The 56,751-nt window shown below is 45.2% G+C and overlaps 1 protein-coding gene and 1 pseudogene across 1 annotated transcript; one reads left to right on the top strand and one right to left on the bottom strand.

Annotated features, from left to right (window-relative positions):
• The first annotated feature begins 1,035 nt into the window (after positions 1 to 1,035).
• On the top strand, positions 1,036 to 1,389 carry LOC131764342 (transmembrane protein 14C pseudogene; annotated as a pseudogene).
• A 14,465-nt stretch (positions 1,390 to 15,854) lies between these two features.
• On the bottom strand, positions 15,855 to 31,035 carry LOC131764132 (zinc finger protein with KRAB and SCAN domains 7-like). The gene is made up of 4 exons (XM_067005660.1): positions 30,970 to 31,035; positions 23,106 to 23,196; positions 22,670 to 22,796; positions 15,855 to 20,308 (listed from the first exon to the last, which is right to left on the bottom strand). Exons 2-4 carry the CDS (start codon positions 23,118 to 23,120, stop codon positions 18,858 to 18,860), a joined length of 1,593 nt encoding a protein of 530 aa, XP_066861761.1. The 5' UTR covers positions 23,121 to 23,196; positions 30,970 to 31,035; the 3' UTR covers positions 15,855 to 18,857.
• Positions 31,036 to 56,751: the final 25,716 nt, after the last annotated feature.

Here is a 56,751-nt window from a genome sequence, read left to right on the forward strand (position 1 = left end):
GGAAAAACATGAGAAGGTCTTTTAAAAGATCCACTGCTATTTTGTGAGCTTTTTCTGGTCCACAAGGGGACCATGTTGGAGATCCAGGATCTTGAGTATCACCCTGGGAGTTACACCATTCTGCCTCCTGCATCCATTCTGGGGCTTTCCTACATATGCACAAGCTGGTGAAGATCTGACAGCCTAGAAGAGGACTCTAAATTCTTCAAAATACTTTTGGGGATGCTCCCTGTGTTTAGGAAAAATTCTTTAACTGTGGCCCTCAGTCTGTGACAAAGGACTGAAAGATACCCAAAGGAGATCATTAAAAGTTAAGGAGGACCTTCCCTGGTGGCGCAGTGGTTGGGAGTCCGCCTGCCAATTCAGGGGACGCGGGTTTGTGCCCCGGTCCGGGAGGATGCCACATGCCGCGGAGAGGCTGGGCCCGTGGAGAGGCTGGGCCATGGCTGAGCCATGGCCGTTGAGCCTGTGCGTCCGGAGCCTGTGCTCCGCGACGGGAGAGGCCACCGCAGTGAGAGGCCCGCGTACCACAAAAAAAAAAAAAAAAAAAAAAAAAAAAAAAATTTAAGGGCTTCCCTGGTGGCGCAGGGGTTAAGAATCCGCCTGCCAATGCAGGGAACTTGGGCTCGAGCCCTGGTCCGGGAAGATCCCACATGCCTCAGGGCAACTAAGCCCGTGCACCCTAACTACTGAGCCTGAGCTCTAGACCCCCGAGAGCCACAACTACTGAGCCTGAATGCCACAACTACTGAAGCCCGCACACTAAAGCCTGTCTTCCGCGACGAGAAGCCACCACAATAAGAAGCCCGCGCACCGCAATGAACAGTAGCCCCCGCTCAGCACAAGAGAAAGCCCGTGCGCAGCAACGAAGACCCAACGCGGCCAAAAATTAATTAATTAATTAATTGAAAAAAAAAAAAGTTAACTTTGGCGACTCTCCACCCCAAGGCATGTGCGCCCTTGTTGGCCAGCGCAGACCTTCGGGAAGGAGGTGTAGGCCTGGTGTAATCTGTCTGGACAGAGTGAAAGCAAACAATGCAGAAGGACTGCGACCCACTAGTGCCTTTATATTGTATTGGTTTTGGCTACGCAGCACTGGTTGCTTCGTGAGGGATAAGTGGGATCACTGGCTAGGCAAAAGCAGGCAGTGTCCCGTCTCTGGCTGCCGGGCTCCTCTTCGGTGGTTTAGCGGGCATGGGTGCCTATCAGGGGTCTCAAATTCCAAGGAACATTTAGGTTTTCTTCGTTACATCTGGAACCTTGGCTGGCATTATGGGAATGAGATTCTACCACTCTGGAAAATTTATGCCTGCAGACTTAATTGCAGGTGCCAGTTTGCTGATTGTCACCAAACTTGGAATTAGTGTGTTGGGTAAACCCCATCAGTGATAGTCATGGCCCAGATTGGACTCATGAAGAATTTTTAAACTTCCACTATTTTTAGTGTATTAAGATAAATTTTAAAAAAGATAAATGAGTACAGCATTTTCACATATTCTGACATTTTATTTAAAACAACACTGAACAAAAACAAACAACAACAACAAAAAACAACACTGAACTTTGCAGAGAAAATAGTCAGTCATTATCATTACAACCCTAAAGAGGTGGGTAAAGTATAACACAAGAGCTTCTTCCTGTAGTACCCTCATACAGTTTGATTCTTGTGTGTTGGTGTTCTTTCTGTATCTACAGTTAATATCTCCAGGGATAAAATGTTAGGTTATCACCACTGGGGCCCCTGAAACCCCGTGTCCTGCTCAGAGGAACAGTGTGAAAAAGATCTCTTAATGAGATTTAGGATATCTGTTCTTTTGCTTATCTTAGAGCACAGACCTACTTTGAAATTATGTTAAATGAAATCAATGAAAATAAAGTTTACTATAAACAAAAAATAAAATAAAAGGTAACTAATAGTCTCTTCAGAGTGGAAAGGCGATTCAGATAGAGGATGAGTAGACTAGGAGTACTCAGGTAAAGGAAGATAGATGGGACTGGTCGGAGTCACGTCAGTCTTACAGCCTTTGGTTTTGGGTAACTCCTGTGTCTTTAACTTTTCATTAATGCTTTTATCAAAAAAAATTTTTGGCCCTGCGGTATGTGGGAATCTTAGTTCCCCGACCAGGTATCGAACCCATGTCCTCTGCATTGGCAGCTTAGAGTCTTAACCACTGGACGGCCAGGGAAGTCCCTTCATTAGCCTTTTGCAATGAATCTTTCAATGAAGCTATTGTGGAATCTTGAAGCCTTTTGGAGGCTTCTGCATATCAGTTAAAATAATAGGTATCCCATTCTGTTGGTTTGACTTGGGAACACTTGATTACAATTGTACTTTTTGAATGGCCTTGTCTAACTGGAATGTTCCCCATAATGGTCATTGTAAATCTAGGTTGTCTTTAGTAAGATTTTGACATTTTTTAATGTATCTATAGCTCCCAGGACCATAGTTCTTAGACGTAAAATAAGCAGGTATGCCAGAAGATAGAACACTCAGTTCTTTGGAACTTGAGGACCCTATTTCTTCAGTGAAGCCTTTGGTCTCTTGGAACCAAATTCATCCCTAACAGGAATGTGCCACTGGGTTGGAGATTCTGTGATGTTTTATGTTTTACAGGGCATCTCATTGCACAAAAATTTTCTTGAGGTTGGCAGGTGAACTTGTACTGATCTAACCCATTCCCTAACCAATTTATCCTAGAATGGGGGTCTTAGATGGTGAGCTCAAACAGCTTTTAGGTGCTCAACCTGAACCCATCTTTTGCAACTTTGCCTTCCAAGATTCCCATTAACAATAGATCAATCATTCTTTTACCTTATGTGTATATCAGCAGAAACCAACAATAACTGAGGAAATAGACCTGTAGATGTCAGCAGTAACCAAAGAAATGGTATTGTGGACTGACCAGGAGTTAGGGACTGGTGCTCTGTTAGAGCCTCCTGTCAGTCAGTCCAGACTGCCCTGTTAACCCTGGACTGGAAAACCAATGAGAGCACCAAGCTCAGATGCAAAGGGAGCAGAGCTCAGATCCAAGAGAAACTTACCCATGGCCTTCAGAAGCAGCAAGAAAGAAAACAAAAGGGTTCAGCAGGTGCCAATGCCTGTGCTTCCCATTGTCCTTGAGTATGTTAGTAGACTCCCTTGCATCCCACTGTAATCACCAAAACTGTTAAGGAACAAAATTCAATGAAGTAAATTAATTTTATTGGCCTTGGGACTTCCCTGGTGGCGCAATGGTTAAGAATCTGCCTGCCAGTGCAGGGGACACGGGTTCAATCCCTGGTCTGGGAAGATCTCACATGCTGTGGAGCAACTGAGCCCGTGCACCACAATTCTGAGCCTGTGCTCTAGAGCCCACAAGCTACAATTACTGAGCCCTCACGCCACAACTACTGAAGCCTACACACCTAGAGCCCGTGCTCTGCAACAAGAGAAGCCACCGCAATGAGAAGCCCACTCACCGCAAGGAAGAGTAGCCCCCACTCGCCGCAACTAGAGAAAGCTCGAGCGCAGCAACGAAGACCCAACACAGCCAAAAAAATATTTTAAAAATTAAAAAAATAAATAAAGATCTTATTGGCCTTAATTCAGCAACTCATGAATCAGACAGCACACAATTTAGGAGATAGGCATGAGCTCCAAAGAGCTACGCAATGCAAGAGATTTCATAGGCATAAGGGAGCAGGAAAAAGGAAGTTATACTAGACAAAAAGGATATTGGTCGTTGCAAGGTTACTCTCCTTTACAAGGGAATGGCAGGGCTCTATCAGGCAGATTACCTATCTAGTGCTGATCAGGAAATTCCTGAGGGACTGGGACTGGTTTAAAATTCCATTTCTGGCAGAGCCAAAACTTTACATTAAGTTTGATTTTGGTCACGTGGGGCTTAGCATGAGCTACTCCATTTGGGGCCTGTTGTCTCATCTTTAAAACTCCTATAGGTGAGTTCTAACAGGGCTCACCTAGTGGGTGAACAGTGGTACCATCTGCCAGTATGTAGAATTCTGGAGGGGTAAGTTTGCGGGTAGAGAGGCTGCTTGAAGAAGGGCTGAAGTCACATCAGGAGACTGCCCCAGTCCCTGTAGGAGCAAATGTCTTCTATCGACAGCATCAGAGAACCTGGAGGGTGTGGAGCCAATGCCGTAAAGACCACCTGCTGCCATTGGAGGACACGTGCGAGCTGCTGCGTCAAGGGGCCAGGTAGCTGTCCTGGTTGCCCTCTGGTACATGCATCCTAGTGCCAGGCCTCAGCATGTTGCCAACTGATGTTTCAGTAGGAGGGATGCTCATCCGAGCGCTGAGGCTCTGTTCCAGTCGTCTGAACCACCCCAGGTTCTTTGTCAATGCCCCAGCCACCAAGGATGGAAAGAGAGAATGGATCCTGGCATCAGAGAGCTATTGATGAGATGGAAGAGAAACCAACGGCACATGAAAACTGAATAACTGAGGAAAGTTCAAGGGGTGACATATAAAATTGTAACTGTTTAGGAAATGGGCCATGAGCTGGTACGAAACGCCAAGGCTTGGGCTTCCCTGGTTGCCGCAGTGGTTGAGAGTCTGCCGGCCGATGCAAGGGACACGGGTTCGTGCCCCGGTCCGGGAAGATCCCACATGCCGTGGAGCGGCTGGGCCCGTGAGCCATGGCTGCTGAGCCTGCACGTCCGGAGCCTGTGCTTCGCAACGGGAGAGGCCACAACAGTGAGAGGCCCACGTACCGCAAAAGAAAAAAAAAAAAAAAAAAAAAACCACCAAGGCTAGCAATATTTGAAATGATAAAAACAAAGCAACAGGCCCAAAATGGAGTAGCTCATGCTAAGGGCCAAGCCACCAAAATAAAACTTAACTAAAAGTTTTGGGGGAATTTCCTGGTGCTCCAGTGGATAAGACTCCGTGCTCCCAATGCAGGGGGCCCAGGTTCGATCCCTAATCAGGAAACTAGATCCCACATGCATGCCGCAACGAAGAGCCCACGTGCTGCAATGAAGAGCCCACATACCGCAACTAACACCTGCTGCAGACAAAATAAATAAATAAAATTTTAAAAAGAGTTTTGACTCCTCCAGAAGTGGAATTTTAAACCAGTCCCAGTCCATCAGGAATTTCCTGATCAGCACTAGTTAGGTAATCTGCCTGATAGACCCCTGCCATTCCCTAGTAAAGGAAAGTAACCTTATAACCAACCAACCCGCCTTTTTGCCTTGTATAACTTCGTTGTTCCTGCTCCCTTCTGCCTATAAAAGTCTTTCATTTTGCAAAGCTCCTCAGAGCTCCTTTCTATCTGCTAGGTTGGATGCTGCCTGATTCATGAATTGCTGAATAAGGCCAATAGGATCTTTAAAATTTGCTCAGTTGAATTTCATTTTTTAATAGGAAGCTATTACCACCTACAGGAGCAGGCTACCTGACAGAAGCTGTGGGATTCAGTTTAGGGACATACTCAACCCATGGTCCAATACAAAGTGAGCCGGGGGAATAAGTGCCTGAAACTGACTCTCCCTCTGACCTTCTGCCAGGGCCTGCCACTGGTCCAACCCAACTGGAAGCTGGAGGGCAGTCCAAGAAGGTCAGCTTTCCAAGTCTTAAGGCAGGGTTGAGAAGAACCAAGAGTTAATATAGGGGGGCGAGGAGAGGTGCAATTGGAAAATATCCAACATACCCAAAAAGGAAAATGGGGACTGCTCCTCTATGCCTAATGTGTCCATGAATTTCCTTTTGAACTATGTGAAAGGAAAATAAAAATGGAGTCAGTATTGCTAAGAGAGCTCACTCAAATGGAGCCAGGAGGTAATTGAGGAAGTGGGACTTATACACATCTCAGCCAGGATGGAATCTGAACTTTTGACCACTTATTGACTTATAAAGGTAGGCATCCAGAACATCTACACAATGTTCCAGAAACTTAAGATACTTAACAGACCCTTACCCTAAATAACTCATGACAGCCTATCTCTTAAGGGCAAATATTTCCTTTTTGCATTAGAGCCAATCATAATTCTTGCAAGACAACTTTAACAATCTTGTGGCTTTTGCCTTTATAAGCCCCTGATTCTTTCTCTTCTTCAGAACACTCTTTCAGTTTTACCCAAATCTGTGTCTCCCAATTTGCAATTCCCAAGGCCCCAAATAAAGCTCTTTGTTCTATGGACACAGAAAAATTAGGACTGCTAAACCAAAGAGTGTTGCTCACCACCCAATTCTGCAAGGGTTAAGTCATAACCCGCTGCAGTTGCTATCCTGACGGTTGCACTCCAAGAGGAATTTAAAGAAAAAAACAGGATGAGGCACCTTGTGCTTTGGATACACATGAACAGGCAGGCCCATAGATAGTTAGATGTATATCTCAGAAAAAATTTTAATGGCCCTGGATTTCTGAAACTTCCCATACATAGAAAAGCACTAGAACTATTAACTTGAGACATCTGTTCTTTATGATGTGCAGCATCTTTTTCTTTTGATGCACGCATTTGAAATTCTGTACCAAGATGTATGCTTGACTACACTTATTTCCTAGCAAAAAATCATATATAAACTGGCTTCTCGCCTATCTCTTCAGAGCAGTTCATCAGAGCTGAGTGGCTCTCTCCTAGGCTTTAGTCCTCAGCAAGACCCCAGATAAAACTCAAGCTAACTAACTCAAACACTAACTTTGTATCTTTCTGTAAGTCAACAGTTCTTTGCAGCCTTGGTACTAATTATTGTTCGACAAATAATGTTCCTGATAACTTGTCTCCATAGGGGTGGGGCTGAAGGGGGTGGGTGGGGGGTAGGAAGTGAAAATTCATAACCACCCAAAGGAAAGAGTTGTTTGTTTTGTCTCTTTGAGAACACAATGTTCCCATCACAGAGCAGCTCGAGCAGGTTCTGTGTTTGGGGTGTGCTTATGCAACAGGACAGCAGCTAACATGGACAGCACCCAGACTGGTGTGGTCAAACAGATCCAGCAGATCGGCCCCTCCAACGTTTGCACCGCTGCAGAAGCAGTCTCTTTGCTCTGTTTGCTCTGCTCAGAGAACAGCTCTGTTTTGAAGTCCTGCCCAGATCCCTGAGGCTCAGCCCACCTCGGCCACTACCTGATTTCTCTGAGAGCCACAACACAACAGCCTGTAGCAAGGAGGTCTCTTCCGTCCTCTGGTTGGGGGCCTCGTCTTGGAGCTCTGTTTCCTGAATGCTTTACCTCCTTCCACATTGGGCCAGTTTGCTTGGCAGGAGCCCTGGGCAGAGCTTCTCCAACTTTAATGTGCCTAGGAATGCAAATCACTTTACGTTAAACAGGTTTAACCGGTTAAACTGCAGATTCTAATTTGGGAGGTGTGTGAGGGGGCAAAGACTAGGTCTGACAAACTCACAGGTGTGAGCATGTTGTGTTCCTGTGCCAGGCTTTGAGTAGCAGAGAACTGTGAATGTAAATCACCGGCTCTTAATTCTGCTGCACAGTATAATCCCCTGGGGAGCTCTTAAAGCGTTTACATTGCACATCAGTTAAGCCCAAAGCTTTGTGGATGGGGCCCAAGTGTTCCTACTTCTTTAACTCCCCAGGTGATACCAACATGTAGCCAAAGTTGACAACCTGGAAGTGCAGGATCCCTCCTTTTACCCTGATTCCCTGCAGCGTGCAAAAGCCACAGGCTGAAGGGTTTTGTTCATTTGCTCGTTTTCAAATTTAAAATGCATCAGCTTTCTGACTTTGAAAAAGAAGGGGGAAAGGTCCCCCTTAATTTTTATCTTCTATTTTGTTTATTTTTTTATTTTTGGCTGCACCACGAGACTTGTGGGGTTCTTAATTCCCTGACCAGGGATCGAACCCAGGCTCACAACAGTGGAAGCTTGGAGTCCCAACCACTGGACTGCCAGGGAATTTCCTTTACCTCCTATTTTGAAATGTGAAGAGATAAGTTTGAGTATGGTGAGTGAGGATGGGGGTCTGGACTGTGGCCAAAGAAAGATCAGAATGTACAACTGAGAATCAGCTGTAGCCAAGTAACAGAAAGAAAATTGTCCTGTGGGATTTTCACTCCTTCTGGTCACAAACCCTGAGCCCCTCTTTGTGGGGAAGAACAGGAAATCAAAAAATGTGTTCTCTTTTATAAAGTGATGTTTGTAAATGAATTTTTTAACTACTTTCTAACTTATATCAAAGAAATACTGATACTTTAAGTAGTACTAAAAAGGATTTAAAATGGAATTCAGCCCCCCTTCCCTTACCAGGAATTCACACACATCCTTCCCCCATCCCTTACCCCTCGTTAAGCCCTCCCCTATCTTCCTCCAAAAAGATTATGGTATGCCTCTGGATGCAGGGGTAGAGACAGGATCAGGAAGGCTCTCATGGGGAGTTGAAACTCTATTGGTAATGAGTAAGGGATCTGTCCATCTTTGTGTCAGGCCATAGATATGGGGAAGAAAGACTATGGAATCTGTTTTTGTTTGTTGCTGTATTCCAAGTGTTGGATGGCAGGGATATGTAATGATAACCGCCGCAGGGTGCAGTGATGGGGCCAGCAACTCAAACTGTAAAAGAATTTACCGAGTCAGAAGCAAGGGAAGAAAGTAAGATTTACTGAGTATACTGCAAGGGTGCAGCGGGTGAGACCGAGAGGAGGTCTGCCCCCAGGGGAGAGAAACTGGACTTTTTATGGTCCCTTCTGGTCACCCTCGGATTAATGTTCCACCCATGTGGTGGTTAGGGCTGGGTGTGTCGTTCCTCAGTCTTCCAGGACCACCAACTGCTTGCGACTGCTGGTAATTTTCCATTGGGGGAGGGTGCAATTGTCTTATCTTGAAATGACCTCCCCAGCTTAAGATGGCTGTTCTATTGTTAAGCTCCACAATAACCTCTGAACCGAGAAGGAACTTTGAGACCAAAGAAATGAAGCAGGCAACTCCATAAAGTGCAATTATGAAGTATGCTGTAGGTAACTTGCATACAGGAAGGATCAGGCAGATGACCATCCAGAGGCATTAGCAGCTGTACTCAGAGCCGCTGAAAGAGGTACAGGGGGATTCAAAGTATTACCAAATTGGTTGACTGGACCCGAGACCTTTTGTCTCAGGCGGGGAGGTTCTTTTCCCGATTAGATTCACGCCGCCAATTATGAAAACGATGCTGAGTCTGGAACAGCACAAGCTTTATTCAATGGCCAAAGAATGGAGAACCAGAAACCTAGTTCACAAATCAACTTCTCAACCCAGTTCGGGCAGAGACACCAAATACATAGGAGGGTCGAGGTTAAAGGTAGGGAATTGGAAAGAATGGGAGGAATATTTATGACTTATCTAAGAACAGGGGTGTGGTTTGGATGCGGAACTGATGCAACATGCCTTTTCAGTCCTTGAATGGGTTTTTCCGGTTGTCAACTGTCACGGTGCTGGTGGGTGTGTCTTTTAGCATCCTAGTGATTTACAATGAGTGTATAATGAGGCTCAAGATCTACTGGAAGTCAAATCTTCCACCATCTTGGGCCTAGGCGGTTCTAAGAAGTCCGTGTTTTTTTTCTCTTTGCAGCTTCCTTCTGAAACTGAGATAATTGGTTTCTATTCAAGGAAGAGGCAGGAGTATGATTCTGGGGCAAGAGCCTTAGTAAAACATTGAGCCAAAGCCAAAGATAGAATCTGACCACTAATGAAGAAGCACATTCATATCAACCGGAACTGGAGGTTTCTCCTCCCCCTGGGGGACTCATGACCATTATTCCTCAGGGACCATTAACCATCTGTATCAGCAAAAGGCATTATTCCAGTTCTAGGGTCAGAGGAAGGCAAAGGTAAGAATTGATAGGGAGGGACTTCCCTGGTGGTGCAGTGGATAAAACTCCATGCTCCTAATGCAGGGGGCCCGGGTTCCATCCCTGGTCAGGGAACTAGATCCCACATGCATGCCACAACTAGGGAGCCCATGTGTGACAAAAAAGGAGCTGTCGAGCGGCAACTGAGGAGCCCGCCTGCCACAACTAAGGGGCCCACGTGCTGCAACTAAGACCGGTGCAACCAAATAAATTTTTAAAAATAAGAAAAAAGAATTGATAGGGAACGTATCTGGCTTGGGCGCATTTCTCGTGGGTAGGCTAAAGCTCCATCATGCAGAAAGGGGATTGCAGGCCTAAAATGGAGCTGACAAACTAGAGTCCGTGCTTCAGCCACACAGCAAATACTTAGAATAGCACTTGGTACGTAGCAGATGCTCAGTAAACACTTGTTGAATAAATAAATGAACATTCTCTAAATCTAAGCCAGGTCTTTTCTCTGTGACACTTCTTATGTTCAGCCTATGCCATATTTATGTTTTTATAGATCTTATGCCCCTTGCTGGCTTGAGAGCTCCTGGATGGAAGGGACCAATTCTGAGTTTTATCTTTACATGTCCAAATTGAGTGTTCACACTGTTCTCCAAGCAATACAAGATTTCTCACTAAAATACTCAACCTTGGGACTTCCCTGGCAGTCCAGTGGTTAAGACTCCATGCTTTCATTGCCGAGGGCCCGGGTTCAATCCCTGGTCAGAGAACTAAGATCCCACAAGCCACAAGGTGTGGCCAGAAAACAAAAACAGAACAAAACAAACAAAAAAACTCAGTCTATTTCCACTAGGAGTCATGACAATTTCTATGTCCCTTTAAAATCACCAATAGTTGGTACTGTTAAAAGATAAATTGAGACATTAAAATTTTTAAGAGTTTATTTGAGCAAACATCAATTCAAATCAGCACCAACCTGGAAGTAGTTAGGAGCACTTCACCAACAGGAGCTAGATGCAAGGTTTTTATAGAGAGGACAAGGAAGAAAAGCAAGGAAATTGCTTGATTGGCTATAGCTGAAGTGGTTGCATTTATTTGGGAAAACCCAGTGACTTGTTTGTGATTGGTTTTTTCTTAACCTTGAGGCTCTTAGACTCCCCAAATTTCAAATCTATTTTTCTTGGCTAATGCCATAAAAATGGGAAACTTGGGCTTCCCTGGTGGCGCAGTGGTTGGGAATCCGCCTGCCGATGCAGGGGACACGGGTTCGTGCCCCGGTCCGGGAAGATCCCACATGCCGCTGAGCGGCTGGGCCCGTGAGCCATGGCCGCTGAGCCTGGGCGTCCGGAGCCTGTGCTCCGCAATGGGAGAGGCCACAACAGTGAGAGGCCCGCAAAAAAAAAAAAAAAAAAAAAAAAAAAAAAGGGAAACTTAGTTATAGGCTGGCCTGCAGAGATTCCTTATAATTCTACGTTGTAATTCCCTATAATTCTACATTCTAGAATAGAATGTTCCTCTATTCTACTCTCATAATAAAATCTTTTCTATGCTGTTTAGGGCAGCTTTGCCCTACTCGCTAAACATCTCCATTATCATCACACCAAACTTTCGTTAACATGATGCCAAACCTTCAGAGGACTGATTGTACTGAATATTTTTTAAATTTTCTGTATGCTATGATGTTTGACATCCCCCCAGAAAAACCATTCTGGCTGGGGAGACTGCCCTTCCTAGGGCTAGCCAATTCTTAGAGATAGCAAATGGCCCAGCCAGAGGCATGTCTTTGATATGCAAACTAACCAGTCCAGAGCCTCACCACCTCTACTGGCCCATACACCCCAGGGGACAATATTCCTTTGCCTTTATCATCCCAGGGCCAGGTGCTAGGCAACTAGGAACCACCCCTTCAGCCCCAAACCCATCAAATCCTGCCTTGCCTTTCCCTTGAAAATCCCCGTAAAGACCATGGCCTAAACCTTCCCCTCACTCCTGACCCCTGACTCTTCACCACCCTGGTAGCTTACCCACGTGGTCCGGCATGGAATGCCATGCCTCCTGTCTCTAGGATCAGTGAGTATAATAAAGTTTGGGTCTTTTTTTCTCCTGTGCCTCTCCTCTCTCCTCTTTTGGCTGCATCTGACTGACCAACTCATTAAAAAAAAGTGCAAACACAAACCATACCATCAGCTGGAACATCTTTGAGCCACGGGCTGCACTTCACTAAGGGAGTGGCGAGAGCCTACAGACTGTTCAGCCTTTTCTGGAAAGGCAGCTACTTCATGGAGTTGGCTGACGCCCTGGAATCCCACTCAGGCTTGATCTTGGATGTAATATTTCCATTTAATGATAGCACTTTGCTGAGCCTGTCCTATTTTATTAGTAGGATAAGTGAGTACTCACTTGAAGATGGACAGCTCAGGTCTTAAGGTCACATACAGGGCTTTGGTGGTCAGGAGCTCTGTTTCCATTAGGGCCAAAAGCCAGCTCGGAGTTGCCATTTGAAGGGGGTGTATCTGGCAGCTCTCTTCAGTATTCACCGGTCCAAAAACCCAAGGAGCCTATGTACCCAAGTAGCAGTCTCTTGTCGCCATAGGCTCCAATCCTCACAAGTAAATCGCCAAGATGTGGAGCTCCAGAGGGCTGGCAAGCACCATTGGTCCCAATGACGGGGTCCATGCCAATGCATCTTGCACAGCCTCTAGAATCTGCTGCTGTTGGGGATCCCATCCAAGGATGGCTGTCTTGTGGGTAACCGTGACATAAGAGACCAAAAGAATACCCAGATTTGATACATGTTGCCTCTGATAGCCAAGAAGGCCTACTAGTTATGGAGGCTCTTTTTTTTGTCGGCGGGGGCTGCCAAGGACAGCGGTTTTCAGCTGACTTTATCAGGAATACTCCTCTGATTACTGGCCCAGGTGGCCCCCAGAAACTGCACTTTTGAGCAGGTCCCTGCATCTCATCAGTGTTGTCGGCCCTTCCTGCATGTCATAAGATCTACAACTTTATGTACGGACTGGTGAACTTGTTTCTTGGTCAGGCCAGCAATGAGGATGTCAACACAGTGGATGAAAAGTAGTTCTGGGGATAACTGGGCTTGCTGCAGATCTAGGCTTACCGCTGGCAGCGTATTGCAGGGGAATTGAGGTATTGCTATGGACTAAATTGTGTCCCCCCTAAATTAACATGTTGAAGCCATAACCTCCAATTTGACTGCATCTGAAGTCCTAAAATGAGAAATGAAGACAGATTGCAAAAGTGTGCTTATTCTTCAAGACAAAGGAAGAATAACCCTGAAGGTGAATCAGAGATGATGAGGGTTTACCACTTCGGTTTCAAACAGACCAGAGAGCTTCCACAGAAGCCATGGGGACAGAGCCACCCAGAGCCTTGGGATAGACACCCCCCGAGCTCTGGCTCCGTCTGAGCTCTGGATGCTCCCCAGAGCATCCAGAAGCTGGGACCATCACCCCAGTGGTCCTGGAGGTCAGAGGACGGACCAAAGAGTTACTCTTGAGCCTTAAGATCTCATGTAACTTGATTTGCTAAGTTTTGGACTTGCTCAGGCCCTAGCACACTTTCTTCCTTCTGATTTCTCCTTTTTGGAATTGGAATGTGTGAGATTACAATGGTCTCTGCCCCCAGTTCCTGGCACAGAGCCCCTGAAACCCTTGTAATTTTCTAAGTCATAAGAGCTCCAGAAGCATCTTTTGTTCTAATATTTGGTCTTTGACGCTGGTTCTTGACACAGGGGTCCTGAAACCTTTGTAATTTCCTAAGTGATAGGAACATCTTTTATTCTAATAAAGCAACTCTGGGTGAACTCCTGGATGACAGCTGGTCACCAGAAAGACCATGCCATGATTCAGAGCTCGGAATTTTCGGCCCCCTTCCCCCAGTCCCATTCTCCTGATAAGAGAGAAGGGCTGGGAATGGACTTAATAATTGACCATGCCTACACGACGAAGCCTCCATAATAATCCCAATAGAACCAGGTTCAGAGAGCTCCCCAGTGGGTGACACATCCTGACTCCACAGGGACAGAAGCTCTTGTGCTCAGGACCTTCCCAGACCTTACCCTATGTATCTCTTCATCTGGCTATTCATATGTATCCTTTATCATATCCCTTTTGTGGAGCACGCCATGCCCGTTAAGGGTATTCGGCCTGGAGAAGTATGGCCAATTGAGCACAGGCTCCCAAAACAGAGGCAGGCATTCATGCATGCCTCAATAAGGTTGAGCCTACGCTCTTGGGACTTCTCCACCCATGTTTTCCCCGAGGTGATCAGTGCATGACAGGTGCAAGTGAAGCCCATTCTGGATGGATGAAAAAGCCCCTTTTTGCTAATATTTATCAAAAGATCAAGAACATTATGCCCAGTTATAACAGGAACTTTGGGTACAAACAGGGAAGATAAAAATATTGTTATCAAGAAGTTAGCAGGATGAAGGACAGGCTGACCCCAAAAGGAAGAAACTAACCTAATTTTAAACAGAACCTAGTGTGCCTTAACTCCCTGAACTTCCTGTATCTGCATATTATAAAAGCTGTGCATATAAACAATAAAATCGACACTTGTTTGCAATGGCTCCTGGTGTCCCTCCCGTCCTCATTCTTTCCTCTTAAACTTTCTTTTCATCCCCTTGCCGCCTGGATTCGAGCCCTTGATCGTGCTGGCAGTGACACCCTTTATAATAAACCGGTAAATATAAGTAAACTGTTTTCCTGAGTTCTGTGAGCCAATCTAGCAAATTAAACCCAAAGAGGGGGTTGTTGGAACCTCTGATCTATAGCTGGTTGGTCAGTAACACAGGTGATAACTTGGGCTTGGAACTAGTATCTAAAGTTGGTGGGTGTGGGGTGGGGGGATGAGGTGTGTGTGAGTCTTATGAGACTAAGCCCTTAAGCTGTGCGATCTATTTCCACGTAGTGTCAGAACTGAGTTAAATAGGACACCCAGCTGGTGTTGCAGAGAATTAGTGTTGGGGAAGACACCAACACATCCGGTGACCTCAAGAGTAAGAACTGAAACGTACTGAGTAGTAAAGGTGACACAGGAGGGAGAACTGCAGGTTTTTTCAACATACAATGTTGATCCTATAACTGTCCCAGCACTGTATTTTGGAAGCACATAACCTGTCTGGTTTCACAGGTTCACAGCTGGAGAGGAACTCTGCCTCAGGATGAATCGTAGCTCAAATCTCACCCATATCTGATTTAGATGAGACTTCGTGGACTTCAGAGTTAATGCTGAATTAAGACTTTGGGGCGGGCTTCCCTGGTGGCTCAGTGGTTGAGAGTCCGCCTGCCGATGCAGGGGACAAGGGTTCGTGCCCCGGTCCGGGAAGATCCCACATGCCGCAGAGCGGCTGGGCCCGTGAGCCATGGCCGCTGAGCCTGCGCTCCGCAACGGGAGAGGCCACAGCCGTGAGAGGCCTGCGTACCGAAAAAAAATCAAAAAACAAACAAACAAACAAACAAAAAAGACTTTGGGGCTGTTGGGATGGAATTAACTTATTTTGCAAATGAGAAGGAGATGAATTTGGGGAAACCAGACTCAGAATTTATGGACCAAATGTTTGTTTCCTTGAAAGTCACATATTAAAGTCCTAATCCCCAGGGTGATGGTATGTAGAGTTGGGTCTTTGGGAAGTAACTGGGGTTAGATTAGTTTACATGGATAGGGCATCCATGATGGAAGTGATGTCCTTATTAGAAGAGGAAGAGACAGAGAGCTGCTCTCTCTTTACAATGTGAGGCTATAGCAAGAAGGTGACAGCAGCCAAGATTCAAAGGATCCTTACCAGAACCTGACCATGTTGGCAACTTGATCTTGGACTTCCCAGCCTCCAGAACTGTAAGGAACAAATGTCTGTTGTTTCAGCCACCCAGTCTATGGTATTTTGTTATAGTAACCCAAACTAAGACAGCTGCTAAAGATATGTCCCTCCCAATCCCCTTCCTCCCAAAAAGGGATCAGGCCCAGTTATTTTTATGCTTCAAAGAATCATCCCCTCATTATGCAAACTCTTCCAGGTAATAAAAGAGAAAAAAACAAAACTTCCAAATTCATTTTGCAAAGCAAACTGAATCTAGTTCTGTACTTAAAAAATAAAATAAAATCACCACAAAAAAATGGATTTTATTCCAGGAACACAAGAAAATTTCATTTGGAAACTTGCCAGCAAAATCGATTCTGAAAAGAACAATAAAACCATAACATTACACCAACAGATTTTTAAAAGTCTGACAGAACTTAACATCCATTCCTAATAAAAACTTAAGTATAATAATAATTCGCTATAGGGTCTACTACATGCCAAGTATTGTTTCAAGTGCGTTTCACTTATGAACTGATTTTATCCTCAAGGCCCTATGAGGTAGCTCCATTTTACACATGGAAGACAAAAGGAAGCAAAGCAACTTGCCCAGGATCACACACCTAAAGAAAGTGGTGGAGGCAGGATTTGAACCTAGGCTTCCAGGCACAAAATCTGTGCTCTTTTCCACTGTAACATATTGCTTCTTCTAAAAATAGGAATAGAAGAAAACTTCCCGAACAGGGTAGAATATTTATCAGAAACAATGAGCGTGAACACCATATAAAACTGTGAAATCCTAAAAAACCTTTTTCCTGAAAGTTAGGAACAAGACACTGAACGCCTGTTACTCACTATTCAACATTTTAAAAATATTTGTGCTCATGCACGACGTAAGTGGCATACAGATTAGAATTAAGAGAACACTAATCATTATTTATTGTATACCTAGAGAAGCCAGGAAATGGAACTGAAAAACTCTTCAAACAAAAACTAATCTAGCAAGGTAATTGGATCCAAGTAAATTTTTAAAAAATCACTAATAATTAAAATACTAGCAATAACCAGTAGAAACTGAGGTGTGGCTTTCAAACGTAGCCCCTTTTCCTCCAACCAAGAGCCTGAGTGCTTTTCTAGCAAGTGAGGACATTCACTGCTACTTAGCACCTAGCCCGGACCAGTGATGGTCAGATAACAGGGTTATGAACAGTGCTGGATCCTTCCCTCCAGAGACTTAGTGTGGTAAGGTATGAGCAGAACCAGAAAATAAAAAATTACAATACTCGACAAAGGGTTCTCTACTAAAGGCATAACCAGTCATGTTGAAATCAGAGTAGAGGGCTGGACCCGTGTGTTCATATGGGGTTAGGCTCTCCCCTGGAATCTGGGAGCTTCCAAAGTAAAACCCTTTAAAAAAAAAGTCCTATCGGTTTAAAAAAAATGAAAATAAATACCAAAAATATAGCTATAACACAAATTTAAAATATTCACAAATGGCAAATTTCCAGTTCTGTCCTCAGTTCAGTAATTTTTTAGGCTCCTAATAAACACTCTTTTTCTGAGGTGCCTCGCCCAGAATCATATCCAATTCTTATTTTCTTGAGCCTCAACTCTCTTCCCCTTCTTCTCCACTGTCTCGGAGACATAAATCACAGCTCACAAAAATCTCTCTCCTCTAGGTTATGTGCCTGACATTGACCCTCTAACCTCTTCCTCCTCTGCCACAATGCTGATCCTGTCACACTGCTAGGAGGAAGAGGGTAGCTACCAGGGGCAAAGATCCCCTAGCATTGAGGCCCTACTACAAGGATGGAAAGAAAAACTTGTGTCTGATACATGACTGTATAAGAGTCAATCCCCTGAAAAGATTTTGTTTCTTATGCCTTTGAGGTATGAAAGTTGGCCCAGAAGATAATCACAATAATTAAGCGTACACCTCTGACCTAAAAATCAGATGACAGTTGCAGGCATCTAGAACTAGTTGGTAAGGAAATCAGAATGGTGTGACTCTATTATCTTGTCACAAACTTCATTACTATTCATTCCAATCATCCAAGAATGCTAGGAACTGAAATTGCCTTGGAAGTTGAGTCTTCTTTGCAGTAAACTTTGATGCTGTTCTTGTTTACTTAGACAGCAGGGTGGAGAAAGCTAGTACAGGAGTCCATGTTCATGGCAAAGTACATTATCACTGGAATATGACAGCTGACTCCAATACCTAGATACATACATACAAACACACACCTGCACACACTCAAACACAAATCCATTAACTCTCTGAGGCTGAGGTAACAGTAGTAAAACTTTAAAGGACACAAAGAGAAGATATGAATGAGGCCTTTGTATGTGATATCCTATGATACCCATCTTTAGAAATTTTAGGTCTGGTGATGAAAGCAGAGTTCATGCCCACTTGAAGCATGGTTCAGTTGGAGACGTGAGTTTTAAAAAGCTATTTAACAACTAGAATATGCAAAGTATTATCGATATGCCAGAAGAAATAAGATACTATACCCAATCTCAAAGCCTACATCAAGTTAGTATAAAAGGACACAAAGGGTCATTAGGTTGAGAATTGACAAGGCAATTATATAACAATTGCAAATTATAGCACAGGTTAATTCAAAACACAGAGGTCAATCAACAGGTTAGGAGGAAAAAAGGAGCATTTGAAGAAGAAAGTCCTTCAGAGATGACCTAGATCTTAAAGGTTCAAGGGACACAGATTGGCAAACAGTAAGAAAAGCTTTTCTAGGTAGAGAACACAAGTGATGAGAGTCTAGATTAAAGTAGTTTTTAAAGGGCCACATTCAAGAGGTAGGAAGAATGACTCAGAGTCTTGGAGAATGACTTTATATAAATGGTAAAATGGAGGAGGTGGAATAGAATGAGGAAATATCTCTTTCCTTAAGAATATAATTATGGGACAAATAATTAAAAAACAAGATAGATTTTACTTTTTTTTTAAAGTGAAAGAAGAGAATTCCCTGGTGGTCCAATGGTTAGGACTCCTTGCTTTCACTGCTGAGGGCATGGGTTTGATCCCTGGTCAGGAAAGCTCCCCAGCAAGCCTCATGGGGTGGCCAAAAAAAGAGGCGAAAGAAAAAGGAAACCTATAACCACACGAAATGTGTAGTCCTAAGTGGGGAAGGACGGTACTGTTACTACCACTCTCTGACCATTCTGACCACCAGAGAGCATTTAGGGAATGATCCACTTTGATTAGTGGTTCCAAGAGACCAGGGTGAGCATACTTTTTATATAGAAACCTTAACTCAGAGTTCCTTGCTGTCTAGAGAATCATGCCTTAAGAAGCAGACCGAGCCAGACCTGAGTGCTTTTCTCCTGTGTGAGTTCGCTGGTGGTGATTGAAAGTAGAACGCTGACTGAAGGCTTTCCCACACTCAATACATTCATAGGGTTTCTCTCCAGTGTGAACTCTTTGGTGCACAGTGAGTTGTGAGCTGTCACGAAAGGCTTTCTCACAATCTTTGCATTTATATGGTTTCTCCCCAGTATGGGTTCTCTGATGTACCATAAGGCTAGAATTATGACTGAAGACCTTCCCACATTCATTACATTCATAAGGTTTCTCACCAGTGTGAATTCTCTGATGAATAATGAGGTATGAGTTTTGATTGAAGGATTTTCCACACTCTTTGCATTTATAGGGCTTTTCACCCGTATGAAGTCTCTGATGTCGAATGAGACATTTACTCAGACTGAATGCCTTACCACACTCATTACATTCAAAGGGTTTTTCTCCAGTATGAATTCGCTCATGGTCAGCAAGTTGAGAGATCTGATTAAAGGCTTTCCCACACTCACTGCATTTGAATGGTTTTTCCCCAGTGTGGAGGCTCTGATGTCGAATAAGACATTTACTTCGACTGAAGGCCTTGCCACATTCATTACACTCGTAAGGCTTCTCCCCAGTGTGGATTCTCTGATGGTCAATAAGATTTCTGTTAGAACAGAAAGCCTTCCCACACTCATTACACTTGTAAGGTTTCTCACCACTGTGAAGTACCTGATGGCGGACAAGGCTTTTACTCCGACTAAAGACCGCTCCACACTCATTGCATCCATACGGTTTCTCCCCAGTATGGGTTCTCTGGTGGTCAAAGAGTTTGGAACTCTCATTGAAAGCTTTTCCACATTCAATACATTTATACGGTTTCTCCCCAGTATGGAGTCTCTGGTGTTGAATGAGATGGGAGCTATGGCGATAGGTCTTTCCACAGTCACTGCATTCATAGGGCTTTTCCCCTGTGTGGATTCTGAGATGGACTATGAGCTGAGAGGTCTGCCTGAAGGTCTTGCCACACTCATTGCACTCATACGGTTTCTCTCCAGTGTGGATTCTCTGATGCCCAATGAGGTGAGAACTCCAATTAAAAGCTTTGCCACATTCATCACATTGATAGAATTTCTGTCCCTTCAGAACTCCTTGATGTTCTGCAGGACTTGAGGACAGATCTGGATGTTCCTCAAGTTCCTTATATTCATCACACCCATCTTTGGTGGATTTATTTTTATCTTCCTGTGTTATTTCCAAGAAATCACTTTCTAGTCTGGTCCCTTCTTCACCTGAGGGTTGAACTTCTAGCTTCTCTAAAGCCTCTTCACAGGCATCTCCAGCTTCTGATCCTCCAGGAATCATTCCACAGAGTACTACTGAGGTCCTATCAGATGACTTCAAAACTTTAGAAATTTCCTGCTTTGGAGGCAACTCTGAACTCTCCATCCTGTTCTCATCTGCTGCCAAAAGAAAGAAGAAAACAACTTTCACTCATTTCTTGTCCTACTGAAGAAAGATAATCATCAGGAGTCTATTACTTGAAAAAACTTCACATTACAGGTAAGGAATGAGGAGACACATTAAGAACAGGAGAGAAAATGGGAAATGGCTCAAATTTTTTTTCATGGACAGAAAAACAAAGAAGGGAAGCTGGTCAGTGGAGGAGGGCAGAAGAACGGCCCTCAGGACAGAGGGATGCTGAGCCAGCACAGCCAGGTGAATAGGCCAGTTGAAAGGCAAGAGACCAGACTGTAAAGCATGGTGTGATCTTCCAGAAGTCACTTAGATGCAACGTCTCCTTAGTAAAATGAGGAACCCTAAGGTCCTTTCCAACCATGACATTGTATGGTTCCACAGTTCTTAGCAAAGATGTTGGGGAGAGAGAGTGGTGGCAAAAACCTCAAATCAAATATGAGAAACCATGTGGGCAAACCTGAGAGTAGAAAGGAAATTTATATTATAAGGATGTGATTAGGAAAAAGTGTACATAAAGAAGTGATTCTGGTATAACAGGACAGTGAGAAGATTTGGAGAAGTCATGGGTAGAGAAATACTGGGGAAAAGTACTGAAGGGGAAAGCAAAGCTGTAAAATTGGGCACCCCCTGGTCCCTGGAGCACTGGACTGGTAGGTGCCAGTAGGCACTCCTATAAAAATTAATTTTTATAATTTGAAATGTAAATCAAAATACATATTTTGTATCTTGATAATCTGGAGTCATAATGAGACTGAACAGCTGGGTATCTGCTTCTGAATTCTAGAATTTTTGAAAACAAAAGTTGGGAGAAGGCAGAGCAATCACGGTCATAGCTAAACACAAAAATATTGGTTCCTTTCAATCACATCTTAACCAAGGCCACAAGCCATCATACCACCTTAGCATAAGGAAAGTTAAAGACATTTGTTTCCTTGATTCTTAGCTCACCCTCTCCAGAGTAGGCTATTGTCCTAGACCGGTCAACCTCAGAACCTGCCCTGACAACAGCCCCTTCCAGGAAGCAGCCCTGCCCCAGTCTTTCTGAAGGGGAAGCTGAGGCAACCATGCTTTGTGCCAAGCAACCCAGCTCATCCCATGATGGACAACAGGTGACTGGAACAGGGCCAAGCACCAGACCCAAGTGTAGCTTATCTGTAGATTAGTCATCAGCCTCTGCGTGGCCTGGACCAAAGTTCTGCTCAAACAAAGATGATATTTAATGGCTGAACCACCCTTGGAGTCCCTTTCTACATAAATACTGAATGGAAGGTAGGAAAAACTAAGGAAATTACAAGTAAGAGCTCAAGCTGAAATGATGCATGGAGAGAAGGCAACCATCAGGAGCCACAGCAAGCAGAACATACAAGGAGACACAGGGCTTCCCTGGTGGCGCAGTGGTTGAGAATCCGCCTGCCGATGCAGGAGACACGGGTTCGTGCCCTGGTCCGGGAAGATCCCACATGCCACGGAGCAACTAAGCCCGTGAGCCATGGCCGCTGAGCCTGTGCGTCCGGAGCCTGTGCTCCGCAACGGGAGAGGCCACAACAGTGAGAGGCCCGCATACCGCAAAAAAAAAAAAAAAAAAAAAAAAAGGAGACACAAAGTCTAACTAAGAAGGAGCTTGGAGTGGGAAAAAAGATTCAGAGTAAAGAGAATGGGTATCAGGGCTTCTCTGGTGGCGCAGTGGTTGAGAGTCCGCCTGCCGACGCAGGGGACACAGGTTTGTGCCCTGGTCCGGGAAGATCCCACATGCCGCGGAGCGGCTGGGCCCGTGAGCCATGGCCGCTGAGCCTGCGCGTCCGGAGCCTGTGCCCCGCAATGGGAGAGGCTACAACAGTGAGAGGCCCGCATATCGCAAAAAAAAAAAAAAAAAAAAAAAAAAAAAGAGAATGGGTATCAGTGGGAGGAGAAAACAGATACGCAGGGCAGAGCTGTCTTACGACACTGGTGTAAAAATCCTTTCACTTCCACTGCTCAGGTTCCCAGGTTCCCAGGTCCCCACAAGGCTTTGTTTCCCGAAGCCTGGCCTAGTTGGTCAGCCTATTTAGGGATTCCATTCCTTTAGTCTTACTGTAAGTAACTTAGCTCATCACTTACAATAACTAACTGAATGGCACTCTACTCCTTCCAACTACAAACTCTAATAAACTGGCCCAGCTCAGTTAATAATAAGGAGAATGTTAATAACTATTAAAGTGGGTGATGATGGAGAGGGGTTCATTATACTATTCTCTCCCTTTGTCTTTTTATATTTTCATAATAAAAAGTTAAGAAAGAAAACGAATATACCAAACAAAGTGTAAAGAAGACAGAATCTAAGTACCGGGGAATAGAGTCATTACCCAGTGAGGCCAGGCTGCAGTAATTTTCCAGCATGATGTTCCAGTACAGGGCTCTCTGGATGAGTGCCAGACCTTTCCACTTTTGCCGAGTATAGTCCACAGACAGGAACTCGAATACTGCAGCCTCCTGGAATGACAAGTTTCTACTGCTCAGGGACATTCCCAGTCTGAGGGGCAGAGTCATTAGGGGCACTGAGAGCACAGGGTCGGGGCCCTAGTGGCAAAAGAGGTCGGGGGAGGGTGGGAAGCTGGAAGGACACATTAATAAAAAGAGATGTCCAGGGCAAGATACAGTCAATGAACTCAGTGGACGGGAGCAGCTCCAGGGGAAGCAGTTAGGCGGGGAAGCCACAGGAGCAGACTCAGAATGGGCCAGAGGCCCGGAGATGAGCTCTAGCTATTCCTGGGCCACAGACTTGGAACTCAGGAAGCTCACCTGGGGCCTGACCATCGGAGCACAGTCGCCGCTGCTTGGTCTCCTATGTTCCCCACCTGGGGAAGGGCAGGCACCAGGGAAGCATGCTGAGCTGAGGGAGGAAAGAAAGCTCTGAGTGGGACCAGCTCTGCTCTTGGCTCCAATGAGGTCTGTATCCCAGCAAGTGGATTCGAGAGAACCCAGGTGGCTCCACACACACAGACCCCAGCCCTGTTCCATAAAGGCATTATCCTTTGCGAGCTGTGAACTTTTCCTGGAGGCACAGAAGGTCCCTGTTCAAACCGAACTGGTGGTTCCTTGCAGCCCTCTCTCTCCCACTCTCGGAAAGAAGCTACACTTCTGACCACCTTCTGTCTCCCGTGGCTTCCCCAGCAGCAGCCTGCCTGGCCTCCCCCTCACCTCTCGGCCCCTCATTCCCTGGCTTCTCTTCCTGCACTTGCTCTCTCATCACGGATACTGTAGGCCTTCAGGTCTCAGAGGTTCTCCTTTCCGTCTCTCAGAGATCTCATTCTCTAACCCTGCTCTCACAGTTCCTTGTTCTCTCCTCCACATCTAACACAAGCTCTGATTGCCTACTGAACATTTCACCTGGTGTTCCATAGTAACATAAACTCAGTGTCAAAAACGCATCTTCTTGGGCTTCCCTGGTGGCGCAGTGGTTGAGAATCCGCCTGCCGATACAGGGGACACGGGTTCGTGCCCCGGTCCGGAAACATCCCACATGCCGCGGAGCAGCTGGGCCCGTGAGCCATGGCTGCTGAGCCTGCGCGTCCGGAGCCTGTGCTCCGCAACGGGAGAGGCCACGACAGTGAGATGCCTGCGTACGGCAAACAACAACAACAACAACAAAAAACGCATCTTCTTACTATCTTCATTTCCTATCTTCCCATATTTTGTTAATGATTCCAGACATCAGTCAAAACCTTTAATTTACACTCTCTTTTCTTTAAACCCACATCTAACAGATATTCCCCAAATTGATATGCAGATTCAACACAATCCCCTTCAGAAACCCAGCTGGTTCCTTTGCAGAAATTGACAAGCTGATAATAAAATTTACTGGAAATTCAAGAGTTCCAGTACAAGGCAAAAGAGACTTGAAAAATAAAAATAAGCTGAGGGAATTCCCTGGAGGTCCAGTGGTTAGGACTTGGCACTTTCACTGCCATGGCCTGGGTTCAATCCCTGGTCCAGGAAATAAGATCCCACAAGCTGCACGGCGCAGCCAAAAAAAAAAGTTGAAGGATTTACACTTCACAATTTCAAAACATTTGACAAAGCAGCACTCGTCAAGACAGTGTGACACTGGCATAAGGATAGACATGTATCAGTGAAATAGATTAAGAGTCCAGAAATAAACCGATACATCTACAGTCAACTTATTTTTGACGCAAGTCCCAAGACCACTCAAAGGGGAAAGAGACTCTTCAACAAATGGTGCTGAGACAACTGGATGTACTCATACAAAAGAATGAAGTTAGACCCGTACCTCAGACTATATATGAAAATTATATGGACAGCAGGCCTTGGCACCTGTTGCAAACTGGCCCCACTGCTCTGTGTACCAAATCACAGATGATGGCGAGCTTTCCCTGAGAGCATGGAACCCTCTGTCTCCCACCATGGTTAAGCAAATTTTAAAAAAATCACTACCTTCATCCACGATTAAAACAGAGGCCATCATCTCCTATATTTGCTACAAACCAATACCTAGGCAATGTCTCCTGGACTCAGCGAGCACTGCTAGGACTGACAAAAAAAGAGACAACCGTAAACTGAGATGGGAAGAGGCTCACACCAGAAAGCCTGTCACCACTCCAATAAAAGAAACTGCAGTGCTGCTACAAGGGGATGGAGCATCAATTGAAGAACAACTTTGGGATCATGCTTGCTGACGAAGCTGCTGAAGTTCTGGCAGAGAAATGAAGCTTTGCTGCCAAAGAAGGGGGTGGGGTAAGGAAAATAAGTACACAGAGAAAACAAAAGCAAAGGAAATCTGAGAAGTGATAAGGTACATAACTGAAGGCCTATAAAAAGAGACTTGAAGACACAACAACAAGAGGAGGCTGAAGAGGAAAGGTGCCCCCGGGGCAGGCTCCAGCCTTGCTGAGCCGCAGCAGCACCAAGCACCAACCACCAACGGGAGCTGCCAGTCAGAGAAAGAGGCGAGAGACTTTCCCAGCCAAACTTGCAGAAAGACTGGGGAAGAGAAAGACACTCAGGCGCAAGGAAATCCGGGAGTGAGATGCAACAGAATGAACTGGACACCAGAGAGAAATATTTTGAAGAAACGCACCCAGTGGGAAATGTAAATGGCACTGACCTATCTCGGGAAATTGAGACCCACAGGGAAATTAGCACCAAACATAAGCCTCCAAGCTGACCTGTTCTGAAGCAGCTGCTGCAGAAATGTCCAAAGAGGTCAGTGAAGTATCTGTAAAGAGGTGATGAGAAGACGGACCAATAGAAAAATGAGGGCAACTGCCTGTGAATATGGCAAAAGATTCCAGCCCTCTGAGTCCAGCCCCTGCAACCATGAACATGGATAAAAGTTAGTGACTTCTTGGGACTTCCCCCGTGGTCCAGTGTTAAAGAATCCACCTTCCAATGAAGGGGACGATGGTTCAATCCCTGGTCAAGGAACTAAGATCCCACATGCAGCGGGGCAACTAAGCCCGCACGCCACAACTCGAGAGCCCACGTGTCATGGAGCCCGAGCGCCACAACTAGAGACTAGAGAGAAGCCCGTGCACCACAATTCCTACATGCTGAGACAAAGATCCCACATGTTGCAACTAAGACCCGACACAGACAAAAAAAAAAAAAAAGAAAAGAAAACCATTCCTTTAAAAAAAAAAAAAATGACCTCTTGGGCCTTTCGAAGTCTGAATGAAAGCCCCACAGCATAGTAGAGACATGGGGCCAGTGAGCTGAAACTGCCCAATTAAATTCAGGTATCCTAATGCCTCAGGGTTCCTTCCAGGTGCCAACCAGCTTCTGAGGACAGAAGAATAGCTTCATTCATCAACTTGTTAAGATTATACCACAAATGGGAGCCCCCAGGCCTGGAGGGCAACCTGAGAATAGAGCAGGCCTCTTCTCCCCCAGAGCTTCATCTCTTTGTCCAGTTTCATTCCCAGATGAAAATGGCTTTCAAAAGAACAGGGGAAATCCCAAGCAATCATGTGGGTATTTTTCAGGGACATTTGCTTCTTTCTGTCATTTTGCTTTATCATCTTATATGCAATGTAATTTTGATTTCCTTTTAAAATTCTCATTACGTAGTCTCTTGTTCTCATGTTTTTCCTGCCCAGTGAGAGTGTACATAAGGTTTACTTTATACACTGATAGTAAGCAAATAAGTTTCTAAGGCAATTGCCACTAAAGAAAGATTGCTTCTACGAAGTAATGCCATTTGCAGCAACATGGATGCAACTAGAGGTTATCATACTAAGTCAAGTAAGTCAGAAAGAGAAACAAATATCATATGATATCACTTATATGTGGAATCTAATATATGGCACAAATGAACCTATCTACAAAACAGAAACAGACTCACAGACATATAGAACAGGTTTGTGGTTGCCAAGGGGGAGGGGATTGGGGGAGGGAAGGACTGGGAGTTTGGGATTAGCAGATGTAAACCATTATATATAGGATGGATAAACAAGGTCCCACTGTATAGCAGAAGGAAATATATTCAATATCCTGTGAAGAACCATAATGGAAAAGAATATTTTAAAAGAGAAGTCTATATGTGTTTAACTGAGTCACTCTGCTGTACAGCAGAAATTGGTGCAACATTGTAAATCAACTATACTTCAATTAAAAAAAATTTTTTTTAAAGAAAGATTGCTTCTGGTACACATTCAAAATGTTAAAATAATATTTATACCAATTTGCCAATTAAAAAATGAGCTCAACCTAGTGCCCAAAATTTGGGTTCTAAGTACTACTCTACAATGAATGAAACCAGGAATCCTTGCAGAAATGGTTGATTCCAGGGCTGGGGGAGGTAAAAATACAAGATGAGTAACTTGTGGCGCCTGAAAATCAGAGAAGGACACACAACAAGATGGAAGCATGTAAGGGGAAACAGAAGCCAACTTGAAAGAGCTCCCAATGGCCAAAATCAGAATAACTTAAGCCACAAAATAAATAACAATACATGCAATAAACCCCCAAAATAAACACTGAACATCACACACTGATGTAACTGATATTAATTAAGTAAATAAACAAAAGGGAGAAAAGGCACAACTCTTCCTCACAAAGAATTCCAGTTAATAAATGTAGAAGAAAAAACAGAAAGGAAAGGCACCTTGAAGAACATCACAATAATAACTGCTACAGACAAGATCCACCAAGAAATGCTAATTAGTGACTGAAAGTTGAGGAGAAAGGATATTTCTATGCAAAGTCTCAAAATGTCTTCCTCAAAATAATTACTAATTACAAAGGAAAGACAGCAACCTTACAGTGATGGAACTTGGCAGAAATACTGGATCAAAAGTAGTATCACTGATAAGAAGACATATTGACATCATCCTCAATCTAAGCAGGAGAACATCTGACAACCAAACCGAGAGGGTCATTCTAAAATTACAAATATAAAATACTTCAAAAGTTTCAAGATCGTGTAAAACAAGTAAAACTGAGGAACTGTCACAGACTGAAGGAGAACAAGAAGACATGAAAATTAAATGAAATGAGGGATTCTAGATTGGATCCTGGAACAGAAAAAGAACACTAGTGAGACAGTGATGAACTCTAAATAAAGCAGCAGTTTAATTAACAGTATTGGACCCCTGTAAATGTCTTAAGTTTGATGACTATACTATGGCTATGCAAGATACTACCTTTAGGTAAAACAGGTAAAGATATAAGGGAACTCTGTAAAGTTCAGACACCCTCTGTGAGTCTACAATTAGTGAAAATAAAAAGGTTTTTTTTTTTTTTTGGCCATACCATGCAGCATGCAGGATCTTAGTTCCCTGTCCAGGGATTGAACCCATGCCCCCCGCATTGGAGCACTGAGTCTTAATCACTGGACCACCAGGGAAGTCCCAAAATAAAAAGGTTTTTAAACTGAAGAAGTCTGAGTTGTCACTGTGTTTGTTTCTATCTAGAAATATTCATGTCTAGATATTATGGATTAACTTGGCAATAAGAGCACTGAATACTGTCAATGCTTATCATCTCCAATTTGTATTCTTTCTTTCATTAATTTAACAAATATTTACTGAGCACCTACTATGTCCCAGGCACTAAGGTCTCTGCAGTGAATAAAGCAGACAAAAAGCATGGCCTTGAGTAGCGTATGAGAAGACAGACAATGAAATAAAGACAGCAACAGGTCTTATGTAGTATAATAAAACAAGGAAGGAGGATAAGAGGTCTAAAATCAGGGTTAAAAAAGAATAAGGTCAAAAATTCAGTCTAGAGCACATAATGACTCACGTGAGCGACCTCTTTCTGACGGTTTCTGATATTAAAAATGCTGAAGAGGGCTTCCCTGGTGGCGCAGTGGTTGAGAGTCCGCCTGCCGATGCAGGGGACACGGGTTCGTGCCCCAGTCTGGGAAGATCCCACATGCCGCGGAGCGGCTGGGCCCGTGAGCCATGGCTGATGAGCCTGCGCGTCCGGAGCCTGTGCTCCGCAACGGGAGAGGCCACAACAGTGAGAGGCCCGCGTACCGCAAAAAAAAAAAAAAAAAAAAAAAAAAAAAAAAAAAAAACCAAAAATGCTGAAGATTGCAAAGTAAAATGACTTATATATTTTACTACATTTTCTGTATTTTTGCTCTGGAGAATGACAGCATAGAACGCTCATGCACTAATACTTCCTGGATACCAGAGTCACAGAAAACTTAACCTTGGCATAGTTACTGTTTTTCATGTTTTTGTCAGTTTTTCTTCCTTATAAGTACATATAGAGGTTTACCTTCAAAGCAATCCCATCTCTTTGGCTTACTTTTTAAACCAAAATTTGTCTGCCTTTCTTCAGCATTGAGAACAACATGCAAGAGCAGCCTCATTTGTCAGTCCCTGAAAATGCACACATATACACATGAATAAAACAAATGGAAATTCCCTGAAATCCCTAAGCAAATTACTTCCTTGCAAAATAAGCGACCTAACATTAAGGAGTTTTCAGTTGGAAGTGAGACAGGCTGGGACCTGGGACCCTTCGCTGCAGTGCCTGCACCTGGACAAACATCTCCTCCACCAACAAAACACAAAGAAACTATAAGGGACTAAAAATAACTGCTTCCCGGCGCAGGTGGGGCAAATTATGAACAACAAGATACAAAAAGACCAAAAATCCAACTGCCACTTCTGAGGTGCTGGAAGCAAAAGCAGAGTATAGCCCATGTACCCTGCACACAGCACCACCAAGGGTGGGTAGACCACTGAAGCCACCCCTCATCTGGGACCCCCAGACCTACCCCTACCCTCACCCCAAGTAAGAACACCCTACCCCCCACTTCAGGGAACAAGCAAGGGAACCTGTTACTTGTTTTCGCTCCCTCCTGCTGCCTTGCCTGAATTTCTTGTCAGGCCTCTTAATTTCTATTGATTAAAGAGGCCAAGAACCCTGGTTGGTGACAGACCCACAGTTTGAAAGAGAATGGTGTTCTTTTCCTTGCCACCACTCTTAACTTAGGAAGGAGACCATTTTCTTATTTCTTAAGCCTATATGTCAGACGACAGGAGAGTGGTTTTAGGTTAGTGCTGTTACTTGTGTTTAAAAACTGCATTTTAGGGACTTCCCTGGTGGCCCAGGGGTTGAGAATCCGCTTGCCAATGCAGGGGACACGGGTTCGAGCCCTGGTCCGGGAGGATCCCACATGCCGCAGAGCAACTAAGCCTATGTGCCACAACTACTGAGCATGTGCTCTAGAGCCCGCGAGCCACAACTACTGAGCCTGCGTGCCACAACTACTGAAGCCCACGCGCCTAGAGCCCGTGCTCTGCAACAAGAGAAGCCACTGCAATGAGACGCCCGTGCACCACAACGAAGACCCAACACAGCCAAAAATAAATAAATAAAATTTTTTTTAAAACTGCATTTTATAGACACTACTCTTTTATTTTGAAAACAGAAATAATCACCCTAATAAAGAATTTGCTATTTTTCTGCACAAACGTCACTTGCTCAGCATTTACAGCTTCATGTAATGTGTATTATACGAAATAAACTGCAAACAAAATGTTTTAATTATACTTGCAAACATATATCTCAGTGGTGTCATAATGCTGGCATCAATTTTAACCAATAAAGGAACAAATGCATTCCGGAAGTTGAAGATATAATTTTCAAGAAGCAACAGTATGAATGTACTTAGTGCTACTGAATTATACACTTTAAATGGTTAAAATGGTAAATTTTTATGTATCATATGGTAAATATTATGCATACATTATCACAATAATGTCTTATTACAATACTAGAAAATTTTCAAGCAATAGTAGGATCCTGTTTCGTAGTTAAAAATTTACATATACGTATAAGAGTTTGCATAATCATGCACAAATTTTAAAAGGTCAGGAAACCTCCAGACAAAAACATTAACGGACTGCAGTTACTTTTACTTTTCTTACGCTCACCCGCGTCATCTAACTACCTGTAATGAATACGCTTTGTTTGCATAATTGGGAGAAGTGATAAAACACAGAAACCATTACTCCAAATTCGCGCCCCGGGAAGCGAAGCTCAGGCAGATACGCCCTCACCGGGGCGGGGCGGGCTCCCAGGCCAGCCCCCCTCCCGGGCGCAGCCTCCAGGCCAAGCTTCACCCGCCGCCCCCCGGGAGCTCCGCGCCCGCACGGCAGCCGCCGACGCCCCCTGTTGCCCCACTCACCGACGCCCGCTATTGCGAGACTCTCCTTCCCCGGACTGCACAACCCGCCCCACGCCAACCCCCTTTCCCGGCTCTCCGCTGGGCCCGTATCGCGCACGCGCATGCCGCTCCGGGCCTCTAGGCCCCTCTAGGAAGCAGGGAGGGCCGACGTCTCGGCTTCTCCCGGGCCCTAGCTCCTTTCTGGGCGGCCTCTGAACCCATCCCGTAGGCTTGTCCCCCACACTCCCCACCTAACCTAACCCGCCGGACGCCTGCTTTCTGTTCGTACCCCAGATCTCTATCAGTCTTGTCCTGTTTTCCTACACCCCTCCGCATGTGTGTGCAGGGCTTCCCTCCAGGGCTCCCCCCCCAGAGAAGAATGATATCAAAGCTGTTTCTTATCCCCAGCTGCTTGGGTGGACCCCAACTGGCTCCTTCCTTGCTAGGTGCTACTGGCTCAGTAGAATGAGACCAGGTTCAGCAGAGCAGAAACTTTCTTTGTTGATCAAGGAATGAGGAGGGGAGAGCTACTGTTCTGAAGCCCCCTTCCCCTTGAGGGAGGGAAGCCTGCAACTTTTAAGGGGTAAGAGGTGGGTGTGCCATCAGAATTTGGGGGAAGAGGTGGAGAGTTCCAGAAACAGCGGGAGCAAGAGCATTCCTCTGGGCTCCCTTGCACTCAGCACTAGTTGTGCCTAGCAAAGTGCAAGTCTCCACTTTGGGCAGCGATCCTAGCTGGTAATGAAGCATGGTAATGAAGCAAAGGCAACTTTCATACACTTCCATCTCATCTGCACGGGTGTTGCCCTCGTGATCAGGCTAGAACCGGTTCAGGAGAGTTGACTTTTGCCATCTTGGGCCTTTCTGGCTAGGGCCGGTTCTTCGGTTTTGCTTCTGTGGCCTTCTGCCTTCCTTTCTATTAAGGAAGCACTGCTGTGGCATAGATTAGCAGATTGTGGCGTGGGAATAAAAAGAGAAAGTAGGTTAGCCTTTGTACAGGTGTGGTTCTCTTTCCGGTGACAAAGCCAGGAGTCAAAATAGCGACCAGGCTGGCCAGAAGGAGCTGTTAAGGGGACCACTCATTACTCCCTGGGGCCCCTTTCCACAAGGGGAACCAGGTCCTCAGGGAGGCTCTGTTCCAGGACAGTCTCTTCCCCCATCACCACCACAACCAGGGGTACTTGCTTATTCCCAGCCCACAGGCACACAAAACTCTACCTTCCCACGGCTTCCAGCTCTTTTATCTTATGGGTGATTTCTAACAAGGCTCACCTAGTGGGTGAACAATGGTGCTATCTGCCAGTATGTAGAATTCTGGAGGGGTAAGTGTGCAGGTAGAGAGGCTGCTTGAAGAAGGGCTGAAGTCACATCAGGAGACTGCCCCAGTCCCTGTAGGAGCAAATGTCTTCTATCGACAGCATCGGAGAACCTGGAGGGTGTGAAGCCAATGCCGTAAAAACCACCTGCTGCCATTGGAGGACACGTGCGAGCTGCTGCGTCAAGGGGCCAGGTAGCTGTCCTGGTTGCCCTCTGGTACATGCATCCTAGTGCCAGGCCTCAGCATGTTGCCAACTGATGTTTCAGTAGGAGGGATGCTCATCCGAGCGCTGAGGCTCTGTTCCAGTCGTCTGAACCACCCCAGGTTCTTTGTCAATGCCCCAGCCACCAAGGATGGAAAGAGAGAATGGATCCTGGCACCAGAGAGCTATTGATGAGATGGAAGAGAAACCAACAGCACAGCATAAATGAGGAGGGTTCAAGCGGCTACATATAAAAAGTGTAATTGGGGACTTCCCTGGCGGTCCAGTGGTTAAGGCTCTGCTCTTTCACTACAGGGGGTGTGGGTTTGATCCCTGGTCATGGAACTAAGATCCCATATGCCTCGTGGCGCGCCCACCCACACCCACACAAAAAAGTGTAGTTGTTAAGAAAACACAACATGGGGTGGTACAAAGCTGTGGCCTTCAGTTCAGGGACATGCCTAACCCCATGGTCCAGCACACAGTGAGCTGGGGGAATAAATTTCCTGACTCTCCCTTTGATCTCCTGCCAGGGCCTGCCACTGGCCCAACTGTGAACAGAAGAGTATCTCTCATCACCCAATTATATAAGGGTTAAGTTGCAACCCACTGCACTCTGCACCCTGAGAGGAATTCAGGATGAAAAAAGGATAAGGCACTCTGTGCTTTGGATAAACAGACCCCTAGATAGTTAAATGTATATCTCAGGAAGAATTTCAATGACCCCAGATTCTTGCATCTTTTCCTACATAGAAAAGCAATGAAATTATTAACTTGAGATATCTGTTCTTTGTGATTAGCAGTAGTTTTTCACCATGACGTATGCTTGGCTACATGTATTTCCTAGCCAAAAGAAAAGGAAAGAACCATATATGAACTGGTTCCCCCCCACCTCTTCAGAGAAGTTCATCAGAGCTACTGAGAGGCTGTCTCCTGGTCTCTAGTCCTCAGCAAGGCCCTGAACGAAATGTAAACTCACAACTCTTACGTTGTGTGTTTTTCTTTAAGTCAACATGACTCAACTGGAAGCTGGTGGAAGAAGGTCAGCTTCTCAGGTCTCAGGACAGCGTTGAGAAAGATTGAGAGTGAATATGGGGGAGAACTGGAAAATATCCAACACACCTAAAAAGGAAAGTGGGAACTGCTCGTCTATACAGTTTTCCTTCTGAAATAATGTTCTTAGTAACTTGTCTCCAAGGAGTAGGTGAATGCGTAAGAGATTGAACATCTGCAACCACACACAGGAAAGAGTTTTGAGTTTTGTCTCGTCAACTGAAAGAAAAACACACAACATAAGAGCTGGTTGGGCTTCCCTGGTGGCACAATGGTTGAGAATCCGCCTGCCGATGCAGGGGACACGGGTTCGTGCCCCGGTCCGGGAAGATCCCACATGCCGCGGAGTGGCTGGGCCCGTGAGCCATGGCCGCTGAGCCTGCGCATCTGGAGCCTGTGCTCCACAACGGGAGAGGCCACAACAGTGAGAGGCCCACATACCACAAAAAAAAAAAAAAAAAAAAAGAGCTGGTAGATTGGGTTTTACTGAGGACTATAGCCCAGAAGACATCCTCTCAGTAGCTCTGAGAGGGCTGCTCCACAGAGATAGAGGAGAAGCCAGTACACATATGATTTTGTCTAGGGAATACATGCTGTCAAGCATGCATCTCAGTGAAAGGTCACAAGGAATAGATATCTCAGTTAATTATTTTAGTGCTTTTTCTATGTCTGGGAAAATGCAAGAATCCAGACTCATTAAAATTCTTCCTGAGATATACATCTAACTCTCTAAGGGGCCTGTTTTTCCAAAGCACAGAGCGCCTCATCCTGGTTTTCATCCTGAATTCCTCCTACAGTGCACTGTCGGTCAGCAGCTGCATTGGCAAATGACTTAATCCTTATAAAACTGGATGGTGAGCAACATTTTTTGTTTTACAGTCTGTTTGAGAGCACAGTGTTCCCATCACAGAGCAGCTCGAGCAGGTTCTGTGTTTGGGGTGTGCTTATGCAACGGGACAGCAGCTAACATGGACAGCACCCAAACTGGTGTGGTCAAACAGATCCAGCAGATCGGCCCCTCCAACGTTTGCACCGCTGCAGAAGCAGTCTCTTTGCTCTGTTTGCTCTGCTCAGAGAACAGCTCTGTTTTGAAGTCCTGCCCAGCTCCCTGAGGCTCAGCCCACCTCGGCCACTACCTGATTTCTCTGAGAGCCACAACACAACAGCCTGTAGCAAGGAGGTCTCTTCCGTCCTCTGGTTGGGGGCCTCGTCTTGGAGCTCTGTTTCCTGAATGCTTTACCTCCTTCCACATTGGGCCAGTTTGCTTGGCAGGAGCCCTGGGCAGAGCTTCTCCAACTTTAATGTGCCTAGGAATGCAAATCACTTTACGTTAAACAGGTTTAACCGGTTAAACTGCAGATTCTAATTTGGGAGGTGTGTGAGGGGGCAAAGACTAGGTCTGACAAACTCACAGGTGTGAGCATGTTGTGTTCCTGTGCCAGGCTTTGAGTAGCAGAGAACTGTGAATGTAAATCACCGGCTCTTAATTCTGCTGCACAGTATAATCCCCTGGGGAGCTCTTAAAGCGTTTACATTGCACATCAGTTAAGCCCAAAGCTTTGTGGATGGGGCCCAAGTGTTCCTACTTCTTTAACTCCCCAGGTGATCCCAACATGTAGCCAAAGTTGACAACCTGGAAGTGCAGGATCCCTCCTTTTACCCTGATTCCCTGCAGCGTGCAAAAGCCACAGGCTGAAGGGTTTTGTTCATTTGCGTGTTTTCAAATTTAAAATGCATCAGCTCCGCGATGAAGAGTGGCCCCCGCTCTCCACAACTGGAGAAAGCCCTCGCACAGAAACGAAGACCCAACACAGCCAAAAATAAATAAATAAATAAATAAATTTTTAAAATGCGTCAGCTTTTTGCCTCTAAAAAGAACGGGAAAAGCTTCCCCTTAATTCCCTCCTATTTGAAGTTTGGGTATGGGGAGTGGGAATGTGGTCAGGACTGTGGCCAGAGAAAATAGATCAGAATGTAAGCCTGAGAATCAGCTGTGGCCAAGTGACAGAAAGTAAAATGTCCTGCTGGGATTTTCACCCTTTTTCTAGCCACAAATCTGGGCCCTGTCTTTGAAGACATAAGGCAGTCAAGTACCTACTATGAAAAGAGCCAGTGGTCCAGTGTGGAAAATTGATAAGCCACTTCACTAATAACTTCGTCAAATATTTACAAATGCTAAGTTAAAAAATGTAGGGAATTCCCTGCTGGTCCACTGGCTAGGACTCCGCGATTTCACTGCTGAGCGCGCGGGTTCAATCCTTGTTCGCAGAACTGAGATACCGCAAGCCGAGCAGTGTGGCCAAAAAAAAGAATTAAGTAACAGGGCTATTTGAGAGTGACTGATTACCATGCCTGTATATTTTCTTAATCACCTCACAATTCCTGCAGCTCCTAGCACACTGCCTGCCATAGACTGGTTTGGGTTGCCCTAGGAAGTAGGGTAAGTGGAATAGCCACCCAGGACAAATCCTTCCGTCTTTTCACTACAGCTTTCCATCATATCCTGTCCCATCTCCATCTAGAGGAAGAGCAGGGGATGGCATGGCTCTGACCTGGGATCCCAGAAGCTACAGAAAGGGGTTTGTGGGTAGGGTAGTGAGGAGGTCTAGTTAGGCTCAAGGACAAGTTTCCAATGAAAACTAAAGTCCCTGTCCAAGAATGGGCACCACCCAGAGAAGCAGGGATGATTCAAAATATTGAGGCCAAGAGTATATCAAGAACAACAGGCAAGGATGAAGGTCAAAACTCACATCAGAAAGTCAGAGCAGTCTGGTTCCTAGGCCATAACTGGAAGAGACTTTGTGGCATTATCAGCTGGAGAAGCAGGTACAAAGCAGTACAAATTTTAGTTTGTACATATGGTTATAGCTATTCTGATTCCAACCTTTTTTTTCTTATCATTTTTGAAAGTTCCCATGTTCCAGTTGGTAAATAGTGGCTGAACTATTTAAACACACGCTGAACCCCATAGGAGCTCCCCCACCAACCAACCCCTCACAGATCACTCATGAGATACAACAATTGAAGAGTTAATGCCTATCCCATCAAGGACCCTTCAGATCTGCTTTGATCCATTTAGGCTAGTAAATTGTTAATAATTCAAATATTACCTCTAAGTGAGAAAGAGACCTAAGTAGCACTTTCAGTCCTGTCTGTGGACTGGAGTCTTTTAAGGGGCCTAATATGCCTCCCTACCTGGAACTCCTCCTCACAGGTAGAATGAGACCAGGTAGGAAGTGTCAACTAAAAAATAATGTAGGAGGATGAAAAAAAAATGTTTATTTGGAATCTTATTGCAATTGCAATAACTGTAGTTTGGAAGACACAGATTCAGGTAACTCTTAAAAGAGTATTCCCTGATGGGGAAGAGAAACAGGGACTTATAAAGACAAAAAGCCACGAGGCTGGGACTTCCCTGGTGGCACAGTGGTTAAGAGTCTGCCTGCCAATGCAGGGGACACAGGTTCGAGCCCTGACCCAGGAAGATCCCACATGCCACGGAGCAACGAAGCCTGTGCGCCAGAACTACTGAGCCTGCACTCTAGAACCTGTGAGCCACAACTACTGAGCCTGCGTGCCACAACTACTGAAGCCTGGGCGCCTAGAGCCCGAGCTCTGCAACAAGAGAAGCCACCACAATGAGAAGCTCGTGCACTGCAACAAAGAGTAGCTCCCGCTCGCCACAACTAGAGAAAGACTGCACGCAGCAACGAAGACCCAACGCAGCCATAAATAAATAAATGTGGTTTTAAAAAAAATTATTAAAATAAACAAAGGCACGAGGCTCTTAAAAGTTGCTTGGCACGAACTGTGGTTGGCACTGACATGATCGGAAAAGATTTGTCCTCAGGAATCACAAGTTTTTTTAGGGTGTCAATAAGTAGATATGTTGTTTCTGGCAGATGTTCTGGATGACTTCATTAGGTCAAAAGGTCAGGTTCCACAGGCTAAGACATGCATAAGTCACGCTTCCTCAATAGCTTGTTAGAAAGCTCTCTTGGCAATACAGACTCCATTTTTATTTTCCTTCCGCAGAAGAGCATCTCCTAATTAACTCCTTAGTTACTGGATCATATAGATGATCAGGGTTAGCATGATTGTAGAGCAATGAAAGATGGAGTAGATTAAGAACGTTGGGAGAGAGGATTTCCCTGGTGGTCCGGTGTCTAAGACTCTGCACTCCCAATGCCGGGGGCCCGTGTTCGATCCCTGGTCAGGGAACTAGATCCCACATGCCACAATTAAGAGTTCATGTGCCAGGGGCTTCCCTGGTGGCGCAGTGGTTGAGAATCTGCCTGCTAATGCAGGGGACACGGGTTCGAGCCCTGGTCTGGGAGGATCCCACATGCCGCGGAGCAACTAGGCCCGTGAGCCACAACTACTGAGCCTGCGCATCTGTAGCCTGTGCTCCGCAACAAGAGAGGCTGCGATAGTGAGAGGCTCGCGCACCGCAATGAAGAGTGGCCCCCGCTTGCCACAACTAGAGAAAGCCCTCGCACAGAAACGAAGACCCAACACAGCCATAAATAAATAAACAAATAATAAATTTTTAAAATCTTAGAAAGAAAAAAATAGAGTTCGCGTGCCACAACTAAGAGCCGATGCAGCCAAATAAATAAATATTTTTAAAAAGAAAGAAAAGGAAGGTAGGGAGAGCTGGTATCATAGGGCCATGGGGTTAAGGACCTCATCCATTCTCCACAAGCCTGGATAATTATTCACTGCATGGGTGGAAGATGTGGGAGTGCCTGCTAGAAAGAGAGACGGATGTGTTCCATGCTCATGGCCTCCCACATGGCCTGGCTCTGGTTACCTTACTTTCCAAACCAGCAGAAGTTATAGATTCCCTTGTGTGACCTGACTGCCGGGGTGTCAGTGGGGTTAGGGGTGTACAGAGCAGGGAGTTGTAGAGGCCATAATTGTTCTGTTGGGAATGATGGAGTACAAGTTGGATACTGTCTTGTCGGCAGCAAGATGAGAGAACCAGGAGAGTTATGAGGAAGATGTTCTTGAGCACACAGTTGACACTTCATGTGTGGTCCTCAGGCAGTAGAAACTGGGCAGGGAATGGGTAAATACAGAGTCAAAATGCCTCAACTGTTCCTTCCAAAATCAGGAGACAGACTGGAGACAGTATTCAGAAATTAAGTGGTTAGGGAGTCATAGGAGCAGTGTACCTCCTTGATGAACAGGTAGGCCAGGACTGATGTGGACAGGGAACTCACGTGAAGTGTGTCAGGACTATCTACTGCCACCCTGTGAGGGATGTAGGTCAGTGATGAGGTCTGGGGTAACCCATCTGAGGGTTTTGGGGGTCTGGAATAACTGTTACATTCCCTCGGGCCTCCCAGGCTTAGCCATGGCTAAGATGCAGGTTTCATGAATGGCAAAACATGGGTTTTAATTCCTGACATGAGGCATAGTGGGTGCTAAATCTGGCACCAAGAACTTCAAAAGAAGAGAGGCTGTAAATTCAGATGGAATAATGGTCTAGTTGGAGCTGTGGAGGTAGTGTCACCTTTATAACCCTTGGAGGAATGACAAATCGTAGTGTTTCTCAAATATGTGCACAATTTTTTGCTACTCCTACCTTCAAGAGATGGAGCATAATTCCCCTCCCCTTGAGTGTGGCCTGGATTTAGTGACTTGCTTCTAACAAATAGAATAAGGCAGAAGTGATGATGTGTCACTTCTAAGACTAGGTCGTAAAAAGACCTTGAGGCTACCTCTCTGCTCTCTGTCTTTCTGAGATGACTCACATTGAGGTAAGCTAGCTTCCGTAACTTGAGAAAATTTGAGCAGCATTATAGAAGGCCCGTGACTTCAATCCTAACCAATATCATGACTTCAGTCTCAGGAGAGACCCTAAACCAGAACAACCTAGCTAAGCTGCTCCTGAATGCAGAAACTGTGAGATAATAAAATTGTTGTTTAATAATAAGTTTTGGGGTAATTTGTTATGTAGCAATAGATAACGAATACACAATGTTTTTGAGAACTCTCAGATTTCTCACATTGTCCTTGGTCTGCAGTTCCTGACTCCCTCTCTGAAATGGCACTTGGAAATTTTGAGATAGTCTGCTGCACTAGTTAGGACTTTCTTCATCACACATAAGAGACACAGATCAAAATAGTTTGAGCAAAAGGGAACATTACTGAAAAGAACTTAAATAAACACTTGAACAACAGAGGTGCAGCTGGGTCTTAACAGACGCTGGAAAAAGACCAGAAAGTCTGTCAGACATACCAAATAGCTCTGTTCTCAGTTGCAATTTAAAAACTTAGAGGACTTCCCCGGTGGTCCAGTGGTAAAGAATCCACCTTACAATGCAGGGGGCAGGGGTTTGATCTCTGGTCAGGGAACTAAGATCCCACATGCTGCGGGGCAACTAAGCCCACATGCCACAACTACTGAGCTCTTGCACCTCAACTAGAGAAGAGAAAACCCGCACGCCACAACTAGAGAGAAGCCCGTGCACCGCAGTGAAAGATTCCACGTGCCGCAACTAAGACCCCATGCAGTGAAAAATAAATTAAATAAATAAAAAATAAATCTTAGAAACAGAAAACTCAGGAACATCCAGGTTGAGGCTGCATGTTCGTTCTGAGATCAATCAATCAACAGTGGTGGGACAGGATTTCTGTTTCAAGTAATTTTGCATATTAGATAACCTGAAAACAAGCCCTCCTGCACAGAGATGTAGAGATTGAAAATATGAAAGAGATTGAAAATGTGAAAGAGATACTAAGAGACTTAGGGGAAGGAATTAGGTCTCATCTACATCAATTAGGAATTCAGAAAAGAATAAAAAATATCTGGGTATGTTCAATGATAGAATAGCCGATAGTTTTCCAAAATTGTTTAAAGGGCTGACTCTTTAGATTCAGAAATCCCTAGACTTAACATATCCCAAATGGGATAAATAAATACAAATCTACACCTACACACATTGTAATGAAATTGCAGGGCATCAAAGGCTATAAAGAGATCGTATAATCAACCAAAGATAAAAAGGACTTCCTACAAAGAAACTACAATTAAACTGACAACAGATTTCTCAACAAGACAATAGAAGTCAGAAGATAATATGGTATCTTCAAAAACCTTGAATATGGTGTCAGCCAACTAAAGCCTGTAATAGAGTCTGCTTCATCTTTTTTTATGTTTGACAACTGACATCTTTTAAGCCTAACTCTCCTCTTCCACTTCTCTCCTACATCTGAGCAAGCTGGTAAGAAATCCCAGGTGTTTCCTCCGTTGACACCAGTAGGAAATTCAAACCATTCATGTTCTGCCCATCTGTGAGAACCCTACCTTGGCCCCAATCCTGAACCACCATAAAAACCTCAGACCAATTTCCTTTCCCTGCTCTCTCAAGCCTTTTTGTTTGTTTGTTTGTTTGTTTGCTTGGCTGTATTGGGTCTTTGTTGTTGCTTGCAGGCTTTTGCAGCGAGCGAGGGCTACTCTTCGTTGCCGTGCACGGGCTGCTCATTACAGTGGCTTCTCTCGTTGCAGAGCATGGGCTCTAGGCACGTGGGCTTCAGTAGTTGTGGCATGCAGGCTCAGTAGGTGCAGCACTCAGGCTCTAGAGAGCAGGATCAGTAGTTGTGGTGCATGGGCTTAGTTGCTCTGTGGCATGTGGGATCTTCCCGGACCAGGGACCAAACTCATGTCCCCTGCGTTAGCAGGCAGATTCTTAACCACTGCTCCACCAGGGAAGTCCCTCAAGCCATTTTGGATCTGCGTGGGAGTCACCCTACTCTCCCAGAATTCCTCATTATGTGAGTAATAAATCTTTGATGAGTGTGTGGTATCTCTAATCTCAACATACATGCCAAATTTTGCAGAGTGGCTGCACGACAGCCCATGGCCCAAATCAAGCCTGCTGCCTGTTTTTTTTTTTTTTTTTTTTGCGGTATGCGGGCCTCTCACTGCTGTGGCCCCTCCCGCCGCGGAGCACAGGCTCCGGACGCGCAGGCCCAGCGGCCATGGCCCACGGGCTTAGTTGCTCCGCGGCATGTGGGATCCTCCCGGACCAGGGCACGAACCCGTGTCCCCTGCATTGGCAGGCGGACTCTCAACCACTGCGCCACCAGGGAAGCCCTGCTGCCTGTTTTTATAAGTAAAGTTTTATTGAAATACAGTCATGCCAATTGATTTATGTATTATTTGTGGCTGTGTTCCTGCTACAGTGGCAGAGTTGAGTGGTTATGACTGAGACTATATGACCCTCAAAGCTGAAAATATTTACTATCTGGGCCTTTACAGAGAAAGTTTTCTGATTCCTGCATTGGAAGATGACTACAACCTATAATTCAATACCCAGCTAAGCTATCATTCAAGAATGAGGGAAAATCCCAAGAAAATATTTGCAAAATGTATTTCTGATAAAGGATTTATATCTAGAATATATGTAGAACTCTTTACAACTCAACAGTAAAAAGGCAAATAATCCAGTTGAAAAAATGGGCAAAGGATCTGAATAGACATTTCTCCAAAGAAGATATATATATACAAATGGCCAATAAGCACATAAAAAGGATATTCATTACCATTAATCATTAGGGAAACGTAAATGAAAACCATAATTAGATACCACTTCACGCCCACTGGGATGACTGTTAGATAATAACAAATGTTGTCAAAAATGTGGAGATATTGGAACCCTCATAAATTGCTGGTAGGAATGTAAAATGTTGCAGCCACTTCAGAAAACAGTTTGGCAATACCTTAAAATGTTAAACATAGTGTTACTATATGAAAAAATATATATTGTTCTCTGTCCCTGATCCCTGACACAGGGCTCCTAAAATGCTTGTAATTTCCTAAGTAATAAGAAGAGCACTAGGAGCATCTTTAGTTTTAATGAGGTGACTCCGAATGGGCTCCCAGAGGAGGGCTGGTCACTGGAAAGTAAAAGCCATGATTAGCAGCTTAGAATTTTCAGCCCTGCCCCCCATCCTCCAGAGAGGGGAGAGGGGCCGGAAATGGAGTTAATAATTGATCATACCTACGTGAGGAAGCCTCTATAAAATCCCAAGAGTATGGAGTTCAGAGAGTTTCCAAGTTGGTGAATACATCCATATACTGGGAGGGTGATGCACCCCAAATCCACAGGAACAGAAGCTCCTGCCCTCTGGACCCTCCCAGGCCTCACCCTATGTTATCTCTTCATCTGACTGTTCATCTGTATCCTTTATCATATCCTTTAATAAACTGGTAAATATAAGTAGGTGTTTTCTGAGTTCTGTGAGTGGCTTTGGCAAATTAATCCAACCCAAGGAGGGGGTCATGGGGACCTCTGATTTGTAGACAATGCAGACAGAAGTTTTGGGTAACCTGGGGACCTACTACTTATGATTGGCATCTGAAGTGGGGTGGGGCAGTCTTGTGGGACTGAGCCCTTAATCTGTGGGATCTGACACTATTTCTGGGTACATAGTGTCAGAATTAAGTTGTAGGACATCCAGCTGGTGTCTCAGAGAATTGCTTGGTGTGGGGAGAAACCTCACGCATTTGGTGACCAAAAGTATCAGAAGTTAAGTGTTTTGTGTGAGTAGTAAAGGAGACACACAGGAAAGAAAGACACATTAGGGAAGAAATGGGTTTTTCCCTACTCAGGAGGAGAAAACTGGTGGTTTTCCTAATAGAATACCAAAGAAAAATGGAAACGTGTCCACACAGAAATTGTACATGGATGTTTGTGGCAGCATTCATGTGATAGCCCCAAAGTGGAAACAACCCAAATTGGGAATCAACTGGGAATGATTAAACAAAATGGGGTATATCCATACAATGCAACATTATTGGACAATAAAATGAAGTAGTGATAGATGCTCCAACATGGATGAACCTTGAAAATATATACTAAGTGAGAGAAGCCAGTCACAAAAGACCACATATTATATGATTCCACTTATATCAAATGTGCAGAATAGGGCTATGACCCTATGCTCTGGTATACAGTGAGCAGGGCCAGGGTCAGGACAGGCAGGAGGGCTGTGAAGCCAGTCAGAGAAGGTGGGAAGGAATGTAACAGATGAGAGAGTAGTATGCAAAGGCCCCAAGGTAGTCACAAGCTTGGTGTGTTTACAAACTGAAAGATGGCCAGCATGGTAGGAAACTGCCAGAGAAAAACCAATCCAGACTTAGTAAATAGAGACTTGTATTCAAAAGAATTAATGCAAGAGGGAAAGGGGGACTATTGCAAGGTGGAGATCGTGACCCTGGGGTCTGCAAGTGTCTCCAATCAAACAGAAGATGGTTTTTCTTTCATAGGGTAAAGAGGAAGCAAAGATAAACCGAATCTTTGGGGGGAAAGCTGGACGAGCAAGGTGAAATGACTAGTGGGGTCTGACAGAAAAGTATCTCCCTGGGGTCCTACTCCCGATTCCTGGGAGAAGCTGATAAGGGGGCATGTTCCACTTTTCTGTGCTTGCTCAGCCTTGGGGGACAGCAGAGGTCAGGGGCCTGGAGGAAAGAGAAGCCTGACTGAAGTCTGGCTAGCAAGCATTTTGTTCTGATTGATCAGTGGGGACAAGCAGCTCAGCCAATGAGACAAAGAATGGGAATTTGGCCAGTCTGTATCTGGCTTTGTCTTAAGTACCAAGGAGGGTGTCTGTGAGTCTTAACTGAGTCATATATGGAAGGGTGGTTCTGTGCAGTAAGCTGTTTTCTGGAACACAAAAGTGTGAGGGGATTTCTTAACCTTCACTGTTTACCAGGATCATAGGGCTCAGGCCAAATTCCACATCGCCCGAACTGAAATCAATCATGGCTTCTCCGAGGCTAATCCAAGTCTAGGAACTGTTCATGAGTGAGATCTTTACAGAGGATCTTTCTTGGGCATAAGAGCAGAGAAGTTAGAAAAGCTTGATTTAGTCATAAAAATGCCTTAAATTTTCAAACCGAAAGCTACCTTTTTCATATTAAACATATGTTTAGGGCAAGATTAGAATAATACAAATTTATCTTTTTTCTTTTAGATAGTTCTTATGCTTCATTTTATTTATTTTAATTAAATTTTTTTTCTTTTTTTTGGCGGCATTGGGTCTTCGTTGCTGTGCAAATTTATCTTTTACTTCAAAATTATACTTTATCAGTCACTGCTTATCTCAGTGCTGGTTTTCTTTTTCTGCTTTCTGGAAAACCCCTTTAAGTGTGCATTGTGCATCTACATTATACATTAACCAGATCTCCTTAGAAGATTCAGTGATGACTCCTTGACAGAAAAGAGCAGTTTTCTCCTGATGCCAGCAAGATAACTCCTTAGGAGATAACATTCCTTTCTTAATCCCGTAATCAAAGTGAAACAGCACCAGCTTAAACTGGTTTTGCCTCTTTAAATAGGTGGTTGATTAATCAAACCTTGAGTTATTTTACAGAGACAGAACAACACGTGTGTAAGGCAGGGACCCAGGTCTCCACGATGACCCTGGAGCCAAGAATCTTCAGTCTTGCCACTGAAGCCCTTTAGGAAGCGAGAAGTCCTTTAATAAAAAAAAAAAATCTGGCTTCCAGCAGCACAAGTAGCTTATCTGGACTAATTCAGGGCTAGCCAACCAGCTCCCAAATTTGAAATTCCCCTACCTTTTATTTTTTATTTATTTATTTATTTTTTTTTTGCAGTATGCAGGCCTCTCACTGCTGTGGCCTCTCCCGTTGCGGAGCACAGGCTCCGGAAGCGCAGGCCCAGCAGCCATGGCTCAAGGGCCCAGCCGCTCCACAGCATGTGGGTTCTTCCCGGACCGGGGCACGAACCCGTGTCCCCTGCATCAGCAGGTGGACTCTCAACCACTGCGCCACCAGGGAAGCCCTCCCCTACCTTTTTTTTTTTTTTTTTTTTTGCGGTATGCGGGCCTCTCACTGTTGTGGCCTCTCCCATTGCGGAGCACAGGCTCCGGACGCGCAGGCCTAGCGGCCATGGCTCACGGGCTTAGTTGCTCCGCGGCATGTGGGATCTTCCCGGACCAGGGCACAAACCCGTGTCTCCTGCATCGGCAGGTGGATTCTCAACCACTGCGCCACCAGGGAAGCCCTCCCCTACCTTTTAAATTTTGCCCCAAACACTGGATGGGGGAGGCAGATTGAGAGCCTAAAAGCTGGTGCTATAGTACTGGCTTCCAAGCCCATTAGAAAGCAAGCCCTTTGCTCGGTAACATCCCCACAAATGGAGGAACTGCTTGCTTCTTTTAGGCAGTTAAGGGGGAGGTAAAGAGCTTTTCCTGAGTCTGTTGGGTCTTGACTGACCTCTAAGCAAAATAATCCTCATGCCAAAGCAGCATCTTTTGGGGGACTTGTTCGGAACCCCTTCAAGAACAGGCACCATGACAGCTTTCCAAGGCAGACTCAATCCCCTATGAAGCTTGCTGGCCATGACATTAAATAACTAGGAATATGGATTAAGCCCTTTAAGTTTTTGGAACTTGTAGTTTATTAGAAAGATCCACAAAAGGGACTGTCAGCTTGCATCCTGTGCTGTTTCTTTTGCCTTTATGATGTGGTTCTGAAACATATCAGCCTCACCTGGAGGCCCTGTTTGCTGGGCCCTACTCCAGTGTTTATAATTGAGTAGGTCTAGAGTGGGACCTGAGAATTTGCCTTTGTAGCAAGTTCCTGGGTGATGTTCATGCAGTGGTTTGGGGCACATTTGGGAACCCACTATCTTAATGGAAACCCTCTAAGTTGGCAGTTCAACTTTAGTTGCACATTAGAATATCAGGAGAATTTTTTAAAATTCAGCCCTCCACCCCACCTCAGACCAATTCAACCAGATGGATTTCTACAAAGCTCTAAAAAGTTCCTTCTGTGCATTAGAGTTGAGAAGCACTGCCCTAAATTTGTTTTGCTTCCTGGGGAAAAGTTCCACATGGATTTCTTAAGAAAAAGTGATAGGAACCTCCTCTGTTTGTCTAATTGGAGGGTGGGGCTGTGTAAAAATCTGCTTCACCTAAGTTGTGTTTGACCCCAAGGGTGGCCAATGGTTTCAGCCTCCTGCCCTCTGTCCCTAGGTTTTAGAGTCCACAGGTGCCATGGATTAGAAGACCTTAACCTCATATGTACCCCTTGCTTCCCAACCTCTCCTCCTTGGGACTGTTGGGGTTCCTAGAGATGAAGCAGGAATTATAAACAGAAGGCTCCACCCAGACCAGTGCTTTTCAGACTTTAAGGTACATACAAATCACCTGGGACCTTGCTAACAAGATTGATTCCATGGGACTAGGCTGGGGCCTGAGATTCTACATTTCTTACAAGCTCCCAGATAATGGGGGGAGGGCTGCTATTCCGAGGGCCACATTTAAAGGAACAAAAGCCAAATATCTTTTTTTTTTTTTTTTTTTTGCTATACGCGGGCCTCTCACTGTTGTGGCCCCTCCCGTTGCGGAGCACAGGCTCCGGACGCGCAGGCTCAGCTGCCATGGCTCACGGGCCCAGCTGCTCCGCGGTACGTGGGATCTTCCCGGACCAGGGCACGAACCCGTGTCCCCTGCATCGGCAGGCGGACTGTCAACCGCTGCGCCACCAGGGAAGCCCTAGAGCTTTATTTTAGACTACCATATGCCAATATGGTAGTCTCTAGTCACATATGGCTATTTAAATTAAACTGAATTCAAAATTCGTTTCTTCAGTCATCCTAGCTACATGTCAAGTATTCATTTACCACATTTGGCTTGTGGCTATCATATTATTAGAGCAAATATGGAACATTTCCATCATCAGAGAACCTTTTGACAGAGCTGCTGCAGAGGCTAGACACCTCAAATAATCAGTCTTCTAGGTTGTCTTAGAACTAAGGGGGGCCATATGCACAGTTCTAGCATTTAAAAGAAAGTCTTTGGTGGGGGTGTCTCTTACCACATAATTTTTTTTTTTTTTTTTTTTTTTTGCGGTACGCGGGCCTCTCACTGTCGTGGCCTCTGCCGTTGCGGAGCACAGGCTCCAGACGCGCAGGCTCAGCGGCCAGGGTTCATGGGCCCAGCTGCCTCGCGGCATGTGGGATCTTCCCAGATTGGGGCACGAACCCATGTCCCCTCCATCGGCAGGCAGACTCTCAACCACTGCGCCACCAGGGAAGCCCCCACATAATTTTTTTAAAGCCCTCTGGTGAGAAGTCTTCACCTTCCTCAGTCCTGCTTACAATACAGATGCAATGCCTGATGGTACTGAGAAAAATAAACTTATTTGCTTAAGCTGCTGTTTTCCCGATTTCTGTTACTGTTCAAAGAATTATTCATTGATACAGAATTTGGAACATGAAGTGCTCCCCAAGGGACATCTGTAGACATTTTTGACTGTCACAGCTGGAGGTAGGGTGCTACTGGCATCTTATAGTTAGAGGCCAGGGATGCTGCTAAACATCCTACATGCATCAACAAAGAATTGTCTGATTCAAAACGGTTGGGATTGAGAAACCCTGTTGCAGTAGGATGCTGCTGATGAACCTGGTTATGCAGTGGAAAAGCACTGGTTCAGTTACGTGTTGTCCATTGCAATGCAGACCATATGCCCACTAAAGCTGTAATGTTAGAGGAAATGGCAGGAAAGTCTCAGAATTTTGGTGTGTGCTCTTTACTTCTTGCTGCTTTCAGCAGAGCCTACAAGAGAATTATGAAAGTACAGATTGACGAGAATACAGCTTTCCTAAGAGGGTATTATATGCCTGGGGTTTTGTGAGAATCCCATAAATTAGATACAAAGAATATGTATAGTAATAGATATGGGGGGATTTGAGAGAGAAGACCATAATTCTAGATTGGACTGAATTTACAGCTCTAGGTGCACTTATCAGAGGGCACTGAGTGGACTGAAGTGGTAAATGGATTTGTTGACTAACGATTTTTAACAGAAGATGGCTGGATTCTCATATCTGCTTCTGGATTCAATCTGTTGAGATGTAACAGATATGTATATGTAATGAGAGTCTGAACTAAATGAAGCTGACTTTCCAGAAACTGCCTGAAGTAATGTAGACTGGAGAAAGGAATTAAAAGACATAGGTGGATAAAAAGAATTAAATTTTGGCACTTGCCAGAAGGCCTAAATAGACATTTCTTCAAAGAAGACACACGGATGGCCAATAGGAACATGAAAAGTTGCTCATCATCACTAATCAGAGAAATGCAAATGAAAATTACAATGAGGTACCACCTCACACCAGTCAGAATGGCCATAATTAAAAAGTCTACATGGGCTTCCCTGGTGGCACAGTGGTTGAGAGTCCGCCTGCCAATGCAGGGGACACGGGTTCGTGCCCCGGTCTGGGAGGATCCCACATGCCGCAGAGTGGCTGGGCCTGTGAGCCATGGCCGCTGAGCCTGTGCATCCGGAGCCTGTGCTCCGCAACGGGAGAGGCCACAACAGTGAGAGGCCCGCATACCACAAAAAAAAAAAAAAAAAAAAAGTCTACAAATAGGGCTTCCCTGGTGGCACAGTGGTTAAGAATCCACCTGCCAATGCAGGGGACATGGGTTCAAGCACGGGTCTGGGAAGATCCCACATGCCGCAGAGCAACTAAGCCCGTGCGCCACAACTACTGAGCCTGTGCTCTAGAGCCCGTGAGCCTGTGCTCTAGAGCCCATGAGCCACAACTACTGCGCCCATGTGCCACAACTACTGAAGCCCACGCGCCTAGAGCCCGTGCTCTGCAGCAAGAGAAGCCACCGCAATGAGAAGCCCATGCACCGCAACGAAGAGTAGCCCCCGCTTGCCGCAACTAAAAGAAAGTCCACGTGCAGCAACGAGGACCCAATGCAGCCATAAATAAATAAATAAATTTATTTATTTTTTTATTCTTTTTTTTTTTTTTTTTTTTTGCGGTATGCGGGCCTCTCACCGTTGTGGCCTCTCCCGTTGCGGAGCACAGGCTCCGGACGCGCAGGCCCAGCGGCCATGGCTCACGGGCTTAGCTGCTCCGCGGCATGTGGGATCCTCCCGGACCAGGGCACGAACCCGTGTCTCCTGCATCGGCAGGCGGACTCTCAACCACTGCGCCACCAGGGAAGCCCATATTTATTTTTTTAAAAGTCTACAAATAATAAATGCTGGAGAGGGTGAGGAGAAAAGGGAACCCTCTTACACTTTTTCTTTTTAGCTGCGCCATGCGACATGCGGGATCTTAGTTCCCCAAGCAGGGATTGAACCCATGCTCCCTGCAGTGGAAGCCTGGAGTCTTAACCACTGGGCCACCAGGGAAGTCCCAACCCCCCTTACACTGTTGGTGGGAGTGTAAATTGATGTAGCCACTGTGGAAAACAGTATGGAGGTTCCTCTAAAAACGAAAAATAGAGTTGTCATATGATCCAGCAATCCTACTCCCTGGCATATACCCAGACAAAACTATAATTCGAAAAGATACATGCACGCCAATGTTCACAGCAGCACTGTTTACAACAGCCGAGACATGGAAACAATCTAATGAATGTATAAAGAAGATGTGGTATATATACATACACACAATAGAATACTACTCAGACACTAAAAAGAATGAAATAGGGACTTCCCTGGTGGTCCAGTGGTTAAGACTCCAGGCTTCCACGGCAGGGAGCATGGGTTGGATCCCTGTTTTGGGAACTAAGATCCCGCATGCCGCGCTGTGCAGTGTGGCCAATAAACAAAGAAACAAACAAATAAATAAATATAAAGAATGAAATGCAGTAATGCCATTTGCAACAACATGGATGGACCTAGAGATTAGCATAGTAAGTGAAGTAAATCAGAAAGAGAAAGACAAATACCATATGATATCACTTACATGTGTAATCTAAAATACGACACAGGGACTTCCCTGGTGGCGCAGTGGTTAAGAATCCGCCTGCCAATGCAGGGGACACGAATTCGATCCCTGGTCCGGGAAGATCCCACATGCTGCAGAGCAACAAAGCCTGTGAGCCACAACTACTAAGCCTGCGCTCTAGAGCCTGCGAGCCACCACTACTGAGCCCATGTGCCACAACTTAAAAAGCCTGCATGCCCAGAGCCTGTGCTCTGCAACAAGAGAAGCCACCAGCCCCCGCTCGCTGCAACTAGGGAAAGCCCATGTGCAGCAATGAAGACCCAACGCAGCCAAAAATAAAAAGATAAATTAATTTAAAAATTGGAGGAGCATTAGGCTAAGGGAAATAAGTCACAGAAAGACAAATACTGTATGATATCACTTACACGTGGAATCTAAAAATTACAACTAATGAATAAAACAAAAGAGAAGCAGACTCACAAATACTGAGAACAAACTAGTACCAGTGGGGAGAGGGAAGTGGGGAGGGCAATATAGGGCTAGAGGATTAAAAAATGATTTATTATGGTATTGTATGAAATCACATGTGTGAAAGTTTTGAAAACTGTAAAGCACTATAAAGAATCTTTTATTCAATTAAAAAAAGGGGGAAATCAGACACAAACTTTATGACACATAGATCACTGGAATAAAATATAGTTGTATAAAAAAGAAAGTTTAATAGATATCAAAAAAAGACAAATGCAGAAGCCAGCTAGAAGTTCATTTTTCAGACAGTGTTACCAGGAATTTTTAATGGTTAGTATTTGCTATGAGGTTTGAAATTGGAGGGCATCACAGCAGAGTGAAACTGTTTGGAACAAAGGTGTGAGATTAGGATTAATGAAATGAAACAAAATTCTGGCATGAGGGCTAGAAAAGTCCTAAAAGAAAGGATACATTAAAACTTTGGGGAGGGAAGTGCTTCTTCCAGAGAAGAGTTGTAGCACTTATCATAGTCCAAGAAGCAAAGAGCAAACACAGCTAAATTCCAATACACAACTGACCTTTTCACATTGAGAAGTTCTCACTAGAGCTTTACTCTCCGAACTTTACTGTGCATCCCTTATCAGTAAACTTGATGCCAATGACAAGCCCTTTCTACCCTAAATGGTACTTAGAGAGATATCAGACTTTTCTTCACTGTTATCCTCTTCCCAGGCTCCACCAGCTTCTGGACAATGGAAGGAAGCCAGAAATGACAGGGATTTAGGATGACAGGGCAACAGGCTCAATATATTTCAGGTGAGCAACCCTTGGAGATAGCCTTGTTCCAGACACTGCTAGGAAAGAGAGAAAGAGAGAACAATACTCCTGTCCACCTCCTGGGAGAACCAACCTGGCCCTCTGGAACGCCTTCTCTGAGGAAGCAGGAAACATCCACTCACTTAGCAAGTTATGCATGCTTACTCTATAGAAACATTAGTGTATGGAACACTGCTGTTATTGGCGCACAGGGTAATCTGCTAGATACTCTTAGAAAAGATTAGGCTTAGTCATGAAAGCCCTCCAAGTGCAGATGGAAACATCCTGGAGGCCTAATATGGGAACAGAATGTACAATTTCCCTGGAGTATCAGGGCTCAGCTTCTTCTTGGCTTTCTCCCGATTGTTCAACTAACAATAAGGAATGGAAGTACAATATCACCTGTCCTCTAAAGTGGTGGAAGAACAGGATCATCAGGAGACATTATGGTGGCTTAGGGAGCACATAGATTTTATACATCTAGAGATCTCATCACCGTTTTTAAATTCCCTACAGCTTATAATACTGGACTGAAATAACGACCCCCCCAGAAATGTGTATCTCTCAACATTTGATAATATTGTTCCCTCTCCCCCCCAAACCTCCCTAAATCCTGCTTCAAGGCTCAACTCAATTTTCTTCCCTCTGAGGCCGTTTCTGATCCCTTTCAAGATCAATCCCTTCCTTGGCTCTCTGAACTTCTCTTACGTTGTTATCAGATACTGCCTTTTGTAAGTCTGCCGGCCCCTGTCCTTCATGTTTCCAAGGTCCAGTCATTTCCATCTCCCTCCTTGAATCCGAAGTTTCTTGTGTAGGTGTTTTTGTTAATCTTTGAATAGTGCTTAACAGAACATGTCAAAACTCACAACTTACCTCACTCAATCCTCCCAACTCTGAGGGATAAGCAGGCATGGATTGGTTTTTTCCATTTCACACATGAAGAAACTTAAGACTCAGTGGATATATAACTTGCCCAAAATTGCGAATCCCCGATTGTAAGTGGCAAAGTTGAGGTCTGCCATACTCACAGGCTGGAAAGAAATTCCAATATATGTTTGAGGTGCTTCTGGAAGCACTTGGATTTCAAATCTAAGGCGCAACAGTACACAGAAACTGAAAGATTACAGCCAATAGTATCAAGTTTATTATTTCCAAGACCAAAACTGTGGTTCAGGAGACTTAAGGTCACAGACATTGGCTAAGAAAAAGAGACAAGGTCTCTGGAATGGGAGGCAGAAAGTCTCAGCTCAAATCCCTCCATGGTCCTGTTTCCCCACCCATAACAGGTAGGAAGGTGGTGGCTGGACCAGCGGCTGCAAGGATCCTTTGTGCAATCCACGAGTCTTTGCTAATAACATCACTGGTGTCTGTGGGAGCTGTGGGTAGGACAGACTGAAAACGCTCCTTCCACTTTGCAAATCTGCAGTTCAGTGGGCCAGAGGCTGAGCTGAGGGTCGGGTTTCGGGGTTTCGGGACGGGGATTAAGCTAGAACAAAGATCACGGGATACAGTGCCCCGCTTTTCCGAAGACCTCTAGGGTAAACCCCGGGAATGAAGCACGGAGAGTCGAGCGGTATTAGGCAGGGAGACAGTCCTGCCTTCCCACCAAACCCCGTCGGGGATGCGCTGGTATACCCGGAAGTTTCCTGCTGCCCTCTGGGCCTGTCTCATCACGTGTGTCACGGGGTAGGGTCAATACCAGCGCCAACAGCTGGCAGGAACAGCCCGAGACTGCGGCCCCCACTCCTGGCAACCTGAGGAAGCTCCACAACTAGCCCGAAAGCCTCCCCACCAGCAGTAGCTTCCAAAGATTCCTGAACAAAAGATGAGCCGGAAGCAAATTCCTCTCCGATCGTCGGGCCCTTGGAGCCACTTCCGGTTCTGTCTAGGAAGCTCGGAGGCCTTCTTATCTCGCTGGTCTCCGCGCCAGGGGTTGGCTCCTCGCGGCATCCCTGAGGCCAGAAGACCTAGAGAATCGTTCCCTTTCCCGAGTCTACCACGAGGCCATGTTATGTGATCATCGTTGACACACCACCAGCGGGAAGAAATCCGAGAGTAATTAAAGAATGAGGAATAAATGAGGGTTATATATAGGATCCTAAAACAGGAAAAAAAAGAGGAGGGGGGGTGGTCTATAGACCTGAATTCAAAGCCTTCCGTGCCCTTTTCAGCCCGTAAAATATTACCCAGGAAGCAGGACATTTGCTGAGGCTCAGAATCCTCGCCTGTAAACTAATGATTCTGTCTTACAGAGGCACTGGGGTGGCAAAGCAGATAAGCAGATACAATGGATGTCTCAATCTCTTTCCCTCCAAGCCCCTCAGTATAGCTGGCAATCAAAGCCCAGACTGAACAGATTCCTTACCTGCTTAAAAAGCCTTGCACAGCAGCCTGGATCAAGCACACATTTCTTAGAGGTTAGGCCAGGCTCTGTACTGGACACCAGGGAAATAAAGGTGGACTGACCTTGTCTTCCGGCCAAGACAGATATTCAAACCAGCCAGGCTTAGAGTTTGTGCTTTGGGACCCAACTGTGAACCAGAGAGACATGGTGGCAGCCCACATAGGGCTTACTGTGCATGGGGAAGCTGACAAATAAACATTGTTAACCTGATGTGACAAATAAGGGCCGTGACAAGCACATGGCAGGCCACCACAGGAACACAAAGGAAGGGGCACCTAATCCAGGTGGGGAGATGGGGTCCTGGGACGTCTTCCTGGAGAATGGAGTTTCTCAGCTAATTCTTGAAGGACAAGGAGAAGTTTTCAAGGTGATAGGACAGTCTCTTTGCTCTCTTGGCTAGAGCTTGGGCCTCATACATTCCTATTCAAGCATAGTAGCTGGGGTCTCCTGCCCATATTACAACTATCCCCCCACAGGGGGCAGTTCTAGTACCCCCATGTTATTTTCAGGGTGTGTAAGAGTGTCTTGGCTGTTGAAAAGGGGACTGTCCACACAGATGATGTCAGAAGGTATGAGCAGTTTGGGGACAAAGAATCTCCAGACCTGACCATGCTCCTCTCTTTGTGGTCTCCTTAAATCCCAAAGGTCCCTAGGAACATCCTTCTCACAGCTGCCCTCACACCAGGCAGGACTTAACACAGGGAAGTGAACAGTGGCAATGATACAGAGCAGCATAGTAAGTGGTATAGGTATTTTCTATTGTTTTGTTGTCATTATTATTGTTATTACATACAAATGGGGCAAAGACTCAGCAATAATCTGGATACAGGGTATAAAGAAGTGTGAGTAAACATGATACTAGAAAACACCTATAATACCTACAATGTGCCAGGCACATTCTAAGCACTATATATATATATTATATATATATATAATATATATATAATATATATATATAAAATCTCATCCAATCCTCATATCAACTCTATGATTTAGGTATCATTATTATTATTCTCCTTATTTTATAGATGAGGAAGCTGTAGCACAGAGATGCTAAGTAGCTCTCCTATGGTCACCCAGCCCGTGGTATGACATCCAGGGTTCTAGTTTGGACTCTTGGATGAATGATAGTGCCCGTTATAGTGAAGTGAATGTGAGTGGAGCTTCAGGGTTGGGGGGGTAGATGGTGAGTTCTGCTTCAGGCACACAGAACTGGGTTACTTGTTCTATTAGCTCTCATACCAAAGCTAGTGTGATAGTTTCCCAGAGAGGTCAGTGGTGGTGTTCCCTCAGGTATTCTGGGACTGTCTTTGGCCCAAATATAGGTTTCCCAAGGTGCTATATGAGGGGCATCATGGAGCATGTCTCCTCCACTGGAACCCAATCCAGTCATGGTAGGTTAGACCCACAGTGCTGGCCACAGAGGAACCTATGAAGTCTGGACACACTTCCCAGATGAAGCTGGCTCTCACAGACAATGAAAGCCAACCACCTGGGCATGAAACAGCTCTGAGTAATGAAAAAACGTAATCTTGTTTTCCAGATCCCTAAGTCTCCTACATACCAGGCAGCCAGAACTGCAGGACAACGCATCATCAGGGAAACCTGAAAAAGAGCTGACAGTATCTGGCCTGGCCTTAGGAGACTTCCTGCTCGATATCCCTGAGTCTCTGAGGCCTTAATGGGCCAGTGGGCCACACGCAGTGGCAATGTCAGGCAGAAGGTAGGACCAGATAGCCAAGACTTCCCTGTGAGGTTTCCAAATGTAGAGGGTGACCTTGATATCAGAAGGCCACTCATCAGGCTCAGTGGGCAAAGACTGCTCTAAGAGACCTCTTTAAAGACTGTAAAAACCCTGCAGTAGGTCTTCTTATGCCTTCGTTTCTGTCCTGGCTTATGCAGAGATGTGATGGACACATGTCAGGTCCAGAGGTAGACCCAGAACACCCTTGGGATATTGCTGATGGCCTGGACAGCACAAGTTACTGTTACTTCGGACCCTGTATAGAAACTACTTGCTGGGCTACAACAAGATATTGGGTTGGCCAAAAAGTTCATCAGGGTTTTTCCGTAAGATGTTATGGAAAAACCCGAGCGAACATTTTGGCCAACCCAATGCATAAGATACATAGTTAACTCCATTGGAAATGTGGCTGGTGTTATCCTTTGCCTTTTGTTTCTCTTTGGAACTCAAGTTTTTCTTGAATATATTTTTTTCATATGTCCTTTTACTGCCTCAAGTTGCAGAAGCTTTTCGTTAGCCCCATATATCATTCGTTTTTGGAGGTTGTGCCTTCAGATCCTCCTCAATCATGTTAGAAGCAGGGACCTGTTCACATGTTTCTGTATGCAAACCATTCTTCCAGGTGAAGTCCACCTGGGTAACACCTGCCTCCCAGATATTAGACTAGACAATTGCATCTAGATTATGTTGTCCCCATAACTTCCCACTTTTTATCATCTCCTTGGCCCTCCCTAGGGGGCCTCTCCTTGGACACCAGAGTGCTTGTTCTGTTTTAGGAAAGATTAACCACACCTGCCAGCCAAAATGTCACAATCTCTGGGCTCATTTCTTCTTTAGTAAGACGGAGATACCTGTTGCTCATTTCATTAAGACTCACATTGGGTGAAAATGCCCTGGGCATCACATACAATATAATAATATCTGACTGCGTGCTCAGGATATGTCAGGTCTTTTGCTGTGTAGTGTCCTTATGTTACCCCTTTCAGCTCTCACAGCCCTGTCAGGTGCACGCTGTGCTCTGCATTCTTCAGATGAAAAAACAGGCTCAGAGGTTAGGTTTTCTTTCCC

Source organism: Kogia breviceps, chromosome 10, assembly GCF_026419965.1.
Source record: "Kogia breviceps isolate mKogBre1 chromosome 10, mKogBre1 haplotype 1, whole genome shotgun sequence".
In the NCBI taxonomy this organism is placed as follows: domain Eukaryota; kingdom Metazoa; phylum Chordata; class Mammalia; order Artiodactyla; family Physeteridae; genus Kogia; species Kogia breviceps.

Bases quoted from the DNA above. Each gene is read 5' to 3' on its own strand.
- LOC131764132 (XM_067005660.1), bottom strand. The intron at 20,309-22,669 runs GTAATGACTCTA...TTTTGGCAGCAG, and splicing joins CTGCAGCCTGGCCTCACTGG to ATGAGAACAGGATGGAGAGT.